Here is a 72,089-nt window from a genome sequence, read left to right on the forward strand (position 1 = left end):
AAATCCCTATGCAAGCTGTAGAAGACTGACATTCACATGCCAAGGAATGAACATTTTGGTTGTTAAAGAGATGAGAAACAGAACCATAGTACACATATAAGCATAAAGACCTCAGATAGAAAATCTTTGGTCAGGAAAAACTAGAATTCAGCTTGCAGATTTTGTATCATGGATGTGGACTAGTCATTTAATAATTGAAGGCAAGTGTTCCTGTAAAACCACTATGCAAATATATGTAGAAGTTAATGGTAGACTGAATTTACAATGAACTGGGTCCATAAGCAGGCAGAAAGAATTCCATGCATCACCCTACTTAGAGCTCTTTGAAGTCTATATTTTCATAAAATTCTGACTTTTCTGTTTCTTTCATCTACTTCTGGCCAATTAAAAAAGGCACTAAAATGTGATACCATATCTAGATTGCACAAATCTGGGCAGCTTGGTGCTCTTTGTTGCCATTTAGTGGTAATCCAGATTTTTACAGTCCAGAGACCATATCCCTACTTTAGAAATAACCCAGCTGTCTAGAATGAATTTTTAAGTAGAGCAACTTCATAGCTCTTCCCATTCAGTCTATTAATTGCACATAATGAAGCATTTAGTGACAGTGGGATGGCTGATTAGCCTTAGCTGAAATAACAAGGACTTGCCAAAAGCTGCACTTTCACTGTCAAGACAGAAGTAGCAACATCCTGACAATAGCTGCAAAAAGAACAGGGCTGTTGAGTCAGAAAGCCGTATGCTAACCTATTTGGTTGTATGCTACTCCATAGAGTGCTGAATAGCAAGCTGCTCTGGGGAAATGGGAGGTTTAGAATGTAAATCACTCACTTGAAAAGTATTGTGGTCGAAGTAAGAAAAAGATACAGCTGTTATACCTGTATCCACTGGACATAATGCTTGTATCTTCAGCGAGTTAGAACTTCATTCCTAAAATATCACAATCAGCTATGTCCATGCCTGGCAAACCACAAAATCTAGCCTAGAGTACTCCAACTTGGTGAACCGACATTGGCTAAGGTTGATATGACTACTATTGAAGACTCTTTTTCTCAACTCCTTCAACGAAACAGCTGGCTAATCTAGTTTTTGTGAAACAATGCTAACCAGAACTAAAATAGCAACTATAACTAGACAAAATTCAAAATATTGTTACCTACTTGCATGTATGCCTCTAAATCAGGGGTATCAAACTCAAGACCAGGTGCTTAGATCTGGCCCGCAGAGCTGCCCTGGAAACAGCAAAGGATTGGCCCATGGTGCCTCTGCCAGCAAAAACGGGATCAGAAGGGCTGCAAGCTCCATTTTCGCAGGCAGACAATTGCAAGAGGTGTCGCAGCTGAAAACGGAGCTCGGGAGCCCATTTTCTCTGGCTGAGCGCTTGGGCCACCCACAGGTGTCCCCAAACTCAAGTGATGTTGAGCTGGCTATGCCCACTCTGGCCACACCCACCCCAGGCCCCCAAGGTCAAACATAACCCTGATGAAATAGAGTTTGACACCCCTGCTCTAAATTATTTGACTAGTTACCCCACATATAATAAACAGGACCAAGTTGCAAGTTAACATGCAAAAGCCTTTTTTTGCAGATACCTCTTCTACTGAAATTTAGCTAGTAGTAACTGAATGACAAGTGTACCTTTAATCATTGTACTGCCTTGTTACAATGCCCTCCATAGGTCCATATTCCCAACACCTTCCCTTAAATTGGGGCAAAGTATAATTGGTTTACTTTATCCATACTTTTTAATTATATTCTTTCATTGGTTGAAGCTTTTGAAATTTTGTTTGTTTTACTATTTGATGTTGAATTTTCTCTGCTCTTTTAGTGTCTTTTTACAAACACTAGATTGTTTTCATCTTCTGTTATGTTTATTTTGTTGCTTTGACATTTTAATGTGTGCTATTTTATGACTGTAAACCACCTCAAAATGTGTTAGAGAGGAAGGAAAGATATAGATTAAGTAAATAAAATAAATAGAATTTGTGAGCTGATGATCTGAGGTTAATAAGAGATGCGCCCAATTTTATGCAGGTATGCATTTGCCTCTTGATGGGACAAACATCTCTTTGCATACAGGTAGGAGCCTAAGTACAAATAGTAAAGTGGTAACTGCCACTTCAGTTTCTCCCAAGGGTAACCTTGAGATAAAATCCATTACTAATTGCAAATGCTATTCTAAGTGCATAAATAGTTTTGAAATCACTTGCATTATGGTCCATAATCTTCAGGTTAGAGAAAATGGCTGTGGTAAAACAGTGATTTTGAAACATTTAAGTTGCAGAGCAATTTACAGCCTCCACTTTGATATTTCTGGGATTCTGGATTATGCTGGATGTTCATTCCACAGTCAGAAAATGTGTTCAGACTCCAAAGGGGAAATCTTATATTAGATTCCTTCTTTCAACCCAATGCAAGGCTTTGAAAACCCAGAAAGAGGGTTTGGTAAAAATTGGAGATTTCTCAACCATCTACCATGTGTTTAAATGCACCAGATATTTAAGCGTAACATAGAACTGGTACAATGGATTCCATTTTATTTCTTGAATGGATTTTTTAATGATAGCAATAATATTTTTTAAAAGCTCAGGAAGTGGACCAAATTTTGTTCTTGAAAAAGCTCTTGTGGGAGAGTTCCAACTTTGTCTCTGGACTGCTCTGAGTATCTTGTATCAAAATATAGGACCCATATTTGGATCACCTATACATTGCTGCTTGGGTTATTAAAATCTGAAGATCTCATAGCTGTGAAATATTTTTACTATTGTTATTAAAATTTAGATCAAACTGCATAAAATCCTCTTTTTTTCAAGTTTTTTATTTTATAATACATATACATATCAATGCGTGAACAGTGTGACACCTGGGTGCCATACATTTCAGTACAAATAAAATATTATTAATCATAGTTATCACATTCATCCAGCTTATATATTTCTAATAGTAATACACATTTATATCTAATTATAATATTTCATTATTTCATATTGTTTAAACATACATAATACTACTGCTGTTCAATTTCTAAACCTCTCTCTTATCATTACACTTATCTTATAAAAATGTGTATACTAATACTCACCTTTCTCTTATTTCTGTCTTTATTCTAACATATTAATATGATTGTTATATTAAAAGACGTTCCATTTGTATTACAATACTATCCTTCATTATTTCAATATTCAAAATTTAAATATGCAATTCTAATACCAATCACAATATTATTTAAACATACAAATTAATTTTATTCATATTCTTTACATTCATCCAATCTATATGATTCCACTATTAATACACCGTTTACACCAGTATTAAAATATGTTTCATCATTTTACTAGTCATTATTTATCCTTCATTATTTCATTATTCAATATTTCAATATATTATTCTAATGCCAATCACAATATTATTTAAACATACAAAATAACTTTTATTCATATTCTTGCTTTCATCCAGTCTTTATGGTTCAATTATTAATACACATGTTTATATTAAAATATGTTCTTTCATTATTTAATTGTTCTGCATTTACCAATTACAATATTGTTTAAGCTTGCCTATTCTAATTTCTCCTTATGCCACCATTATAAAAAAAGGAACGAAAAATAAAATAAAAGAAGATTTCTTTTCTTTCTCTTTCCCTTCTTTTTCTTATCCACCTTCTATCCATCATCTCTTGTCCGCATCATTACTTTAATTCTTATTCTTTTTTTAAACTTGCCTTCCATATTGTTCTCTTAGATCTTTATCTCTGTCTGTATCTACATTCTGCCTAGTCAATCTAAGTGTTTCTCCCATCTCTACCCTTTTCCACTGTCTAGCTTTAAAGTTATCAGGCCTAACCCCTGTCTCCCTTCCCAAAGTATCTTCCTGCTCCTCCCGTTTTCTTTTCAGATCTCTTAAAATATTTTCCCCCTGATTTGATTCATCAAACATTATTAATTATATTAGTGACTTCTCATTATCTTCTTTCCGTTGATTCTGTTTTTCCCCTCTATTCCTTCTGGTAGCTCCTTCTTTTCCTGGGCATCTTGTTCATTACTTCTTGTCCTTTGTATGGTGTTTTCCAATTTTTGATCAATGCTATCCATTAATTCCATCATCACCTTATGCTCTTTCTGTATAATATCCTTTATACTTTGAAACATTAAATCCATCTCGATCAAAGTTCTGCTCGTTTGCTCCTTCTGTTGCATCTTATCTTGTTTTAATAAATTCCACTTTTAGTCAATAGCCCAAGAACCATTTATTCCAACCTGAGGTTACTCTTCAAAATCTCCGCTGATCACAGTTCTTTATGTTCCATAAATAGTCAGTCAGGTCCATTTATATAGTCCAGGGAGTTATCCAAGCCTCTTTGAGACACCTTTCTAGATTCAGTCAGATAGCTTAACATTCAGGGGTCACTTTAATTAAATGTCTTCCTTGTTCTCACATTTAAATCTCCATTGGTCATAGGGTAGATGTATATAGTCCAATAAATATTTTCACAGTCTTTTAAATGGGTATTCCCAGGCTTGTATATTTTCCTTTCATCATCAGGTGGTGCTCTTAGGTTAATTTTCACTATTACTAAGAATCTGATTTTAATTATTTTAAATTGCAATTCAATTATAATTCAATTAACCAGTGTTAATTTTTTAAAACCATAATTCCAATATTTTAAATTGCCTTCCCAATGTCATGTCTTCCCAATTTGAAAGTCCAATTTCCTGCGTTTTTAAAGGGAAAACAAGTTTTTTCTTCCTCTCTTTAATCTTTTTCTTCCTGTCTGGTAATATTCTCAAAGTGTCTGATCACCGCTTTCAATAGTTCTGAGTAAATCCTATTTCTCTTTTGGGGTTAACTTTTGGGTAAAAAAAAAATCCTCTCACCCAGTTCCACACTGTTCACCAAAATCCACTCCAACTCAAAGCTTAGCTGGTCATCGGCTGTCTCTGCTTCATAGCAGCCATCTTGGCTTTCTCTTCTCCTCATTGTGCCTGAGAGGGAAAGTAAGCCCCGGGTCAAACAGGATAGCTGTGACTCTTCAAGACTTCACAGGGCACCCCTGTTTGCTTCACTGCCCCTCCAAGGTGGCTTTGGGTCCTTTCAGAGCCCACCCAACGGGGAGAACTTGGTACATGGAGACGCGCTCTCCATGTCTGATCTTGCTGCGCCGTCAGCCAGACATCCTGCATAAAATCCTCTTGTGCAAAATATGTCAGTAGCCATGTGAAGGAGACATCTTTTTGGGTTCTATCATTTCTTGCTGGGGCTGAGATTAGATTTCAGAAGCCTCACTCAGAAATCAGTGCTATCTGGGGTATTTTCATCAGGACTTGGAGAGCATCTGCTGCTGCTTTCTTCTGCTGTTTCAGATAATTTTCTGAATAACTCTGCACGAAGATAAATGTGGTACTCACAGAATTAAGATGTTTGTCTCAACTTAAATCCTGCTTATAGCCTTCCGCAACTGTTCACAATATCCCTACCCACATAAATAATTCATGAACAATCTCCTTCAGATCTGCAAAGACATAATCATTTGTGGTTGGTTAGGTACCAATTACTTTGCGATTTGGACATGTCTTACAAACGGAGAGCGGGTTAATTTAAAGCTGCACTGGCAGACCCTCTCTTTCAATGGTTCTTCAGTAAATGTTAATTATAATATACTTCAATCAGTCAGGCTGACCCTGCTGACTTACCCTAGTTTGCCTTGGTGAGGAGCTCTTAGCTCTTTTACTTCTCCCTTCCGTCAGCTCTAGAAACCTCCTGAAACACAGAAGTAGCTGTGTAACTATGCAATCTGATATATGCAGACACTTTTAATGTGAATTTCCCTTTTGAAGGTAAGGAAGGTAGATTTTAGATATTGCTGTAAAATAGTTTAATTGTGTATGTGTGTGTGTGTGGAAAGAATATAGGAAAACCAAGAAAAGGAAATCACACAGAGAGAATCGCAATTAATATGAATACAATCAGCATAGATTGTTTCCTAATATAATGCAACCTGCCTAGCCTATAACCTTCTTCAAGAAAATGTTAGGGTTTAAGATACATTCCAAATGTATTCCAGAGAGCATATGAGGTAGCAGAAAAGAGATAATCTAAGCTTCCTATACACAGAACCATCCTTCTTTCCTTCCTTCCTTCCTTCCTTCCTTCCTTCCTTCCTTCCTTCCTTCCTTCCTTCCCTTCTTCCTTTCATTTTATAGGACAAATTATTAAAGAAGGTATAGAATTCAGAGGCTATGTAAAAACCTATGCCTTTAGTTAGACTGAATGTTGTTGGCCCATTTTGAACAATATGCGTTTTCATATCCTAATGTGCTGGATCTAATCAGCATCTCAGAAATCATCTTTTGGCTAAACCCACCTTCCTAGTATCTTTGGCAGAATGATAAATGTACAGATTTGCTTTCACCAGTTGGGTCATTTTGTAATCAAATGAGACAGGATTTTTTGAAGGCAGGGAGAGGGAACAAAAGCTAAATTAAGGCCTTTTGGCATAGGTCAATTTACCAGATGCTTCAGTGAACACTTGTGTAATGCCAAAACTAAAGTTGTTGCAACATGTCATTGAACTTCTGTTCTTCTGTGCCCTGTGCAACTGTGTAGTGACTCTAAATGTGTTGTCCCACTTTCAGTTTAGAAGAATGATTATTAATAAGCCCAATAAGAAAAGTGTGTATATAGTAAGAAAGAAGCAAAAAAAAACAAAAAACCAAAAAACCCCCCCACCCCTTTCCATTTCTTTAAAAGCCAAGGGAAGCTAATAGCATTTGAATTAAATTCCTTTATAGCAAAACATTATTTTTTTAATTAATTTTCTACAGTTTTCATAACCTATAATCAATTTGTCTGTCATTACTGAATCCCATGTTGAAATCTATATAATCACCAGCCAGGTGTAGATCAGCCTTTTCCAACCTGCTATTTTCCAGATGTATTTGATAAATGCTTTCATAATCTCCTTGCAAAATGAGACTGGTGCCTGATAATGGATACTGTAATCCAATACACAAAGGGCTCCAAAGTGGAGAAGGATATAGTACTTCAGTAAGAATTCTATGACTGTGAGCTACAGCTGGTGTTATCCTTCATATTAAAGATTGTACTCTAAAAGTGAGTGGGAACAGGATTCAGGAATTTCCTTGGGGCTTTGCAAGGCTGAAGATATCCATTTTGCCTTTTAATCCCCACTGAAAAGAACAAAAATACCCAATGTTTTGGCTCCACCAACCATGAGGGCTCAAGGAACTGAAAAGAAATGCTAATGGCCGCTTGCAGCCTCTTTCTTCGTATGATTGATTTTTGGTAGAAAAAGAAATAGAAAGAAATGGACCAATATCCATATGTTATTGGTGATTATAATTTTAAGAGTCTTCTTGCAAGCTACTAATCTGAAGCTGGAAAATTGGTCTAGATTCCATTTATTAACTTCCTAAGAACTCTGTTGGGTGTCAGTGGCTTGAAGCTTTGAGACATCTGGATTGGGGGACAACTCACTAATTTGCTAATGTATCCTACATTTTAAGGGCTTAAAGGTATCCATGATACTCATTATAAATATGGAAGAATTCTAAAAGCATTTTTAAATAGCTGTTCTTCTCCACTATTGAAGGCTATGATCAGCCTGAATGCATTCTCTGCTTTGGCATCATAATACTGGCTTTTCCAGAATTGGGCAGGCATACTAAAAACAGCAAGTTGATGTGCAGCTCTAAAACACCACAAATATTCCTTTCGTAGCTTATCGGTTCTTTCTCTTAAATATTGTTTGTTAATTTATTTATTTAACAACTGTTTTATGCCAGCACAGGAACACAAGTCAACATAGTTCACAAGAGTTGCAAGATGTAATCTCAATACAAGTCCAACATAAACAGATGATGATCTTCATCCTCTTTAGGTATTAGATGTCAAAGTTGCACCATCATGGCAGCATCATGTGACGTATCGGGACTTTTCCCCCCTTCGCTAAACTGGACATTGGCATGGCCAGTGCATGACGCAGCCGGCCCATGGCCCACGATTTTCACAGCCCTGTATTAGATGGTTAAATGGTTAAAATGCCAGTTTCAAATGTATGTTTTTAACAGGCTCTGAAAGGCCCTGAGTATGACAAATGTGGGCAATGCATTCTACAATCTAAGGGCCACTATCAAGAAATAAAGATAGGGAAATAAATATATATGTGTATACTTTTATTAAAAAGCTGTTAGGAATGGTAAAACTTCAAAAGAATATGAATATTTTAAATTGTTCTGCTATTTCCAACATATCTAATTGGATGTTATTCTAAACTTATTGAGAGTTATATAAAATGTTATAATAATTCACATACATACATATTTATTCTTTAAAATACTCATCTATCTTCAGTTTATAGTGTAATTCTGTCTTTTTAATGGGCTCAATAAATGGATTTATATGAGTCAGACTGCAGCTGTAATTTTTAGTTCATAGAGGTGCCCTCTGGGAGAGGTTGTCTGGGTTGTTACGTGGATAGCCAGCATGATGCAAATTAGGAACAGGACTGGGATGACTCACATTCAAGCACACCTTCATCTGTGAAAGTTATTGGAAGACTTGTGCATTCTGATCCAATTGTATGTGATCATTTTGGGTTTATGAGACCAAAGAATGTGGACAAATATTGATTTTGTTCTAAACATTGCCCAGTTTAATATATAATTAAATGGCCATTCTAATGTTTGTATCCGTATATTTTGTCTATTTGTCTATTATCTATCTATCTATCTATCTATCTATCTATCTATCTATCTATCATCATCTATCATCTATCACCCATCCTTAGTTCTTCATCAGAGGTCCTTCATCAGTTGCATCATCTATCTGATGTGTGGAGGATAACAGACAGGGACTTTCTGTATAGCACTAGGGTTCAGCAATTGAAGCAATGTCTTTTGTGCATGAGCAAATAAGCTTATAGTTATTATTTTAATTTCACAAAACAGTTATTTTATAATGACAATTGGGATGTATTTGCTGAGGGTAGACTCTTTGAAATTGTGATCTAAATTGCAGTGTTATCTAATCTTTGGTCATTATTTCTACCAACTTTGCAGATCGTGTTCTAATTCACCAAGTGTATTATTCATATATTATTGCGCAACTAAGAACAAAAGTAATGGGTTAACTTTCAATAACATCAAAGGGATGCTTTAAAATCATAGTTTTCATTCTGCTCCCTGAAAGGACGGTTCAGCTGCAGCTCACTTATTGACTTCTTTGTACATGCATTTAATGACTGGTTGACCATTTAGACAAGTGTTCGGTATCTTAATATTAGAAGTGGTAGCATTTTTAGATGAAATGTAAATTCTGTTCAATTATAGCTCCTCCTAATATCACTAATTAACAGATGTTACCACCTAATCCAAGACCCATGAGATTACTCATTTATGAGCAAAATGCACATACAGATGTTTGGAGGCTCTCTTCTCCATTCTGCTTGCAGGTGCAAAGAAAAATAGCATCAACAAATGCATGCTATGGGAGGTTCAATCTTCAAGATTTGATTCAGCTTCAAAAAACAGATGTAGAGGTTTGCATCATGCAAAATGAAAGATTGAATTTGTGTCAGTGCCTTGTTGTGAAGCAGTGAAAATGGCTTCATAAGCACCAATAAGCTGGAAAGAATTTTTGAAGTACTCTGGAACACCATAAACTCTATTTGTACTGAAGGTGGGGTTCTATTTGTATATAGCTCAACAGACAATTCTGCTATAAAGCATTGCTGTTCTTTAGCAGGAGATGATAGAACAAGATTGAAGAGACCCTGATTAGTATCCAGGATACACTATAGCAAAAATTGAGCTAGGATTGATTAAAAGTAATGTTGGAAATAAAATGGTAAAAATGGTAATGAATAGAGGTGGGGGGTTTTTTTTCATTTCTAGTTCCAGAAACTGGTTTATAACTGTAACAAACTATTCCAGTTGCATAATAAATTGTATGTACATTAATCTATCTGAGTAATTAATGCATGTTGTCCTCAAAAGTAATCGTTCATGGATTTTGAGTGTTTGCAGAGATGGCCTCATCCACCATTCTGAACCAAAACCTGAATTAGCAAAATACAATTGTTGTGTTTACATATATTATGCCTGATTAGATAAACCATATTATGATTTATTACAGAGAGTCCTCACCAACCAACCAGTAGCTATTCAAAGTTGTGAGAACACTAAATAAGGAGACTTGTGACTAGTCTTCGAAGTTGTGGCAATTGCAGAGTGGCTGCAGTGATAAGATCGGCATTTTCAGCTTCACAGCCAGCTTCTGACAAGCAAAATCAAAGGGGAAGCTGGCAGGAAGTTGCAAATCACAGTCATGTAAGATCACACATACTGTAACAATGCAGTAATTTGCTTAATGACAGCAACCAGAACTGATGAACTGCCATCGCATGTCAGGTATGATCATGCAAAATTACAAATCATGTTAGTGATTGAATTGCGAGCCCAATTGCTATCTGGAAGTTAGGATGATCTGTGTTATGATGTGCTTCACAAATATACTGAAACAACATGCTATTCCCACAAATTACCCAATCTCACCATAGCAAATGATATGATCCCAGTCAATACATACTAAAAAAAAAGAAAAAAGAATTAATCAAGCCTCTACCAGTTTTTTACCCACAGTTCAATTCTGTGAGAAATAGAGATGGTTCAAAACATAGCTCAGTGCAAAATACATGTTTTTGAATGTAAAGGGTTCTTGATCCAATTCTTCTCACTTCCAGCGAAGTCCAAGGAGATGGGGGGGGCTGGGACCTTAGAGAGCTGGTACAAATCACATCATACATATTGGGCTATATGATTTAATCTACAAAAATCTGAATAATGTCCAGATAGCAGCAAAGTGTAAGAGTTACTTGTATTTATGTGCCAAAAAGGCAGTATTCTACATTCATTCCATTCTGAGATGAAGACGGGATTTATCACAAAATCATAAAGAGATTGCTGTGGAGACCACATCTGTAAAGAGGCTGAAAAATTATATATTTAAATCTTTCAGTAAATGCACACAGGCAATGTGGAATGACTTTTGTTTTTAGTAATCTGTGCCACAAACTAACTCTGCACCATCTGTGCAGTTGTTTTTCCTCATTCCAATTTGGAAGCTTGAAGGTCCATATTCTTTGTAGAAAAGTTTTTCCAACATACTTTCCAAATTCTCTGTTTAGTATTATAGCGGTAATGAATACACTGAAAACATGTTTATATAGACTATGCATTGTATCTGATGGTAGGTTTAGAATATGCAGAATTTCAATGTGGTATACTTGGAAAGGGCTCAGATCCCATGTTTAGCAGTAGGTGGGTAAAATCTCATGCATGCAATTGTTTTTCAGAAAGTTCACTGGGTAGAATCTGAAAGAAACTACAGTATGTTATTTTATAAAATGCCTTTCCTCTCTGGATTACCAGAAGCGGGAAAGAATGACTTGATTTACACATCACACTAAGCTTAATGTGATTTCTTTGCTTTTGGCTCATTATGATATGTAAATAGGCTCACTGCATAAATCATGGTTTGTTTCAGGCCAATAAGCTAACTTGAAAAAATAGTTTTTTGGCTTGCTGATGTAACTACAGCTTAAGATATATATATGAAAGCATGCTTTATTTGTCATTTCTAGGATTATTGTTAGCATGTTCCTGTAGTCTACCCAAGCCTTCAAAGAAAGGGGAAACAAGCTAGCAATTGTCAGACAGAATCACACTTCAGAATAAGCCTTAATGTGGTTTGCTTGGTTTACATTTACATACATTTAGACATTTGATATAAACCAGAGTTTTAGGATTACTGCAATGTGTGTAACTAGCATGCTATACTTTATTAAAAAAAAAAAAACTAATGGTAAGCAAACAGTGTCTTATTATGATATATAAAGTTAGTATTCGTTTGTTTGTTTGTTTATTTGTATGTTTATTAAATTTGTATGGTGTCCTTCTCTCTACTATTATCAGTAAAATATGTCTTTATCCCATATTTGGCCATTAGCACACCTTATCATTGCTGAGGGACTATGTAGTATGTATGCCTGCTCATATTAGTCACAGATTGATTGGTTTTACAAGATATTATAAACATCAGTTGGGATAGTTCCATGGAATACATATTAATTCCTTAAAATACTGTATATATTTTAAATACATAAATAAATACATAAAATGTATTCAATGGAATACATATTAATTTCTTAAAAACTGCTAAATGGTTATCGATCTTGTCTTTGCACACTGCTGTTCCCATCAGCTGAAATATTATGATTCCAAAATAAAACAATTTTCTTGATTACTAACAGTATTAATTACCCTAGCACACTATAGTATTCATCAGACTGACAGGGTCAACTACAAATTCAAAAAATCATCCAAGCATTACTGTGATCGTCCCGTGCGCTCCCACAGAGAGGGCCTCCTCAGGGTGCCATCAGCCAATCAATGTAGGCTGGTGACCCCAGGGGGAGGGCCTTCTCTGTGGGGGCACCTACCCTCTGGAATCAGTTGCCCCCAGAGATAAGGAGAATCCAAGACCTTAGTGCCTTCTGCCCTGCCCTTAAAACCCACTTTTTCCAGCAAGCCGGGCTGGCTTAAGAAGAAATTTTAAATGTTTTAATTGGTTTGTATTTTTAATTTTGGGCCAAATTTATATATATATTAATTGTTTTTTAATATTTGTATTTCATGTTTTTTAATTCTGGCTGTACACCGCCCTGAGTCCTCAGGGAGAAGGGCGGTATATAAATTTAAAAATAAATAAATAAAATTAAACAATTAACATTAATTCCCCTAATTCTAAAGCTATTCTACTGCTAACAGAAATTTGGGAGAATAAACAGGATAGATGGATATCAATGGGATGGGATTATAATATGCAATATTAACCAGTGATGTATCCCATCATGCCTATAGTATTCTCCTGCATTCCTGAGGACGTCTGCAGCAATATGTGTAAAGATAACCTATGAGCGATCAGAAGTTAAGCTGGCATGATAACATTTTATTTAACCTTATCTTCATTTTGATATCATGTCAGTTCTTTTTAGAAATGATAAAACATTAGAAGTTATTGCATAGGTAGACTATCTTGCCATGACCAGAAAACATTTTATTATTATCCCATCTTATATTTCTAGCAATTGTAAAAAGGAAGCAAGCAGTTGCAGAAAAACAAGATGAAATTTGGGTTATTTTAAGAATAATAACTAATAGATTTCCTCTCAGTGGAAGAGAAAATCACCTTCAAACAAGGATTTTCTTTTAGTAAACATCAGATTTGAATATTCTGTTCCACACCTGTTGCAGTCTTGATAATCTTAGACAGTTTGGGGAAATGTCATATACACAGAGTGCCATGACCTTAACAAAGTATTATACACAATTTTTCATGATGTCTTGATTAATAAAATGATAAAATAAGGTTCAATGATAAAACCATAACTGTTAGGTTCATAACTAGCAGCGTAGCAGTATCCAAAGGGGATATGAAATGACTTTCAACTCTGTAATTCAGTGAATACTGACCCTTTTAAATCTATACACCTAAAACAGCTACTGCAAAAACAGTAACACAATTAATCTGGCCCTAATGGCTTGCCATCCAAACTATTTACATGTAGGAAAGTTAAGTACAAGATCCTGTTTATATCCTTCCACTTTATGATACTCATCTTTTGGGACTACGCATACTTTCTTCAAATACTTTCATCCATAAAGATATAGAGAGATGAGACAAATAATTTCATATTTTTCCATCTACCTAAATTCTAACAACCAGACTTAAAATTAACAAGAAAGATTCTGAATAGCTTTGCATTTTAGAATCAGTGATCAACAGTACAGGAATGAGTCATCAAGAAATACAGGTAGTCCTTGATTTACAACCGTTTGTTTTGTGACCTTTCGAAGTTACAACGGCACTGAAAAAAATGACTTGTGACCATTTTTCATGCTTACAACCATTATAGCAGCCCCATGGTCATGTGATCAAAATTCAGATGCTTGGCAACTGACTCATATTTATTACGGTTCCACTGTTCTGGGCTCACGCGATGATCTTTTGCTACTTTCTAATAAACAAAGTCAATGCAGAATCCAGATTCACTTAACAGCCATGTTACTAATTTAACAAGTGCACCGAATCACTTAACAACTGGGTTGTAAAGGTCGTAAAAGGTCGTAAAATGGGGCAAAACTCACTTAGCAAATGTCTCACTTAGCAACAGAAATTTTGGGCTTGATTTTGGTGTAAGTTTAGGACTACCTGTACAGTATAGTTTAGCACTAGATAAAGCAGCCATGAAGGCTTTGGAAAAGATATTTAAATATCTTCAAAGATCAGAACTGTTCAAGCCATGATATTCCCTGTGAAAGTCTACGGAAGTGAAAGTTGGACTTTGAAGAGGCAAGATAGGAAGAGTATTAATGCTTTTGAACTTGTGCTGTAGGGGAAGACTCCTGAGAATACCCTGAACAGCCAAGAAAACAAATGAATGAATCATCAGGCAAATCAAGTTTTCATCAAAGCACAAATGACTAGACTCAAATTAACCTACTTCAGGCACATTATAAGTAGTTCTCATTTAGCAACTAGAATTGGAACCGACAATTTGATTTTTAAGTGAAGTGGTTGCTAAGTGAAATCGTGACTTTTAACTCCAACTGAGCTCGTTTCAGCTTTCCTTTGCTTTACAGACGTGCAAATGTCCTAAATGCGATGATTGTCACAAAGTTACTTTTTCATCACAATTGTAACTGCATACAATTGCTAAATGAGACACTTACTAAATAAGGTCTACCTGCATGTTAAGACCAACTTTTCTAAATGTTGACAAAAATGAAGAGTCTAATGTTGGGAATGATGGAAAGAAAGAAGGTGGCCAGAGCAAGATGGATAGACTCAGTTACAGTAGGAATCAATGCACCCTTGGTACAACTAAAGGACCAGGTTAGGGACAGGTCATCATGGAGAAAACCTATTTATGTTGTTACTAAGAAGTGGTAAGTTGATGGTACATTATCATCATCTAACAATGAAGGAAATTTGGAACCTAAATAGATCATGCCAAAGGTAAGAAATATTATTGCACGAAGGGATTATTAACCATTTTTATCTTTGATTTTCCAGGTCATTTACACTACACAAGGAAGAAAAGAAGGATTTCAGAACAGGCATCATAATAATCCCCCTTCAGCAAAACTGACTTCTGCTGAAAACTATTTCTCCAATTTCTCACTCCCAAAAGAACTCTATACATGTATATTTGTGATGAGTGCATCTAATATTATAAATGTATAAGTATACTAATAGAGAAGAATAACAAAGGTTTACATTGAATGCAATTCTTATTCTGGGTTTAGTACAAATAGAAAGCTTATTACTATGTCGTAATAAATGTTGGTCCAATGTTTAACATAAACTTGGAATTATTTTGCCTCATAATTAAAATGTATATGATCGTATAGCCATTTTTATCTGATTTTGTTCAATTTGTTTTCCTTTAAACTTTCAGCAAAACCCTTTTCTGTGCTACCAGAACACTGCATAAACTGATATAAACCCAAATAGGAAGCCTACACACAATCTGTTACTGATTTTCCACTCACGCTTCATAAGAACAAGCCAACATGTGTTATTCTGCAGCAGAAGGCAGGCAATGCCCTGCTTAAGTCTAGAGAGGCAAATGCAAAAGCTGAGTTATCTCTTTCATCCCTGAACAACAAGAGATTGAAAAACACTGCTTGTCAAATTTGCAAATCAGTCCAAATGCCTGGCTTTTGATTGTAACAGGCTTCAGGGAAATGACTTCCTATCACATAAAGTGCTTTGGGGCTGTTAGAGAGAACTGACAGCTGCTGGCTGTAACTCTTCAAAGAGCTGCCCTTTAGTGTTCCACCCTACTTAGCCAAGGAGCATCCCCAGTAAGAACACTCCATAATTTAATCTAAAACAGCCTCATTCAAGCAAGCATATAGTCATCTGAAATATAGCTGAATGGAAAACATAATGCTCTTTTATTAACCCTACTCTGTTGATGGATTTTGTTCTGCACATTTGTATACTGAAATTACACGTTCTTAAACATATAAACCAAAAATAATAGAATGATCTTAGTTGTGGCAGAAAGCAAGCCAATCAACATTACAATTATCCAAGTCTATGCTTTAACCTAAAGTCAAACAGTTCTGTAAAACAACAAAAAAAGATGCAAATTAGAGGACACCAAAATGTTTAACCTGGGAGTAAAGTAATATCTGGATTTGTGGGAAATTTGGCCTGTGTGAACAAAGAGAAGCAGAATAGACACTAATGAAAAAGAAAAAAAAATGCTATGAAAATTCAGGATTGCAGCAACCTAAAAAACATACAGACACATAGACAGTGTGGGACAGATCATCCAGAAATCAAGTTGACTATATATTCTGCAATAAAAACTTGAAAAGATTATTCAGTCAGAAAAAAATAAGAGCTAGTGTTAACTGTGACTCTGATCGCAATTTTATACAAAGTAATAACTGAAACTAAAGAACAAAATATTCAGACCAATCAGATATAGCCTTCACAACAGCCCATAAAAGTACACAGGGAATGTAAAAAATAAATTTAATTGGCTGATTTGATAAAGAGAGTGCCTAAAGAACTCTAGACTGATATTTATGACATCATTAACAATAGAGCTGTCTGCAAAATGCAAAGAGCTAATGGCTATCTGCTGCTATGTTGAAAATAACTGAAAGGCAGAAATAAAAAAGCCACAGAGACAGAAAAAAAAAACCTAATGTTTTTTCCCACTCACCCAAAAAAAGGGGGGGAAAAAAGAGAGAGACAAGGTATTAAGCTAAATAATGCACCAAAATTGAAAATGAGACATTTACTTTAAAAATTATAGAAATGAAGGAAAAACTTTTATGCAAAGATGCAATGAAAACAACAGAAAAAGGAAAGATTTACTGGAGAAATAAGATATAACATAGAAATGGCATGAATGTACTGAATAGGTCCAGAGAAAATATTACTATATACAGTATATGAAAGCTTGTTTGTTGATTTGTTTATTTAAAAGACTTTTGGGCAGCTTACAAAAGAAAGACTTAAAAGACTCAAAAGAATAGTAATAATTATATTTATCTTACATTACAGTAACAATGTACTCAGTTTCTTGCAGTCCACACTTCATCAATGGACACATTCTGAGCAAGAACTAACTCCCTTATGAAGATCTTTCTACTAGATATAAGATCCTTGTCTTTACAGGTAGTCCTTGATGAATGGCTGCCTTGTCTAGCAACTGTTTGCATTATGACAGTGATGGACTGTAACTTTATGACCAATCTTCACATTTACAATTTTCACAGTTCTGTACAAGAAAGCAGAGCTGAGGTAAGATTACAAGACCACATTGCTATTCCCAACTACCTGTACTTGTAAATTTAAGGAACTGCAAAAATATGCCTTTACAATATACATTTGGGGATTGAGGTGGGAATGGGCAGAAGTATCTGACTATGTGATGAATATTTCATTGTCTGATGATAGAAAGTGCTTGGTTTATGAATGTAATATTTTAACTGTTCATTGCAGAGCTTTTTTATTGCTGATATATTTGACTTTTTATCATTGTATTATTGTATCTTGCCTGTTGCTGCTTGTGAGCACTTAAGAGTCATTTTTTTGCCTGTTGCTGGTTATGAGCCACTTAGAGTCAAAAGGTTTGATGGCATTTGAAATTAATGCATGAAGAACAAAAAGAATACATCAAATAATTCTTGCCAGATACACATGTTGGATTAAAATGGAGCAGAGGCATTGAAGATCATCAAAATGTGATGGATAATGGAAAAAAAGCAAATGAGTTCCAAAGGACTTCAATTTTTCTTTATTAATACTGCTAAGGTCTTTTAGTGTGCAGACAGCAACAAATGTGCATAGCCCCTAAAATATTTAATGTACTGACTCTTTGGAAATTTGTTTGTGATGGCTACAAATTACACAAATTTAGAATAAAGAACAAAGTGTGTCAACATGGTACTTTGGCATACTGTATGCCAGTGGTGGGTTGCTATTGGTTCACCCCGGATTGGGCGAACCAGTAGCAGCGGCAGGAGGCTCTGCCACCCTCCCGGATGTCTCCGTGCATGCGCAGAAGCTTCTGCGCAAAAGCATTGCATGTGCACGCAAGCGCGCACACGCCCATGAGCAAAACGGTAGCGGCCGAAATTGAAACCCACCAGTGCTGTATGCTTAAATATGTGGTATATATCACAAGAAACACTATACTAGAAGAAACAGAAACTGGAAATTGGAATTAAAATTGCCTGATACATAAAAATTCCTTATTGGAAAAGGTATTATTACAGTAATAAACCAAGTTCTTGGAAGAAATAAATATATTATTTTATTGAACTATATTCCAACAACTACATTCAATCTATATTAATATATATTATTAATATACTGTATATTATCTATATTAATATATTAATATATATTAATATATTCAATCTATGAACAACTGTTGAGAAAAAAGAGATTTATGCAATCACTGAAGATTTGCATCCCTTACAATAAAGTTAGCTTAATGAAATTTGTCAACTCTGAGTTTTGTAGCAAAGGAGATACAACACCACAAATATGATTCTGTATGATGTTTAATGACACACTAATGAAATAAAAGAGTTATCTAATTTTAATAGTTTATATTATTTTCATTGGCTTTCAAAATATATATTCAGAATTACATATAATTTAGAGATGAGATTTTTGGTATTTAGTCTTGCTTATTGTTTTTAATTATTTTTTAAGTTTTATTTTTTTTCTTGAAAAGTTTTTACATGAGGCTTTTTTTTTCTATTTCTCCCCTAAGACAGTTTAATGCAGATAAGATTTTTTTCTTCTTTTTTATTTTATAGAAAAATGAAAAGAAACCATTTCATTCTTGTGTATGATAGGTTTGGATTTCTTTTTAAAGTAGATAAATTTAATATAAAAGTAATACTTATATAGTTACATTGCTGTTTAGTTCAGTGGTGGGTTGCTCCCAGTTCTGTCTGGTTCTTTAGAATCGGTAGTAAAAGTGGCAGGAGGCTCCGCCCACCCGCCCGGAGTCACAAATGTTACAAATGACAATCTGTGCGTGTGCGCACTCCCGTTGCAAACCGGTAGTAAAGGTAAGTAGAACCCACCCCTGGTTTAGTTTATATATAAAACAAATATCTAAATTTTAAAAATCATAGCCAATAAAAATATCTTTAAAGCTTAATGAAATTATAATTAATTAATTAATTTGCTAATGATACTACTTGATTGCTAGAGGCAAGGAAGACTTACCAGAGATGAAAGAACAGATAGCAAATGCTAGGCTTCTGCTTAATATTGAAAAGCCAAGATAATGTCATCAGGCAATGCTGACCCAATGAAATTATTGGGGAGGAAAAGCTAAAGTAGTTCAGACTGTTTAACTAGGCTAAAAAATTCACAAACATGGTAATAGTAGCCATGAAATGAACAGCTGTCTCCTATTTGGTAGAAAAATTATGACAGTTGTAGGCAAGACATTAAAATATAGTGAAATCACACCAACAAAAAGGTTTTTAATACTGCCAAGGTCATTTTTTTTCAAAGTATAAGACATGGCTTCGATATCTAGAACATCAGGAAAGCCAAGCAAGGAAATCAAATGATGCCTTTGAGTGGTGGTTCTGGAGAAAATGGTTGAGAATATCTCGTATCATAAGAATAAAAACTTACTGATTACTAAACGATAAAATCAGATTGCTCATTAGCAACATTAATAATGTAGTTACAGGTTTAATGTTTTGGTTGCATAATATTTTGGATCAATCAGCAGAGCTATTGGAAGAAAAATATGTGGATGCTTGGCAAAATCAAAAAACAAATTAAAAAGGAACCAAGAGAAGATAAGATGGTGCTGTTGTGGCCTGTCGGTCGCCAGCCCCTCCAGCAGCTGAATCAGATGTGGAGGTGGTGTGGAGTCAGAGCCAGCATCAAGGCAACCTGAGAGCTCCGAGGGGGAAGAGGGAATGGAGCTGTCAGAGATAGAGACAGAGGCGGAGTCTGGGCCTTCCATCAGCCCTCAGATGGAGAGTCAAAAGCCCCAGGTCCAGAGGTGGATGATGAGGAAGAGGAGGAACAGCTGGATCCAGTGCCTGATGTGCGGATTCACAGAAGGCAGTGGAGAGGAGAGCAGTGGAAATCTATGGGCTGATCCTTGGGACAGAAAAGCCACTGCTGCTAGCAAAGCCCCACCCTTTGGTGGAAATTAATAGGTGTGGCAGACAACTATTCATCTCCCTGCCGAACAGATTTGTTAGCCTGCTGTGAGAGAGAAGAAACTTTTTGCCAGGGCTGCTGGAAATAATAATAAAGAAAATATTTATTTAACTACAGAGGGTTTGTCGTGTTTGGGACCCAGGTGAGAACAGGTGCATTCTATCAAAGATGACACAAGCATGAATTTACAAGAACTCAAGAAGCTGGACTTCCGGTTGGAGCCGTTGTCGCCGATAGACGGTCTTTCTTAAGACCGCCAGCTCCGTTGCTCATAAAGAGCCACTTCTACGCTGAGAGGTGGCTTGGAAAACTCCACGATCCTGAGGAATTGGGAGAAGAGCCGGCGCGACAAGGTAGAGTCCCCTTTGAAGCCCCCAGACTGTTTTTTTAAGCGTCTGGGGAGGAAGTAGAGTGAGGCTCCCTTTACAGTACGCTGAGGTTCCGGGTTCCGAGGACATCTCTGCCACTGCAGAGCCAGGCGACGCAACCAACGAAACAAGAGAAAGCCAAGAAATTCGCTAAAAATAAGCAGGGTGGAATCTGGACTTCAAATTTAAACCGCAAGTATTTTTCTTAGCCCTGTGACTGAACGTAGTAACTGAGAAGAAGTGAAAGTACTTTTAAAATGGCGCTCGGCTTCAGCAATAAGGAAAGCTGAAAGCGAAAGTGATTTGTCTGAGCCTATTTCTGCTACAAAGTAACAAAAAGTACAGCGCTGGCCTGAAGAAAGAGCAGTTTTTTTATAAAAGTGATTTGACTTGTTCTCTCTCCCTTGGACTTGACTAAAGCTGGGGAAATTTCTGAAAGGTTTTTGTGCTGGAGAGGGAGAGAGGATATCCTTTTTAGAAAGAGTCAGGCTGCGTGGAAAAATGGCTTCAAAACAAAAGCCAGCTAAAGCTGAAGGGGGGGCTCCCCCACTCATAAATCTAAAGAGCAGCCTCTGAGTTCACAGACACAGATTCAAACACAAGAATCTGGATTTAATGATTTGAAAGAATTTATTGCTGGTGCTCTAGATCAGAAATTTGAAAAATCACAGCAGGAATTTAAGGAGATGGTCCAAGAAAAATATGACAAGATGAAACGGGAAATACTGGCAGCTGTAACTGGCTTGTCAGAAGTAGTGCTCCAAGTTGATAAGAAAGTGGAACATCTTGGATCAGAAATGGAGTCTAAAATGAAGGAAGCTGATCAAAAAAATTCTAATGTTGATAATAAAACACAAAGGCTTGAAAACGAAGTTACAATGATGCAATTTAGATTTATGGAGTTTGCAGTGAGACTCAGAGGTATAAAAGAGAACAACAGAGAAGATTTGAGAAGGGTTTGTGCTGATGCTCTGGCTGTTATGTTAAAGGTTGATCCTGAGGAGATTTTCTGCAAAATTGACAAGGTCTATAGAGTGAATTCTTGGGTGGCAAGACAAAGGCAATTGCCTAGAGATGTGGTGATCTACTTCACAGATAGAAGAATAAGAAATGATATTTTGCAAAAATCTTTTGTTTCTACTATTCAAGTGGATGGAAGAGAAATTGGGATCTACAAAGAATTGCCACCTAAGATGTTGAGAGATAGAAAAGATTTTGGATTCTTGGTGATTGAATTAAAGAAACAACAAATTCCATTCAGATGGGACACCCCAGTGGGTATAATATTGAGGTATCAAGGAGAAAGATACTGATTAAATACTCTTCAAAAAGCAGAAGAATTTTACTTCAGTTTTTTTAAACCTGGTGCAGCATCTCCACGTACTTCCTAGGTGTTAGCCATAGTAGAGGGTGAGAAGGATATGCAATTTGAACAAGAGCTTGAAGAGCAGAGGAAACAGATGGAGAGGGAGGCACTAGAGTCTCAAGGAGCGGCAGGGGGCTTACCCCTGTTGGATTCTCCTTTAGAGCTTCCAGTTGAACCCCCTAAAAATACAAGAGAAGTGGCAGCGGAGCTTGATTTGATGTTGCATACTGCTAAAGATCAGCGTATTACTCGAGCAGCTTACAAACAATTTTTAGAGAAACAACAACACCAGAGCTCTAAGTTATCACAAGATGAACAGGGAGCCAATGGTAAAGCACAAAAATCCAAAGCTATGGGAGGAGCCAAGCCGAAGACTATTAGTGTGGAACAGAAACTTCAGCAAATGCTCTTATCGCTTCAAGGGCCCGCAGATGACAATTAAGTTTTTATCTTGGAATGTGAACGGATTAAACTCACCACAGAAAAGGAGGAAGATACTTCATTATTTGAGACAATTTAATAATGATGTTATTTGCTTACAGGAAACTCATATTAGAACACAAGATCAAAAATATTTGATAAATTCTAGATTAGGAATACAGTTTATAGCCTCAAATTCAGAAAAAAAGAATGGTGTAGTGATTTATACAAATAAAAGATTGCCAACAAAAATTATAGAAGCAGATGATTGTGGAAGATATATAGCAATAGAACTTCTTGCAGATAATGGTCCAATTTTGGTGATTGGAATTTATGCTCCTAATCAACAACAAGAAAATTTTTATAAATTATTGCATTCTAAAATATTACAATGGGATTATAGTTCTATTTTGCTTATGGGAGATTGGAATGGAGCAATAGATCCTAAAATAGACAAGAAGAGCTTGGCAAAATCATGTACCAAACTACCACAGTTTTTTTTCGATTTGAAAGAAGATTTGGAATTGAAAGATATATGGAGAGTGCATAACCCAAAAGAACTGGACTTTACTTTTTTCTCAGATAAACATAGATCCTTTTCTAGGATTGATTTTATTTTACTTACAGTTGATTTGCTTTCAAAAACTAAGAAAACAAAGATATTTCCGAGGGCTTTATCTGACCACAGCCCAGTATGGATAGAAATAGAAATGGGAAAGAAAGAGAGAAGATCTTGGAGAGTAAATGAAAATTTATTTAGATATGAAAAAAATGTAAATGAACTTAAAAAACAAATGAAGGAATTTTTTGAACTGAATTTGAATAAGGGTACCCCTATTGAAACTGTTTGGGATGCGAGCAAGGCTTATATGCGGGGGGTACTGATTTACATGAACTCTAAACATAAATCAAACCGACAAAGAAAAAGCTTAGAATTGGAAGGGGAGATAAAGAAAAAAGAGCAGTTACTTATAAAAAATCCAACAGATGAAAAATTACAAGGAGTTATAAAACTTCTGAAAGATCAATTCCATATGCTTACAGCGGAACAAGCAGCAACTAATTTACAATTTGCAAAACACAATACTTTTTGTAATGCCAATAAACCGGGCAGGTGGTTGGCTTACACATTGAGGAAACAACAGAGTACTCGGACTATTGGGAGTATTGAGTATAAAGGGAAGGAAGTATTTCAACAAAGGCTAATTAAAGAAGCCTTTCTAAATTATTATACCAAATTATATGCTAAAGATGATATACAGAATGAACTTATAAATAAATATCTAGAAGAAAAAAGAGTTATAAAAATTTCTAATGTTCAAAAGGAAAGAATGAGTTTACCAATAACAGTAGAGGAGATTATTATTGCTATTAAACAACTGAAAACAGCTAAAGCTCCAGGACTGGATGGTTTAACTGCGGTGTACTATAAAAATTTACAAGCAGAAATGATTGAACATCTTAAAGACTTATTTTGTAGCATACAACAAGGGGGAAAAGTACCCCCTTCATGGAAAGCAGCTTTTGTTTCTTTGATACCGAAAGAGGAGGCAGGTTTTACAAAACCGGAAAATTTTAGACCGATATCTCTCCTGAATACGGATTATAAAATTTTTGCAAAAGTATTAGCCAACAGATTAATGCCAGTTATTCAAGAGGTGATTCATCATGATCAAGCTGGATTTATAGAAGGCAGATACATGAAGGATAATGTGAGGCAAATTATAGACTTATTGGAATATCTTGAGAAGAATAAACAGACTTCTGCAGTGCTGGCGTTTTTTGATGCGGAGAAGGCCTTTGATCGAGTGAATTGGAACTTTCTATTAAAGACTTTAAAAAAGATGGACTTTGGGGACCAGTTTGTACACGCGGTTGCAGCAATTTATCAAGAACAAACAGCACAAATTATTATTAATGGAAGCTTAACTACAAATTTTAGTATAGAAAAAGGTACAAGACAAGGTTGTCCGTTATCCCCGTTGTTGTTTATTTTAACTTTAGAAGTCTTGTTGAACACAATACGGGACTCTAGCACTCTGAAGGGAATAGTGATAAGGCAAGAGGACTACAGAACAAGGGCATTTGCAGATGATCTGGTTGTTACCCTAACACAGCCGATGGAATCAATAATTCAGATGAAAGACATTATAGAAGAATATGGTATGGTATCGGGATTTAGACTGAATCAGAAAAAACCAAGATGATAGTTAAAAATATGACAGTTGATCAAAAGAAGGAACTGGAAAGGAAGGCAGGCTTTGAAATAGTATCAAAAGTGAGATATCTAGGAGTTCAAGTTACAGATTCAAATATAAAACTGTTTCAAAATAATTACTAGGTGTTGTGGCGAAAGGTACAAAAGGATATGGAAACTTGGAAAAAACTGCAGCTGTCTTTACTTGGAAGAATAGCAGCAGTTAAAATGAATGTTCTACCTAGATTTTTATTTTTGTTCCAAATGATTCCGGTGCTTAAAAGTGATAAATATTTGACTGAATGGCAAAAAGGAGTGAACAAGTTTGTTTGGAATGAGAAAAAGCCAAGAGTTAAACTGAAAATTATGCAAGATGTTCGTGAAAGGGGTGGTCTTAAACTTCCAAACCTGAGATTATATTATGAGGCTGCAGCGTTTACACAAGCAAGTGATTGGTTTGGAAGGACAAAGACTGGAATATTGAATATAGAAAGCCACGATCTTGAATTTGGTTGGCACGCATATTTATTTTATGAAAACAAGGTTGATAAAGTATTTAATAGTCATATACTTAGAAGCTCCTTGATGAGAGTATGGAAGAAGCACCGATTCAAATGGGATTATAAAATACCGTTGTGGTTGGATCTTGGTCATATTATATGGAATATAAATATAAAGTCACTTGGGGGGGGTTATATAAAGAAGTACTTTTTAATGATGGGGGCAGATGGCAACTAAAGACATTGAAGACACTGTTGGAAGAAGGGATTAATTTAACTTGGTTACAGTATAATCAACTTCAGTTGAGATGGAGAGAAGATCAAAAAACTGGTTTAATGCTGCATGAAGAAGAATTGGTTAGACAGATAAAAGAGAAAGGCCCAATGCATATTAAGAGGATTTATAATGTTTTGTTAGAGAGAGATTCAGAAAATGAATTGGTTAAAGATTGTATGATAAAATGGGCGCAAAATTTTGGAGAACCAGTTATGATGGAAACATGGGAAAAAATATGGGTTCAGAATGTTAAGTTTACACAGTCGCAGAATTTAAGGGAAAATTTTTATAAAATGTTTTATAGGTGGCATTTAGATCCTAAGAAATTGTCATGTATGTATCCTAATGTTCAACCGAAGTGTTGGAGATGCGATTGTTTAGATGCTACATATTATCATATATGGTGGACATGCAAGAAAGTTAAGGCTTTTTGGATAAAAATTTGGTGGGTTATGCAAAATGTTTTAAAGAAAAAAATTCAATTTTCTCCTCATTTGTTCTTATTGGGTATAGTCAAGGGTTTTCCAGTGGGTGAAACAAAATTGATATTGTATATGGTGACAGCACCCAGGTTATTGATTGGTCAATATTGGAAAAGGGTTGATGTGCCTACAATTCAAGAATGGACCTTGAAGATGGCCAGTTTCGCAGAAATGGCGAAGATATCAGCATACTTAAAAGACCGGACTCAAGAGAGTTATGTATGGGAGTGGAAGAATTGGACAGATTATGTGCAGAATAAATACCAAACCAGGAAGTACCAGATAGTTTTTAGCTAAATGTTGTATAGAAATGTATAGTTTATAGGGGGCGAAATAGTTTATTGTGATGTAAAAATTTATAGTGCACAGGGAGGGGAATAGAGGGGTGGTAAAGTATGACATAATATAATGTGGATGGATTTCACCTTGGGGAAGTCATGGGGAGGGAGGGGTTGGGGGGTTGGGGAGGGATGGGGGGGAAAATGGGGGGAAAATTTGTTGTTTGTAAAACTTTTCCAATAAAAAATTTAAAAAAAAACAACTCAAGAAGCTGTTACTGATTGACAATTTGGCCAAATTATGTCTCCTAGATCATGAAGGATCAAAATTGACTAATTTTTAAATTATATTTATTAATTGGACACGACTGGAGAAGGAAACCTTTACCTTTATATTTCTTATGAATTAATGATTGAATAATGACAAACTCCTGACTATAAAAGCAGAATTTGCTCTGTAAGATAAATGAGATGAAATCCAAAAGTCCTAACTGATCAATTATCCTAATTATTTAATTTTGCAGATATTTTCATAGGTTCCCTTCCCATGCAACAGCAGCAGAAATGTTTAAGTCTTCCTCCATTTTTTTTAACATGCATGTTCTTCTTTTCCACCACAGGTAACTCTGGTATGCTGTGCATGTATTTGGAAATCCCACAATATTTTAACCTTATTTTCAACCACTTTGCTCACTATATGTTCTCTCCATCTTTTTTCTTTACCAGAACATTACGGTAGAATGTTTACAAATGTTCCAGTGAATTTTTGAAACTATGTAATGTTATTGTTTATGTTCAGCTCATGATCTTTTTGCATGAGCTACGTTTATGAGCTACTCTTTCTTCTGCTTCTTTGCATAATCTGTCTTTTGAATCATTTGACATTTTTTTCAGTTCTAACCTTGACTGCTTTATTATTAAGGACACCCATTTTATAATTCAGGCTGTTCAGGACATTATTCTTCTATGATATAAGCACATATGTGAGCAGGACCTATTAGGAAACCAAAGTTACACAAGCTAATTCTACTGTTATTGTAAGCTATAATAATAGTAGTGTAATAGTATCATTATAATACTACTATACTAATACTAATACTATGCTATTATAATAGCAGTATACTCATATAGTAATACTACTATACAATAGTAGTATAATCATGCTATTATTATTAATAATATACGCTTGAAAGTTTGAAGGCACTTCACCCGTCCCTGTCATTATCTTCACAAGAACTAGAGAAGTCTATTCTGAGATGCTTACTTGGATTATAGCTTTTGGCCTGTACTCAAATTTCTTTTGTCTGACTACTGCCTTGGTTGAGACTCTTCTTCCTGTTCCTCAAGGTTATTCCTTTTTCCCATTGCAGTATAGTTCTTTGAAGCCAGTCTTAAAGAACAACTCTTTCTGAGGTTTATGGAGGAGGAGGATGAAGATATATTTCTCAAACACCCAAACCAACCATAATGTTCAAAAATATTTTCTGAAACCCATGCTGGTACATGCAAGTCAATGAAAATATGCTGCTCTTTTAAAATACTGAAAGATTCTTACACTGGATCAAAAGCACCTTTTGTTTGTTTTAAATCTGGATACTACAGACCATGGGTAAACAGTCTGAACAAACAGAAATAAAAAGAAGAAAATTGAAGCAGATTTAAAACTAATCAGAATAGAAACTTCTGGCCCTCTGCTATCCATCTAAATATCAAGTGGTCTCATTCTTAAATTATATCCTCTCAAAGCCAGTCCTTCTTGTTATTGCTCTATAAGTCTATTTTTGAAGATATACTGGACAGAGCATTCCTGTCAAAAAATAGGATTGGTCTATTAAAACTTTTATTTTGTTGAATACTGTAGATTAAGATTCCAGCACTCTCTTATGGAAAATTCAATGGGTATAGTTTGGTGCAGCATTGGCTTACAGATGGCAGCATTTTCTGCTAGCTATCTTAATCTATTCCTTGTTTGTGTATGAGTGTTGTCTACCAGCCTTTATAAGAATGTTCAACTTCATTTCTCCCCCTCCTCCTCCTCCTCCTCCTCCTCCATTCTGGTTCTTCATTTGTACCACTGATGGCAACTAACTTAAATAGCACAATCTTATACATGTCTGCTCACAGAGTTCCACTAAATCCAGTCAATCAAATTTATTACAACTCACAGATCCAGACCTCATAAAACAAAACACAGTATATACAGTAATACATAGCCCATACATAATAAAAAATGGCCTGTAGTCATGCTTATTTTACTTTGCTGTCAACAACACCAAATTGTACAGGTTACAAATACAAGTTTGCAACAGCAAACATTATCTTAGGAAATTTATCTTCCAAAAGAAGCTACACATAGAATTCTTCTGTCCAACCTAGAAATTGATTAAGGAGAGCTGCTAGTAACTCACTGCAAGTGTTCCAGTAAAATAAACTGAAAGGCAGGACATGATCCCATAATTCAATCGAGCTCCCAGCTTTACAAAGACAAAGCCTGTCACCATAGGGGATTCTGTAGCATTTACCATCCAACACCACTGACAATAAGATATCAATCCTCAATAGTGTAAAGGTCTTTCATTTTCTTGTTCATAACCTGGTTAGCTATAATTATGATATAAAGTAAAATTCATTTAATTCACAGGAACGTGTGATTGGGAAATATGCATTTAATTATGCCCTTAATCTTTTAGGAGGCGGAAGCCGGAAAGGCAACTCTTCACTTGTAATTAAATTAGTTTTCGTATCATACGATTTTAGATAATTTGAATGTGAAAGGTTATTTGTTTGTTTGGAATGCACACCCAAGCTTCACCTTTTGACATGAGTTTCAAGAAAAGAGCCCATTCAAATTTATAATGATCTGATTAGCCTTGCCTTTTGAGTGTGTGTTTTGTAAGATACAGGTAGTGATCCTTTATCTCTAGTTAATGGGCACATATTTTTTCTATATTATGCATCCCATTTTCTTACCTGTTTCACAGCTTCATCTTTGCTTATGCATTTCTCTCTTCCACACTGTCATTTTCAAGTTATCTTCCATATTTCCTCTGACAGTCTTCTGAACTTCTACTTTCCCTCATTTCCCAGAAAACTATATTTTTCAGTCTATTTTCTTGAACAATGGTTATTCTGTCTGGCAATGGTAAGACTTGTAGTTCAATACCCCTAGGGTGTCATGTAGAATAAGCCTTTTACACTAGCATGTTAGTTTGTGGTGCATTTCTAGTGTTAAATAAACCATGATACAACTGAATAATTTATAGAATTATCCCTTCTGGACATGGTTCATTGAAACAAGAAATACACTGACTTGAATGGTGAAAAGAAGAAAAGGAGATGACCTCAGAATGTTGCTGGTGGAAGGAAGGATATGTAGTAACTGTCATCGATGCTTCAAACCTATGTGACATGAGAATGCAGGAAGGAATCTTCTTAGTCCCTTCCATCATACTGTAACTGAAGCTCAGTTATATAATTGAGCAGTATTGCTGAATGTCTTAGCGGACCAGAGCCTCTTGCCAGACCTGATGGGTCAGGTACTGGTACATGTAACTAGGTAGAGGCAGTCCCTCAAATAACCCTGTCATGTAGGCATGTCTCTCTCCACTACCTTACAAAGGCTGAACAATGGCTGAAACTCATAATCTCATTCAAGGGGGTAATAAGTATGGTACTGATGACTCTACTGGTTTTATTTAGAATTCTGTCTACATAATTGTTACCTTCTCCTTCCTCCCACCCCCACCCCCACCCCATATTTGCCTTGTGGTAGTAGAAAAGCAAGCCCATAAAATAAAAGGTTGGAAGTCTTACATTTTCCAGATGGTTGCTAAAGTACATACCCTGCTTGCATTTCTACTTAGCTGTAGCTTCTTAGTAATTACTGCTCCCAGAGATACAGTATGCCATCATTATCAGTTTATTAGACAAATAGGAATCCCACTGACTCTTTGCCTGAAGAGCTAATAAAAGAAAAAAAATGATAAAAAATAAATACTTTTTATTTTCCTATCCTCTGGCCTTTATAGTTTGAGACACGTCTAGGGAAATTATTCCCTCTGCCTCCTTTTTACTATTTATCCCCCTTTTCACTTTTTACATTAAACCTTAACAATTTCCTTGAATGCATTCAACATTCTATTGATTACCTATCCATGGATTTCATAATTTCAAATGATTCCTGATGTTCTCCTCAAAAATATTGTATATTTAAAAATCATAGCATGTTAGCTTGCTTCTGCTACTTTAGGCTGACTTGGAACTTGCATGTGGAATTGCACAGTTCATGATCTTTTCTTCAGACAGCTTCTTGCCACATCTTTTATATTACAAATTAGGTCTTCTAATTCCCTGTTCCAATAATACAGTCAGTTTGATTTCTGTATATTCCATCTAGCGAGGATACAGAATGCTTTACAGGCGTTGTTTCAATTGTTGAAAGACTATGCTAGCAATAAATAAATCATTGGATTGGCAGAAATCGATAAATTCTTTTCCTGTTTCATTTCTGTTTCCTAGTCCATACATTCCAATTATACTTTCTTCTTTATTATTTCCAACTTTAGCATTCCAATCTTTACTAACAGCAGTACATTTTACTTGCTCTCTTGATTTCAGATTGAACTCTTCTTTTGTATCAATGTTTAGAATATAAACTTGGATAACTGTTACATTAAAGAATTGTTTATGACATCTAATTATATTATTCAGTAATTAGTTGCATTCTACTCAAATACTGGACTTGTTATATTTTTCCTGACTATGAAAGCAGTGCTGTTCCATTTTGTTTTTCATGGCTTGAAAACAATATGAGTAAACAATGTGATCTTCTGACTGAAACTGTCCAATTGCAGTCCATTTCAATTTGCTTATGTCAAAAATTTCATACTTCGCTGGGTTGAGCTTTCCTGTGTTAGTGCTTCGTACATTCCATATTCCTACTAATTCTGTCTTTACACTTTCAGATTTTCTTTGCCTACATGGCAACATCAGAAACTAGACATCCCAAAAGCTTTAGTATCACCACATCATAAATACAATTAGTAATCTTAAAGATTTTAGCTCTTCCTCATAAGTATGTGGAAGTATGCTATTATCCAACATGTTGTATTTTTATCCATGTAGTTTGCCTGGTAAAATACAGGTGTGGTTTACCACTTCTCCCTAAATTATTCCTTTTTTTTGTGGTAATACTGAATGTTTAATATTTGATTTTGATAAATGTATTTTTTAACAGTTAGCTTAGTTCCATTTCAGAGTGTTTTGTTCTTACAGGTAGGAAATTTTGTGCTGTTTATCTCCTGGTTTCTTTCTAGTAAATCAACGTACTAAATAAATAAAATTATTAAGCTGTATCTATCCCATCTCTGTTGAGGCATAAAATTATGTGCAGTAAGCAAAGATAAACTTATTTTCTTTTAAAAAAATGTATTAAAGAAAAATGTCAGCTCAAATGCCTCATTCTTCTTCATTCCATTTAACTATTTTTCAGAAAAAGTTCCAAGCACTGTCTTGTCTTTGTCCCCCACTCATACATAAGAAATAGAAAAATACACAACTAAATCAACCATTTATTTTTACACCCATTAAAAAGGCCATTTAACAACTTATAAGAACTTAAGAACCCAATTTCAACAGACTAAAGTGTCAATGTTAAAGAGGTTTTCATGCAAAAGGTGTATGATTCAATTACTGGCACCTCCAAATGACTGGAAATAACTTCAATTTTCATGGTAAACAGCACTGAGCCACATGAACTAGTTGCCTGGCTTGCCATTATTTTGATCAATACTTTCTCCCATAGGACACTCAAAGCAACTAGCAATCTAAAGTAAAATACAGATAATTAAAAACTGAACAAAACACTTGAAACATAGCACAGTATTTTGGAGGTCCTGGCTGAATGAGGTCGTCTTATCTCCTTAAAGCAGAAATAAGAAGAGTTGATGAGATTCTAGAAGTAGTTTATTATTTTGCTTGAGTGACAGAAAAAGGTGGTTTTATTTTTCTTGGCATATCTCACTTTAACATACATATTGTCCCCACTGGGCCTGAGACCATGGCCCAGTGGTTGAGGTGTCAAATGAGAATTCTCCAACATCATCTTTTGGTCATGCCCCAATATACATAAAAACACAGATACCAAATTTAAAATAAATACTTCAAATATATGTCTTAAAACATAGCTAAACACTCTCAAATGAGAGCCAGTTTGATGTAATGATTAAAACTCCAGACTAGAAATCAGAAGACTGATTTCTAATCATTCTCACTCAATCCTTGGAAGGAGGCAATGGCAAACCATTTCTGAAAATGTTGCCAAGAAAACTGTAGGGACTAGTCCAGACAGTCATCAGGAGTCAATACTGCCTTGACAAATCTCTCTCTCTCCCCCACTCCCTTCTTTCCTCCCTCCTTTTCCCCCTCTGTCTCTCCAACATCTTTAAATATAACCTAGGGCTCTGTTTCTTTCAAGAAAAAGAAAAAACCAAAAGCTACAATTGCCAACTGTGTGTACATTTGCCCAACCCTTTTCTCACCTATGTGTGAAAGCTTTCTTCATACCAAATAAAAAAAAATAAACATAAAATAAAGGTACACTGCACCTTAAATGTTGCTTTATTTAAAGGTACCTTCTGTAAGCCTAAACATATTTCAAGGTAATATCTTGTAGGTGGCTGAAAGGGGGGAGAACGGAGGAGACAGATGTTCTAAAAGTCACTGTATTCAAATGGGTTTGAAACTGGTTCTCTTGGTAAATGAAATGTATTGATACTCAAAGAAGAATGATGATAATCATAATTATATCAAGATGGAATTGATCGCTTTCATTTTCTCCCCCCCTCCCCCATCAGGGTAAAGTAAGTGAATGAATAGATGGAAGGGAAAGGTGATTCTGAAGTTTGTAACAGCCTAATTGAAAACCAAGGTGAAATATTAACTCTGAACTTCCCAGCCAGCCTGAGCATGGAATGGAGGAAAGGAATGCTGGCCCCCTACATTCAAAAGTGTTCTGCCTTCAAAGATATTGAGAAAGCAAAAGAAAGAGACACAACAGGAATGGTCTCTGAAGCCTTGACTTTTTCTCTGGTGTATAAAATGGTTACCATGGTTCTAAAGTAGCTGATATAATCCTGAAAAGTAAAAACTACTGGATCAGGTGGGTTATTATAGTTATACTGTGTTTTTTAATGTACAACTCGTGCTCTGATTTTGTTTGTTTGTTTTCTATCATTGTAGCTAATTGTGGATGCCTGGGCTAGTATTTGGTTCTTTAGTAAGGTGCTGGATTGAAGCCTAATATTCTGTGATGAAGTGAATTTTCTAGATCTATAATTGCACTTTAAAGCAGAATGTAGTGTCAAAACTGCCTTGGTTGCTCTGTGACATTATCTTTTTTTAAGGAGAAGAGCGGGGATGAGTTTCTATTTATGCTATTTGACCACTCAGTAGCTACTGATTACTGAATTGTTATAAAAAAGGATGAAGCAGATTTGAATTTGTAGTGATCCTTTTTGGATGGATGACCATCCAAGAATGTATTACCAAGGTTTTTTCTTTTCAAACACAGGGAATAGTGTCCTTTGTTAACTGCATTCCATTTAATATTTGCATGTTGAATGAAGTCATTCAGAGATTTAGAGTAGAGGTTTAGAGTATTCAGACATTTAGAATAGAGGGCCATTGATCTTTTTTTTTTCTCATTAGAGTTAGGTAAGTCAATGGAGTAGATTAATCATTATCTGGCGATAATGGATTGGCTGAAAGCCAGTAAGCTGAAGCTCCATTGAAACAAGACAGAAATATTGTTTAATAGTATACTGTATAATTGTGTGAGTCGTGTTCAGTCAGTTATGAAAAGGGTTCTGAAAAGGGTTATAGTGTGCATGTTTCTCTAGATCAGTCTTTGTTATTAGGAGCATTAAGTGTCTTTTGTGTCACGAAGCATCTTTTACCAGCTCTTAAAACTTGATTTAGAACAAAAATATGGCAGATAGAACAGCTGTAAGAATTAGGCGTAATTGTCATATTATCATTAAATCATTGACTCCTAATTTGTTTCTGGATAAGTTCAAATTGCTAATATTTTCTAACCCAATTTATATTTTTAGATCCGTATCTCAAAGTACATCTATCATGGATTCATATCCAGTCTAATTATGGCATTCTCTCAGGCCTTGGGTAACAGTTGATGGATGGGTTAGATATTGGGATGTTTGGGGATATCTGCTAGAAGGCTTACCTTTTTGTTTTTCTTTCTTTTTCAACTCTTCTATTTCAATTTGGTTGTTTGTTGTTTCTTATTGTTTTTATTTTGTTTTGTTATTATGTATCACACAGTTATTTGCATTTGAGCAGCACCATATTAAGTTTGATGATCATGATCATCATATGGAGCACTATCTGAAAATTATCAGCATTGACAAAGTCAACACTAAACTAAGAAAAACCAAGAACCCTTGTTGAAGACAGTGAATCAAGGAACTCTCTTGAGAATAACAAAGATAATGGCTGAATATAGAAAAGAAACAATTGAAATGATTTGTTAAATGGAAGAACAAGTCAATGCATGGCCAACACTTGAAGGATATAGAAGAAAAATCTGATAAAAAATACATGTTCATTAAGATCAGGAATGTTAAAGAAAGAAACTGAAGGCTTTATTTTAGCAGCTTAAGAACAAGCTTTGTCAACTGATTGGAAGAAGGCAAAAAAATCAACATGTAACAACAGATAAAATATATGAAATAGATAGAAATTCCAAATGCAGTCTTAATCATCTGGCTCAACCATAAATACTAGTATAAATCAAAAGTACATTGTATAGCTATTCCATTTTTCTCCCTAACAGATTGTATTAATAAAAATAAATATTGGAGGATTACAAATGGAAAAGAATGTTGATGCCTGTACCTTTCTCAGACTCTGTTTGGGCATGGAGATATCACTGTGAAAGCTAAACCTGTACGCACAATGGCTAGGGATTTTGATAACTCCTTACCATTTCCTAGATGTTGTCTTTGTCCTCTTCTATGTTATAGCTTACTGGCTGACATGACAATTCTTCTAACTTGGGCTAAAAATTTATAAAGAAGAGAGCTAATCCCTCCTGCAAAATCAAAATGTAATTCAAATTATAACTATGACTCAATCCAAGTTAATTACAGTCACTTTAAATCAATAATTGATTTAATATTCTCCCAGAGGCCCTAAAATGAAAAGTGGGACACTTAAAAGCACTGAGCCAGGTGAACCTATCTAGCAAAATAAATTGTATTTAAAAGTTTCATTTAAAAGGAAACGAAAGAGGTCAGTACCAGAGTGTGAGGTTTAATGGTTCAATATGTGTTAACATGTATAATCCAGGTAAAATGAAGAGTGCTTAAAATTCAAGAGCACAATTCATCTGTACTTCTTATGCAAGAGTAGCACTGTTGGTATATATAACACAGTTTTGATCTTTAATATAGATTTTTTCTTTATCTCAAGAGGTTTCTAAGCTTTAAAAAATAATGCAATCATATTATTTGCCTTCAATATTTTTTTATGACCCCATAGTCACTATTTAAGATAGAGTTAGAGCAACTGCATATAGCTGAACATTTACTGACTGGATGCCCTTCCTGATGCCTATGCAGAGTTTGCAGCAGATTTTTTTTTTCTTTGTGCCCTAGGAGAAAAACATCTGCCACTACCTAGGAATGAACTCTCAACCTTCAGAGTGGGAGGTGAGAATCTTCACTACTAGGCTACCACACCACTTATTATTTGCCTTGAAGTGTCCTTTTAATTTAAAAAATGCTTGTGTGTTTTTAGCTAGGGAATTAAAAGAGGAGACTACTCCTTCTCTGAGAACAAATGTTGCTAATTTCATCAAAAAAGTGCTCCTTTGGAAGAAAATAAAAACAAAAAATGACAACCAGCTAGATCTTCATGGGTGGCCAGCTCCATATGTTTGTTTGTTTACTTTTTCCCTTCCGGCAGAGAAGCTTTGTAATATGGGATAACTTCAGTGATTGATCACTTGTCAGAGTTCAATTTATGCCACATAACCCACATATTTTTCTACCTAAAGCTCAAACTTTGTTTTGTCGTAGTTTAGTATCACTTCTTTTCTTATGTCAGCCTGCTGCTTTTTTGTAATTAGAATTGCACCATTGTGATATCTGAAAAAAATCTGTGTTGCAGTTGCTGCTGGCCCAAAGGCCCTCATCAACATTTTACAACAACATTTTAATAAGCTTTTTTGCATTGTTCCCAAATGGTTACTACTTTCATCTACACTACATTACCTCAACATGCGAGCTCTCTAACATTGGAATGCAGTTCCAGATGAATCAACAACTTTTTACAACTTTCATCCAGAGGTGGGTTTCAGCAGTTCTGAGCAGTTCTGGAGAACTGGTAGAGGAATTTTTGAGTAGTTCGGAGAACCGGTAGTAAAAACTCTGATTGGCCCCGCCCCCATCTATTCTCTGCCTCCCAAGTCCCAGCTGATCAGAAGGAAATGGGGATTTTGCAATAACCTTCCCCTGGATTGAGGAGAGAATGGAGATGAGAGAACAAGTAGTGTTTCCTTCTATCCTTTCCTTTACCCCCATCAATAAGGACAAAAAGCTAAAAAATGCAGGCTTTCTATTGGAGCCTTCATGAATTTGATTTTACTCAGATATTTATGCTCTGCTAAATGTAGACCTCAGTTAAGGATTGAGGTCTACATTTGCAAAAAGCATAAATCCAACCAGGATTTCTCAAATGGGTTCTCTATGCTGAATTTGTGGAATTACATTTTTCAAATTTCTGAGCTAAGAAAGGCATTGTCTACACATTTTGAGGATATTTATTTATCTCTACCCATCGTTCTTTTTTGCTGCTTTGTTCATACTTTCACAAATAAGTTGCTGCATAATAGGACCATCACTGACAAGGAATTATTTGGGACATTCGAGGCTCTTCAAAATATTTTGATGAAGTTCTAGAAGTTACATACTTAGGGCTGACATATTTTCTTGGAAATCTATTTTTCTTCTCTAGGCATTGTCAGGAGATAGTTATGAAGACCAATATTATTGTTGGCATGGGTGTCAGGATGGTTTTCAATATCTATAGGAAAGCATGTGAATAGGTAGAGTCATTATAACTACATTTATATTTCATCTTTGGGAGCTCAAGGCAGTGTATTGGAATCATAAATATATTATGCTGACAACAAATATCTGACACAAATTCACTCAGTGAACTATGGTTAAGTGAGGACTGAGATCTAGAACTTCCTGTTCCAAGACCAACATCTTAACCCAGTGATTGTCAACCTTTTCTTCACCATGCCCCCCACCCCCAAATAGCCAGGGACCATGGCCACAGACCACTAAGATTTAACTCAAGAGTTACATCATAACATTTCTTCAAGCCTTCACTGACCCCCCCCATAACAACATCACGGTCCCCCAGAGATCCGCAGACCACAGACCACAGACTGAGAACTATTGTCTTAACCAATATAGTATGCTGACTTTAGATTATATTGAGAAGGTACCATAAGAAGCTGTTGTTTTGGTTATTATTTTATAATAAAAATTATCTTATTGATTATTTTATTAAGCATTTTAAAGAAAAATTTTAAGAAAAAGAAAAACACATGAAAAGGAAAGCACAAATCAGATAAACTGATTTATAAGTACTGTATCATAGAATTACTTTAAAGTTTTAATACTCAATTTATTAGCTTAAATAAATAAATTACTATATTTTTAAAAAGCTATAAATCATGTTCAAATCCAACTAAAACATGAACATCCAACAGTCAACATGTATAAACAATAAAATGAGATGAAGAATTACAGAAATTTATGGTTCAAGCAATAATAATTTTATATTAGAAGAAACCCACTTTTCAGATACGGTACAATCCCATGTATAAATTTATACAGTAGTCCTCAATTTACAACAGTTCATTTAGTGACCATTCAAATTATAACGGCACTGAAAAAGGTAATTTATGACCATTTTTCACACTTATGACCATTGCATCATCCCCATTGTCACATGATCAAAATTCAGATGCTTGGCATATTTATGACCATTGCAGTATCCCAGAGTTATGTTATCACTTTTTGAGACCTTTTGAAAAGCAAAGTCAATGGGGTAGCCAGATTCACTTAACAACCAGGTGAGTAACTTGCCAACTGCAGTGATTCACTTAAAAAACTGTAGTAAGGAAGATCGTAAAATGGGGCAAAACTCACTTAGCAAATGTTTCACTTAACAACAGATTTTGGGCTAAATTGTGGTTGCAAGTTGAGGACTGCCTGCAATCTTAAAATGGTTTCCAAATTTTTTAAATGCAAGATTGTTTTAGACTTCCATTAACAATTCTTTTGCAGAAGAAACAGTGTACTTTGCTACATATATTTGGAGCAGTAACTGTAGCATCCTCTGCCTTGCATGTGGGAGTTGGGGCCTTCTTAATGGCCTCTACTTTAGAAGGTGTGGGGTGCAGACCATCTGCATCAATTAAAAACCCCAAGAATTCGACGCTGGGAACACCAAATTTGCATTTTGATTTTTTAAGTTTGAAGCCTGTCTGCCTAAAACGGGTGAGGACGAGACATAATCAGTGGAGCAATTGGGCCTCACTAGTTGCAGAAACCAAAACATCATCAAAATAAGGGATGACACCAGGTATACCATGCAACAAACGCTCCATGAGGCTCTGGAATAATCCAAGGGCTATGCTAATTCCAAATTGGAGGCAGCGACACTTAAAAGCCCCTCTGTGGGTGACGATCGTTTGGGCGGCCGCAGTGGCATCATCCACAGGCAGTTGCTGGTAGGCCTGGGCCATATCCAGCTTAGAGAACATGGTGCCCCGACCCAGGGGATGTAGGAGATGTTGGACCACAGGAACTGGATAGGGGTGCGCTTGCAAGGCCCGATTGAGGGTACATTTAAAATCCCCACAGATGTGAATAGACCCATCGGGTTTGATAGTTATGACAATGGGGGTCTCCCACGGGGAGTGGTCTGTGGGTTCCAGAAACCCTTGAGCTACTAACTTATCCAGTCCGGCCAAACTTCTCATGGGCCGTCGCCTCAGAACAACCCTGGACAGGCTACACCCGAACTATGCAACAGATACCCCCCTGGACTCTACCAGTAGGGTCAGGACCTTTAACCTTGGGGACCGAGTGTATGCCCGAAATTATGGGGGGGAGCCTCGCTGGCTGCCAGGTCAAATTTCAAAAATAACAGGATCTTATAGGATCTTGCTCGAGGATAGTCGAAGCTGGCGCCGACACATTGATCAGATCCGGGGGCAACTGTTTGTTTCCCCTCCAGTGCCAGTCAGGTCAGAACCTAGACTAATTGCAGTGGCGGAGTCCGAAAACAACTTCCAAGCCGGAGCCACGGCCCGCACTCCCTCCTCTCTGGCGGCCCCGTTGGCTGATGTACCTGTGGATCCAGTCATTTGTCCGCCGCTGGAGTCTCCGAGCGAGGCCAGGCCACCAATGCCTAAGGAAACCGAGAAGCCAGGGCTGGCAACATCAACCCCGCCACACATCGAACCATCCGCTCCGGAACTGTGGCGTTCCAACAGAATACGCAGGCGTCCAGCGTACTTGTCTGAGTACGCATGCGCCATCCGAGGGAGAAGGAGTGTAGCGTCATCTGCCCTGTTGCTGTCTTATATTTTTGCCACCAAAAAAGGCACCAGGTCTTACTTTGGGGGGGGTGTCATCCACTGACTCACCTCACTTGCATATGTCACTCCCCGGCCTGCTTTTCACTGTCAGAAGCCTTCAGGAACTTCTTATGCAGCCGGCAAGGCTTTCCTGAAGGCCTCTGCAGATCGATCCAGAGCTCTGTTATCGGCTGCAGAGGCCTTCAGGAAAGCCTTGCCGACCTTGCTGGCTGCAGAAGAAATGGGTCAACAAGGCAGATGTCGGGGTGTGCAAGGCCTGGCTACAACTGTCCGAAGGTAAGTAGTAGGGCAGCTCCACCCCCAACCCCACCCTAGCTTTATTTTTACCTGTGCACCCTGGAGTGGGTAGGGTCTTAATTGGGTTTATTTGGGGGGTAGGGTTTATATTGGGTGCACAGGTGAAAATCAAGCTAGGACTTATTTTTGGGGTAGGTTGTATTTTTGGGGAAGCATTGTAAATTTAAAAAAAAAACGTAGCAGAAGACAGTGCCAAACCACTTCTGTACTGTTGCCAAGCAAGTTATACAAAAGTGTTCATGAAGCACTAGGAGTTAAGTTTGACTTGAAAGAGATTTTGCCTTAAACATTTTTCAGAGTGAGATTCATCATTAACAATTAATAGGCTCGGTGTAGTTTGCGCTTTTTGTGGGCAAAGGCTTTTCTTCATCTGACCTCAGATATGACCAATTCAACAGCTCCCTCAAGCAACTGATTTATATATATAATGGCAGTAAATGATTAGGTATGTAGTTTGAAATTCTCTACAATCTAGAGGAAGCCTATCCCACTCAAATACCAGGATTTTAGTCTCAAGTGGACATAAGATTGAAGCCTTTATTAATATTGTCAAGGAAAAATGTTTGTGAAGAATTGATCTTTTTGCCTTTGCAGTCAAATAACTTGTCAATTCTTGGAAAAGCTGGAGCATTTGTTTTTCTATCTCAGGCAGCAAAATGTTCTTGGTTGGCTTTCACAGGAATGGAGCTGGGAATAGACCAGCTGAGATAATAACCCATTGTCTGCGTTGTGAAACACTACAATTCATAATTTAAATATCTGCCTCTGCATTTGCATAGATCCCTCAGAGGCTCTCCCTTATTAGTACATTTTTCTGCCATTCTGCAGTTTTATTGTGATAAGAGGAGGCATGAGAGACATACTGACTGTTAATCTTGACCATAGGCATAAGAAAGTGCTAAACTTAACACTTTTATTCTTTTTTCTTCCTAATTTCTTTTGTCTGCAGATTTCCTGTTAGTTCTCAGGCTTAACTTTCTCATATTATAATAGTAAAAATGACAGTTATTTTTAGGAGACAATGTGGAAAATTTCTAGACTTTATTATGGCAAGGTATAAAGGGACAATAGGAATGAAGTATGCATATATTGTGAGATTCTAAAACACTAAAATGTAAAATGTAAAATTTTAAATGTAAACATTCTCACAGATATTTGCTGTACTAAAAGTGGAGAAATATTTTATCTAGTCTTGTTATACTGTATTCATACTGACTGGATGGTATGGGCTGCAGAATCTGAAAATGTCACTACTAATAAAAACCCTGCAATGGTTTTTAATACTATTCTTCTATTTCCAGGTATATTATGGGAACTAATGAGATCAAACTTCAAGGATGTAAATACAGATTAGACATTAGAAGGCACTTTTCTACAATAATAACTGTCAATCAAAGGAACAACTTAACACATGGAGTAGTTTCTTCCACTTCACTGGAGACTTGCAAATACAGACTGGGTAGTCATCTATCAGGGATGAAGTAGTGAATTCTGCATGGTACAGAGACTTGAACTTGATGGCATCTCATGTTCTTTCCAAATCCTAAGGACTTAGGATGGTCCTATAATGTAATGTAATTGTTATTATTCCATTATTGTCAGTGGGTGATGGATGGGATCAAGGCTATGACACAATAGTCTACCCTTCCCAAGCTAGTCGCCACCATATCTGTGGCTAGTTGCCGTGCTGACTGGGAAGCCTATACAGTAGCAGATTAAGAAAAGTTAAAATAAGTATAAATTTTATATAACTCAGTATTATTAATCTACTAAAGCAGCAAAAGAAAAGAGCTTAGAAAGTGAGTTATGATATTCATTTAGCAGTTATATCACTTTGGTATATTTGCTTCTGAAAATACCAACTTCCTGTATATTACAAACAAAATAACAAAGGTGTTTTTATATAAGAATGATGGGTGCTGATTTTGCAATTGAGTAAATTTATTGTTAACCTGAAAAATTTATGAGATGTTCTTCTGTATTTCTTTAGGCAAATGTTTTGAGGAGTCTAATGCATAATGGCTTGGGATTAAGGGTGGATATAATCTTCAGCTTCTTAGTTAAGGATCTTAAAGGTACTCATGGAAAATTGCTTGCCCTTCTAAGACAATCTTCCCAACTCATCACAATTGGCTGGGATAATGAATCTCCAGGCCAGCACATTTGAAAAATACCAGCCCGGGGAAGGGTGGCCATTTAAAGAAATATATTTCACCCTTTTTTCTTCCATTGTTTCTAAAGCGTCACTCATTTTCAGGAAATAGATGTTTCTTTTGTGGTTTAATGTTTTGCATAAATGTCTTGCTTTTCAATTTTCAGAATGATTTCCTAGTGTTAAAACTTTTTTAACAAAAATATATGGAACTTATAATTCAATATAACTTTGTTTCTCCTACCATGTGCATACAAATGATAGTAAGCGTCTATAATTATGGGCCCAGAAAGGCAAATTTGAAATAAAATCTAGTTTGAAAGATTTTTAAAAACTTCAGATGAAATTCTTTTAATGTACCATTGCTGTGTTGTTTACAAAAACAGTCTTTCTATGGCAAACAGTAAAACATTCTTAAATAAAAAAGCATAAGTAATAATTACCAAACAATTTATATTTAAATAAAAGTAAGGTTGTTAGAAAGAGAGTGAAGGAATTCTGCCATGATGGACTGAATTTCTGAAATCAACAGATGTTCATATAATTTATTAATATATCTCAGAACCTGAATAAATTTGTCATCTAATAATAACCATATCAAATGAAATCATGCCTGTCAGTGATTGACAGGTTTATTCCCAAATGTATCACTCAGTTCATCTTGCCTGCCTACAAGGATTTACTAATTGAATAAAGATGGCAATCATTCGATATTTTTTTTATCCCCTAAGTATGCTATTTCAAAAGCAAAACTGGAAAACAAGGTATTTTCTGTTTCAAGAATATCCATGCATTCCTTTCTCTCTCAAAATTTTTTTGAGAGTCTACTACCTTTTTCCTACAATGACATTCACAATATGAGGATGGAAGAATATTTGAAGTTTGTTGTGAAAATGCCTGAGCCACTTGAAAAGAAGCCTGGGGTGGTAGCAGACTTCCCCAGCCCTATGGGTATGGATGACACTAACCTGCCTTTGCTACATCAAAGTCAGAAGCAGTTAAACAGTTCCTGGCCAGCATAGATCTGATCCAGGCAATTGATATCTTGATTTGTAATGGGGATCACACATCACATTGGGATTTTATCTCAGGACACTGGAAACATGATCTGAAATTGGGAGATATTGTCATCAGTCCTTTGTCATAGACTGATCACTCTCTCTTAACCTTGAAGTTTTCTGTGCTACCTCCCCCCCCCCCCGCCCACAGGAAAGAATGACCTGTTTTATTGTTTTGCTCCAGATATCTGATAGGCCAATGTTTCTGGAGGCCAGCTGGAATAATTATTGAAGCTTAAGGGGACAATTCAATTGAGGCTTTAGTTACTGCTTAGAATCAGCAAATGATGTCAATTTTGGATCACATCACACCTATGTGTTCTCTCTATGTTTGTAGATCCTGAAGAATCTCCTGGTTTTGAGATGAACTTGAGGAGATGGGGCTTAAAAGATGCTTAGAATACCACTGGAGGAATACTAAAAGCAAATGCAAATGAGTACAAATAAAAGCCTGTAATAGGAATCACATTGTGATACTAAGGACAGAACAAAATATATTTATTTCTTACCTTTATTGCATTAATGGCTGTCTACCCAATGACTATATTTCAGATGACTTGATGCCTTCTGGCTATTGTGAAGATTATATTGAGCATCTGTTGGATGAAGTTGCTTAGATTAGTTTAGAATAAGACTACGGGTATTCTGGTTCCGAGACGACTGTGGCCCAGTTTGTCCAGTTGTCTGAGCTGTTCAATCCAGTGATTCCTTAGAAAGTTGACAACGTTCTTTGGAATGTTGAGTTGTGCCACCTGTGTGTTACATCCATCCCATCCATGTGGGAAGGTCATTCCCACATACCATTATATGGTCATTCATGCCTTGATAAGCTCCATTTCATTTATTTTAATATTGCAAATTACCTCGAATCTTCAGAAAGTGTGGTGGTATAGGAAGGAAGGGTGGGTAAATTTATTAAGGCCTTGGCAATTCAGATGAGTTATATTTGGGCCGCAAGACCATCTCTAGGCAGAACAGTTTAGCTAAATTGTTAAGTTTATTTCTCTAATATATTTCTTTCCCCCCATCCCCGGACTCATGTATACTTAAAATTAATTGTTAAGAAACAAAATTCTATAATATCATCTAATTTACCCCAGACGTTGAGTTTTAAATCACTAATGTTAGTTCATTTCCCTACTTGCTTTTTAGTTTTACTAAGGACTAACAGTTTTCTGCTCCACATTTCTTCTAGATTATTGTTCATGAGCCAAAATATCAGTGTTATATTTCTTAATGATTTGTCTTTATGCTCCTCTTATTATATAGGAGAGAAATGTCTTAATGTGGAGCTTGTCCAAAATATTTGCCCCTACAAATTGTCTCTCCCATCCCCAATTTGGGAGAAGGATCAACTGAGATGGCTGTAATCTCTTCACACCATTATTAATAGCACAAAGGGAATATTCAAATATGTTTTTGAAATTATTCAGCTACCTTCCTTAGTTAGAAAGCTAGCTTTATAACTTCTTCTATTATTCCAAATTCTTCTGGTACATAAGATTACATATTTAAATTATTCCTATTTCCGTTGTGTCTAGTCCCTGCAGGAGGGACTACTTCTTATGATCTGTGTTGCTCATTTTAACATTGAAGGAACTACTTGAGCTGGTAAAAGTAGGTTAATAAATATATATAAATGCTGAGAATCCCCTGTCTGAGTACAATTAGCAGCTAAATAGAGGGAGGGGTACTCGGAATGTTCTGAAGTAGTGTTATAATAAAGAAACCATCAACATGTTTTTAGGAAACATATGATGTTTATTACTTTGATGATTAAAGATTTTGTGTAGTATTAAGCATTACTTTTCTTAATATTAATTCTTAAAGGAGTTTAACGTATCAGTCAGCTTAGCTCAATATCCATTTCATTTTATAAAATTAAATTAAATCGGGGGAGATGTCATTTTTTTTTACAACTTTTCATGCAATGATCCACCTTGATGATACCTTCTACAGCATTTACATGATGATTGTACTGTATAGGAAATGTTGATATTCCAGGCTTGTTAATTCAAAAATATGCCCTATCTGAGAATTGCTGACTATGGCTACATAACATGGGCAATACTTATGAATGCTGGGACTTGTAGTTCAGTTACTCCTGCTCTACAAATGGTTGCCAATTCTACTGTTTGTAAAAAGCACCTTTGCAAACTTTGTTCTGGTAAAGTTATTGAAAGCAGGTAAGGGAACATGTTATAACATTATGCAGGGCCGGATTTAGATGAAAAGAGGCCCTAGGCTATTCCACTTATGAGGCCCTTTCACCTATAGTGAAAGTGTAATTTTAATTTTGCTAACAATTTGAATGTAGGCCCCTCTTGATCTTGAGGCCCTAGGCTGAAGCCTAGTTAGCCTATAGGAAAATCCGGCCCTGACATTATGTCTGTATTTTGGTTGCAGAAAAGCAAAAGTTTAATTAGCTTTCTGGCAATTCAAATGTTCATTAGCAAGTCTTTCTTTCTTTCTTTCCTTCTTTCTCTTTTCTTATTCCCTTTCTCTCTTTCTTTCTTCCACTGCAACGACCACCATGTTGCTATTCTCTTTGATCAGTGTCCTGTCAGGATTAATTTATCTACACTGTCATCTTGTTGCAACACAGTGGTGCCCTGCCTAAAATATCTTCATAATTTTGATGATGCCTCAAAAGATAGTTAATTAATGCCCCTGAGAGAGATTAATGCTCCAAAAACTTATAGCATGCAATTTATGTATAAACTGCCTCAATTAATGTATTCATTCATCAAGTATCCATGCATCCCTTATAAGAACTGTTCAAAATGAGCTCCATGTAATAGAAGCACAGAATGAATGGTCTTATCAAAAAACATCCTTCAAGGCTATTGACTATTTAATGTAAAGAGTCCTACTTGAAAAAGAGTATATGTCATAGATCAAAGGACAACAGGTGCTATCTGCTATGATCCATTCATTTTCTTCCTCATTTCATAGTTTTAGTCAAGAAACAATAAAAATTATAAGACACTGACCAAGATCTAAAGCTTTTCTTCCTATCTCCTTTTTATCTTCTATACGAAAAGTATTTGTTTTGCTTCATTCTAACTCAGAAAAAGAACACATACATTAACAGAAGCCTTTCAAAGCTCCTAAAGAACCTGAAGCTTTTTTTTTTGCCAATACTGTAGGGATAAGACTGAGAATATTCACACCAATATCAAGAGATAATTTAATATTTAAAGATCCTCCCATTCTGATGCAATAGCAATTTTTACTTCTTTTCATGATGTTGGAGGCTGGTATGGATTAGGAGCAACCATTGTTATCTCTATTGCTTTTCTTTCCCATGATGACGCTTGTCATTTTCCTTTTTCTCTTTCTTCCTTTTTCCCTTTTCCGAATATAATTTTATGATGCAAATTTGACTATATTGCAATCCTTGAAGATATTGTAAACATAGTTTTTAGAAGCAGTGGGGAGGAAAGGAACAGAGCAGCCCTCTCATGTTCAACAACTTGAAAAATATATCCTTCTCATAAAACTACCATAGGAAGTTATCACTACTGCTTTACCAATATATTCTTCTGTACCTTTTCCAATCATTTTTTCTAGTTTTGCTTCATGGAGCCATAGCTATGAGGTATATTTCTTCTTAATATTTTCTTCTCCAGTCTTAGCAGAAGCAGAATTAAGGTCAACTGATGCCCTATGCAGAGTGGTGAAATCCAATTTTTTTTACTACCAGTTCTGTGGGCGTGGCTTGGGCTTGGTGTGGCTTGCTGGGCGTGGCAGGGGAAGGATATTGCAAAATCTCCATTCCCACCCCACTCCAGGGGAAGGATATTGCAAAATCTCCATTCCCACCCCACTCTGGGGCCAGTCAGAGGTGGTACTGTATTTTACAGAGTATAAGACGCACCCCCAAAAGGGGGTGAAAATTTAGGTGCGTCTTATACACCGAATGTAGCCCTGCCCACCCATTGGACCCCACCCTTTGGCCTGTGCCTCGCAGCAGTTACCTCCTTGCAAGCAAACAGCAAGAAAAAACAGCTCCTTTCAGCTTCAGCATAGGCTAATTAGCACAAGTTGATTAGATTGGCCTCCTGACTCTCAGCTGATTTGCTTTCAACTGTTTTGCCCAGGGTTCTGCTGCTTGCTGCAAAGAGTGCTGGAGCAGATTTTTTTCCCCTTGTGCTAATCAAGCTATGCTGAAAACGATACTGAAAGTAAAGCAGGCTGTTTGCTGTTTGCTGCAAGGAAAAGTTAGGCAGAGGCAGACGGAGATTTCTTTTTCTTCTTTTTCCTCACTTAAAAAGGTAGGTGTAAACAATGGGAAATTTAGAGCAAAAGAGGAGAGTTCAAGATTTTAAAACACAAAAGAAAAAAAGGAGAAAGAAAAAGTCAAAAATAAAAATGGGAAGGGAGAAAAAGAAAAAAATGAAAGAGAAAAATGTTATACGTATTTAGAATTAAAATATGAATAGTAATAAGAAATAAATGGGAAATTTGTTTATTTATTTATTTATTGGTTCGATTTATATGCTGCCCTTCTCCGGAGACTCAGGGCAGCTTACAATGCGTTAAGCAATAGCCTTCATACTTTTGTATATACCTGCTTAGTAGGGCTTTCGGGGGCCCCAAGCGGTGTTCTTTTTATACAAAGTCAGCTTATTGTGGGGACAATTTCATTTTACCTACCTCGGAAGGATGGAAGGCTGAGTCAACCTTGAGCCTGGTGAGATTTGAACTTGCAGTAATTGCAGGCAGCTGGCAGCTAAGTGCTACTTAACAGCACTTTAGTCCATTGCACCACCAAGGCTCCTTCATGATTGTAAAAATGAAATGAATAATAATTGGTATTTTTGCCTTTGTATTTTTGAAATCTAGACAATGATAAGTTTTTCTTTTTTATTTTTTTTAGAAATATGAATAAGTATAAACTGTAACAATTGAAATACCTTTAATGGTATATGGTGGTAAAAGTAAAAAGGATTAAGTTGTAGCATGGAAAACAGCTAGAACATTTTTAAATTTAATTAGGGAAATTGTAACGATTGAAATATTTTTAATTATATATTGTGATGAAAGTAGAAATGATGAAGTTGTGATTTGAAGGATTATATGTGCAAAACTATTTGGGTTATTGGGAGAGTTTAAGATGTGAAAATGAGTAACATAAGGGGAACGCTCTATTTAACTAGGGAATTGTAATAATTGAGATACTATTAATTGTATATTGTGTTGAAAGCAGAAATTGTTAAGTTGTGGTTTGGAGGAATATATGGGGGAAATTATTTGGTTTATTATTATTGATAAATATAATTAATTGATTTGTAAGAAATTGGATTGCATGGAAATAATTGGAATATTCATGTTCATATTAATTAATATACAAAAAAGATAGTTATATAACTAATTGATTTATATTAAAATGTTGAATTTGTATTAAACAACTGTAATATTACATAATTAACCAATGTGAGGATGGATATAAAAATAGACGACAATGGGAAGGGGTATAATATATAATAGAAGGGAAAAATTGAATTTGATTAAGATTAGAGATGAGAATGAAGGGTAATATTGGTTTTTTTTAAAAAATAGATGAGGAATAAATATGGCAAAAAGGAAATATAGAAATTGTAAATTTAATTGAAATGACTAAACACTGTTTAAATTTGTGAACTGGCCATATACTCTATTCAAAGAAAATACATTGTATATTTGTATGTGTGTTTGTCTAAAAAAATTTAAAAAACCTTTTATAAAAAAAACAAAACAAAAAAGATAGGTGCGTCTTATACTCCAGTGCGTCGTATACTCCGAAAAATACAGTATTTGCCAGTTCTCCGAACTACTCAAAATTTCTGCTACTGGTTCTCCAGAACCTGTCAGAACCTTCTGGATTTCACCCCTGCCTATGCATAGCCCAACAACTGTGGCCTTTATGGAAGCAAAACTCTTCCTCTATGAGATGGAAACAAACATGATATTTAGTAACACTTTCAAATCAAATTCACCATATCAAGGATTTTTTTTTCTAATAATGCAGATTAAAATCAAACATAGAAGATAAGGATAATTATAAAAAAAAAAAGACTAACGCTGAGTATGGCACTGAAAGTGTTAAGGACATGATAGCTGGAGTGGGGAAGACTCTCTGGTGTTCTCTTTACTTTGGTCCTAGCCCCATACTGTACTTATTTTGCTTAGTGGTTAATCCAAGGCTGAATCTAGGCATACATTGTTTCTTCAAATATACCATCTTATTAATCATTCTCTCTGCGAATTTTAATGTCTTAATTCCATTCTTATATTGCAGTGCCCAGAACTGTTTCAGTATCACCTGACCAGCACAGACTTAAGTAGAACTATTGTTTCTCATGATCTGGGTGTTAAATTTCCTTGAAGATTTAATTAACTTTTTAAGCTGCCACTTTATACAGTTTCTATGTCAGGAATGAAGTCAAGAACAGAATCCCTAAGGCAAGGTCTCCACCTCCTTGCTGTGACATCGAAGAATAATCAGAACAATATGCACCATTATATTGTGATCTCACTTGCCCTTGCTTTGCAGGACTGATTGCTGCTGAGCAGAGGTCAGAAACTCAAAATATAATGATATTGTGTATCCCATGGAGTGCTTCACCTTGGAGGAGACTTCAGAAATCCTGTTGGGAAAAGTTAGCAGAAATGTTTAAGTAATATGTTGCAATGACAACCAAGACATCAGATGTATAATGTATAAGACATTATGTGTAATATTTTGGCAAATTCACTATAAAGCAAATAAAACACTCCTCGTTTAGATATTTTTATTAGAAGGATTCATTCTATAAAGAACAGTTGTAACTTTTCAATTTGGTAATGACCAGAATGCTGATATATTTAAAGCATTTAGTAGTAGAGGTTCTTATAAATAGGGAATATCTTTTTAAGTATTTTGGACGTTAGATCTCTGATGTACAGAATTTCTTAAATTCCTTTCATCTGTGTAGGATCTTCTTTGAATTGGTTATTATCTGTCGGTTGGTATGTTTTCAGCATATAGTTTGAAGTTCGAACTTCTTCTGAGGTTGGAGATACTTTGGAAGAACTCTTAGTAGTTTTCAGTCATCTTTCCCAGGAACACACACGCAGAGAAACAGAGACAGACACACAGACACACACACATCATAAGAAGGCAGAAGAAATAAGACTAGAGAGAGAGAGTCAGATTACTGACTAATACTATTAATTATTTATTATATGGAACAGTTTACATAATGATTTCTTTGTATTAGCATTATTATATTTCTCTGAGATTGAACTATTAATTGTATATTTACTAGTACAAGGATAAAAGAAGACTTATTCAAAATTAATTACAGAACATATGGTTGAAGAAAGATAATCTGAGGCCTCCTTTTTTAATGTTTGTACTTATTCATTTATTCACAATTCAACCCCAACCCAGTCTGAAGAGATTGGGTTACTTATGTCTGCGAGAATTAATTCCTACACTGATAAAGCGATGAGCAATCATCAAAACAATGGGGAGGTGCAAGTTGGCCTACTTTTATAAATGAAGAAGGCATCCTCTCCATTTTCTAACCCTCTCTAATGTAAGAATATATGGGAACAATTAAGAGATATTTCTTCTGAATTACCAATATATAGGGGCTTCATTTAAAAGTGCACACATTATATTTTTTCTCTAGTAAGTATCACCATCCAAGCATTTAAACTGGGATTGTTTCTTAAATTAACTGATATCCTGGCCAGTGACTGATATTGTAGCATTGGAAAAATAAATGTATGATCTCATTCACTGAATGATTGAAGACCTGATTGTACTTGCCACCTATGAGTGGATTGTCTATAGACCTAGACTTTGTATGGACAAGTATAATGAATATGGCACTTATTTATATAAAATACAATAGAGTAAAAAACTTGATAGTTGTATAAGTGTAAGAAATATATATGCACTCGAATAATATTTGCATTAGATAAGTATATATAGAATTACAATTGTTTGATGTTACAATAACACATATTATGTGTTATTTTTCTTTGCTGTATTTTTCACTTTTTAAGTACTTTTTGTGTTTTTTCCTTATTTTTGACAATGTGTATGTATTTCTACTCTAATTCTATTTGTGCTTTGTTCCTTTCCTTTTTCTGTTGTTATTTTAAAATCAATAAAAAATAACTGATTTCCTATCTTAGCTCTATGATAACTGACAAATAAAATCCTTTAAACAATATCTATTTCTATGAATCAATTAAAATCATACAGGCATAAAAATATATTATCAGTAAAACAGCCACCCAGCAGATAACCTCATACTTCTCAAAAAGAATCACTTTTGCTGCGTCTTTGAAACCAAGCAATGTGGAAACTGTCCTCATCTTAAAGGCTAAGCTATTCAAGAGCAGATGCAGATTCTGCTTGAAAAATATGGTTAGAATATACCATCCAATTCATAAGATGCTTTATAGCTCACAATCTGCACCTTAAATGGTAGTCAGGCAATGCAGCAACACAGAATGCTAAAACGCATCTGGTTTGCCAGAAAGCATCTACTGAATTCTTCCTTTACTGAAGATTTCAATTAGTTTTCAATGGCAGCCTTAAATAAAATGTGTTATTCTGATCCAACCTTGTGATGATAAGGGCTTGACTAACCATTACCAGGCATTTGTTCTCCAGAAATGCTCCAAGCAACTAGTACACCTACTTAAATTGGACAAAGACCCCAGCAACTATGGCCACTATTTCTTGATGAATGGGAAACTATGCACACACACACACACACACACACACACACACACACACAGAGAGAGAGAGAGAGAGAGAGAGAGAGAGAGAGATTCTTCATAGGGTCTGGGATCCCAGACTAGAGCATTTTTAGAGCAAATACTAAACCAGATTATTTTTTATCTAGGTTAATTCAATCGTGCTAGACATGGATCCACATAGTCTTTCACTCAGCCTTACTGATGACCTCTCTTACCATTTGTAGAAAGATGTTGAATAACATGTGAGTGACAGCTGTCTCCTATGGTGCACTTCAAAATAGTGACCAAGAGTTGTATCTCTGAAACCCCACCAAAACTCTCTCTGAAATAGTGTCATTCATCCACAGCCCCCACAGATGATCCAGAAAAATATCATGGTTGGCAGTCCCTTTTTTCCTCTTTTTTCCCCTTCATCTCAGAAAATACTTTTTGTTTTACAGCCTGTGAAAAAAATGAAAACCAAACTCTGGAAAGGATGACAGTAGCTCTATCTCGTCATCTGAAGTGGTCAATTTCCATCTACATGGGCCTAGTCAATAAATTCAGAAAATTATCTGGCAACTGACCTATCTTTCTAATGTGTACTTGAATGATAAATCATGGACTAGTTTTCGTCAGTTATGTCATAGTATGAAAAGGATTAAATCAAAGACGATGCTTTGGAAAATAATAGATGAATTCTATCTCTTCCATCATTTTAGGATAGGATCAGCATACCTGATGCTTAAGGAGATCATGCACAATTAAGAATTTGTTGTAAGACGAAATAAAGGGATCAACAAATAAGTTTTTGCCTCCAGTTACTTGCTACTTACAAGGCCTTTGCATTTTATCCTGGATAGCTCATTGTGGTTGTGTGCTAGAGCCAGCTTTTTCTTTAAAGCTTAACATGAAGGCTAGCAATATGATAAGTGATAATTAAACATCTGTAACATAAGCAATTCAAAATATGCAGATTAGCATATTATTATGCAGGTTATTAAAAGGAGCCTTCCCAAAATGGTTTTTGTTCCACTATCTAATTCACCATCAATAAATATTCATATATGAAATATTGGCTATGTATGAAATGTGCATTTTTTTGCTATGGCTCATCCCTGAAGACAAATGCTTTCTGCATTCAAAGATCCCTGATGAAGCCTTGTTAATAAGGCTAATGCCCTCATTCAGCTAGACAGTCAGCAGGTACTGCAAAGCAAATAAGAACATCCCCACATAACTAATGCCTCTTTTATTATCAGTTATGAACTAGACTTGTTTCATCAAGTGCCATTGATGTCTCTTTCTATTTAAATTGCTGCTAAGACAGCAGCATTAATTATTTTTCAGTTAGATACATGTCAAATAGTCCAATATGTGGAATATATTCAGAAAAAAGTGTAGGAATATAGAAAGTGGACAATACATGTTACAGCTGGAATGAAAAGTTGAAAAAAGTAGTGTCATACCATTTGCATACTTCCAAAAAACCCTACATGGACTTGTTCATAAAGTCAACTAAGTTAGTTCAGCTCACTGGGTGCTATTTTCTCAGTTCACCTCTTCTCAATGTTTGCTCTGGATAGACCTCATTCATCTCCAGTTTCAATTAGAGTCAATTTTAGTATAAGCTTTTACATGTTATAAACCATACCTAATCTATACACTTATAGTCAAAGCTATGGTTTTTTTCTCCAATGTATGGCTGTAAGAGATGGACCACAAAGAAGGATGAGCACTGAAGAATTGATCCTTTTGAACTGTGATGTTGGAAAAGACTCTTTAGAGCCCCTTGGATTGCAAGAAGATCAAATCAGTGAATCCTAAAGGAAATCAATCCTGACTATTCTTTGGAAGAATAGAAACTAAAAGTGAACCTCAAATACTATGGCCACCAAATGGGAAGAGAGGGCTCATTGGAAAAGATCCTGATGTTGGGAAAGATTGAAGGCAAAAGGAGAAAGGAATAGCAGAGGATGAGATGGTTAGATAGTGTAATTGATGCAGTGGGCATGGCTTTAGGCAGACTCTGAGAGAGCGTGGAAGATAGGGGGCCTGCTGTGTTGTGGTCCATTGGGTCCCAAAGACTCAGACATGACTTAGAAACTGAACAACAGACAAAAAAATCTATATACTACTAAAATTATTGTGTCTATTTTTTAACCTTCAACTGGGTGAAATTGGAAGGTTTTTAGTAATGTTGTGGATGTCTTATCCCAGTGCATGGAGGCTGTTCAGTTTTGGATGGGGAAGCTGGCTGGAAGCTGGAAATTGTTTCTGCTTTCACTGCTACACCCAATTGGCAATTGTCTGTTTTGGAACAGAGGCTGAAATCTGAAACCTCTTAATGTCAGTGGGCAGTAAGAGAAGGATGAGGGAGGAACACCAATGCCTACTGATAAGGTAAGGCTGGCTGGAGGGGTGCCAGCATCAGTGGATGTGCTCTCTTCTTGGGAGGAGGGAAGCCTTTAGAAGCATGCTAGGATGATGCATGTCAGGGGATACAGTTTTCCTTACAGTCCACGGCTATCTTTGTTCCCTGTCTCCTCAGAAAAATGGCAGGCAGTTCCTTGGGTTAGCCTAGGAGGATGTGGAGTGATTTCCAAGCTCTCTCCAGCTTTCCACAAGCAATATCAATGAGGAAGCCAGCAGAAAGCTAGAAATCACTTCTGCTCCCACTGCTTTTTTTGCCTGCTTGTCATCATTCTGTTTGTCTGTTTATGTGAGGAAATATCTCTGAAAGGATAATCCAAAATATCATGGGTTGTCTAATATTGATTTAAAGGGAAAGAAGAGAAGCCAGGTGAAAAACATATTGCCCTCTAGAGGAGATTTGCAGAACTTGCCTTTTTAGGGTGCTTTGTGTGGAGGAGAGAGGCAGTCCAGCCTTACTACCAATAGAGTATGGATCAGGAACAATCTTTCTAAGATAGAAATAGCCATATTTTACACAACACTATTATTCAAAATTAAAATGTTCAAAAAATGTTTTTATTTTAATTTCAATTATATATAATTTTAGAGGTCAGTACATGCCATCTACTGGTTATCATGGATTCTGCATTCCTATAGCAAGTTTGAACTAGATGTATAGTATATGTACTGTACAGTCTGCTTAAGAAGCAGCCTGGAGACTGATAGAAGGTCCCAAGGTTTCAGTATCATTCTTCATGGTATCCTTTTGAGTAGTTTATCCTGGTGATTCTTATAGTAGATATGCCTTCTTGATGATTACTTCCAAAGGAGGATTCAGGTATCAATGTTTTACATCTGTATAGTTGTGCTTTTTCAGGAGTTTGGCCTTATTTGGCATATGAGGCTGGTTTATGCAGTTGCATAATCTCATCTCTCTCAGTGCTTTCTCCAAGTGAAATGCCTGCAAGCTTGATCAAAACATCTTAGATTATGATTATTTTTATGGCAATGGAGGATGATTTCAAGTGCTGTGAATTACCAACCTGTCTTGTGAAATGGTTTTTGCTGCACTTTTATTTTAGTTTTATTATTAGAGCTTTATTATTAGAGCTGTGGTGGTGCAGTGGTTAGAATGCAGTACGGAAGGCTACTTCTGCTGACTGCTGGCTGCCTGCAATTTGGCAGTTCAAATCTCACCAGGCTCAAGATTGACTCAGCATTCCATCCTTCCGAGGTCGGTAAAATGAGGACTCAGATTGTTGGGGGCAATATGCTGACTCTGTAACCACTTAGAGAGGTGTGTAAAGCACTGTGAAGTGGTATATAATTTAAGTGCTATTGCTATTATTACATTTTAGTTAGATTTGTATCATTTTAATCCACTAGATATTATTATTATTATTATTATTATTATTATTATTATTATTATTATTATTATTATTATTATTATTATTATTATTATTATTATTATTAATTGAATTTATATACCGCCCTACTCCCGAAGGACTCAGGACAGTGAACAGCCAAAAAATAAAATACATATAATACAAACGTTAAAAAACCAATTTAAAATACAATTAAATAATTTGGCCCAGAAAACAAATTTAAAACATCCCAATTTATAAGACAAATTTAAAATTTAAAAAACAGTTTAAAAGAAAAGTTAGGCCAAGCCAGCCTGCTGAAATAGGAATGTTTTGTTCATGGTTTCGCTATCAATTTGTTACTTAACTGGTATGTATAGCTTAATTAATTTTAACTGACAAAGTATTGAGCAGTTTAAAAGTTTAACAAAGAAACAAGTTATCAGTTTTTCTAGCAGAATCTTAGAACAAAAAATATACAGCTAGAAAATAGGTATGGATGAGTAATGCAAATGCATCATAGAACTTGGTAGGCAAAATAATAATTTCTATATTGTATATGGCTTGCACATCATTTCCTCTGTTAAAATAGTTTAACTATTTAACTGTTCAGTTCAGGTTCAGGAATTAATAGTGAAATAGAAATTCGGCATCCATGTAGTACAAAAATTAAGATTTTTTTTCCCTGTCGTCAAGTAACTAGTAATCAGAGATCTCAGGAACCAGTATTGCTATTGTACTAACAGCTATTTGATAGTCTTGCCATTTCCTATAAAAGTAATCTAACAGTGTCCATCAGTTCATTTTAGGATTGGGAATTTTAATTTCTCCTGCAAATCCCATGAAAGTCAATTTCATTGTATGATTGTGACAAACCTTTATGTTGTATGCCTCTCTTACATACAGTGCTTCTTTTTTTGCTTCTGAATCAGATTGTTTTCCCCTGGAATCAGCTGGTACCTTTTCTCTATTCTGGCAAACCATCCAAAGGAATCCCTGGGGATCTGTAAGCAGAGAGACGTATGAGCTGGGTTTATTTAACTGTCAGCCACTTTTTGTTTTAATCTCTTGGGGAAAATAGACAATGGCTTATTTGAACTATTGAACCATTTTTGTTGGATTATTACAACAAATTTACCATTAAAATCTCTTGCTGAAAATCCATTCTACTGTTCACATTACAAATAACAGCAAGTATGCATATCGATAGGAATGGATATGTATTTTACATCAAGGGAAATTACAGAAAGTGGAGCGGGTTTTCCAAAACTGTCCAAAATAGAAGGGTTGAAAGGATTTATTACCCTCCCTTTTTAAACTTTTTAACAAGATGGCTCATGCTAGCTACACTAGCATTCTAAATATTTAGTTTAATGCAAATGCTTAATTTATGTGAGATCTAACTTAACTTGCTGTTTGGACTAATAAATTGGAAGGTAAGACAGTGAATGGACAGTTGAATCTAGATTTTAGAAATTAAGATCTTTCACAACCTTGAAGTCAGGTGGTGGTCTTGTGCAATTATTACATCAGGAATGTGTGGACTTCAACCACAAATATTGTAAACATTAACCTAGTTGTGGGTAAACTGGGCTAACCGAGATTGTTGATATTATAAAATTAAGATAGCAATAGCACTGAAGACTTATATACTGCTTTACAGTGCTTTACAGGCCTTTCTAAGCAGTTTACAGAGTTACCATATTGCCCCCAACAATCTGGGTCCTCATTTTACTAACCTCAGAACAATGGAAGGCTAAGTCAACCTTGAGCCTGGTGAGATTTTAATTGCCAAATTGCAGGCAGCTGACAGTCAGCAGAAGTAGCCTGCAGTACTGCATTCTAATCACTGCACCACCTTGGCTCAATCTTGTCTTGTTTGGATTTATTTTTATTCATGGACATGCCTATGTAATTTTATTGATAATAGCTGTGTTTTTCAGGAACTTTTTAAAACTTTCCAATCTAGCCTATAACCAGTGGTGGGATTCAGCCAGTTCACACCAGTTCGGGAGAACCAGTTGTTAACTTTCTGAGCAGTTTGGTGAACTGATTGTTGGAAGAAATCATTAGGGCAGAGAACCAGTTGTTAAATTATTTGAATCCCACCACTGCCTATAACCTTATATTGCATGACAGTTTGTCATCCGAATATTGTCACATGTTTAATTTCTCTGCCTGCTGAGGTGAAATCTGGAATAATTGAGATGATTAAGTCACACCTTTTGGTGTTAGTTATTGTCCTGAAGGGCTTCCTAATATTCGGTTTGCTATTATTTCAGTACCATTTATTCTTTCAGGATTTTAGGCAATGATAAGCATTAATCTTTAGCCCCCTTAATTTACTTTTATTATCCAAAATCCTTTCATCCACCACCACCCTTCTTTTATCTCATCATTTTTTTCAGATGTTTTGTAATATTATAAAACATCACAGGATCTTCTTTTATCTTTTTCAAATATTTTGTAACCTATTCTTGGAATATCAATTGGCTATTGAAAAGGAAAAGTATAACTAATAAAGACTGGGGCAGAGGAAGAAAGCTGGGAATGTTAAGTATTTGTGAATAATTTAAAAAAAAACACCTGATATTTTATAGAAATCGATCTAATGTGAACTAGGAATAAAAATGTTCTGAGTAAAAAGATTCCCAATATGGCTTTTGGTCATTTTCCGTAAAGTGAACAGATATCCCTCTATGGAATACTTAATGAAACCAGCTGAAGAAAATGAGATTTAAAATGCTGACTGCTGTCACTCTTATCAAAAACATTTCTTGGTATAAGCTTACTACCGTGTTTCCCCGAAAATAAGACAGGGCCTTATTTTCTTTTGGGCTTAAAAATAAACACTTGGGCTTATTTTCAGGGAGATCATACTTTTTTAAAGTGCTACTGCCATACTGTCTGCTCCCCAGAAGCAGTTCTCTGCCATGCTGTCTGCTCCCCAGAAATAGCAATGGAAGGGAAAGAGACGGTGGGAGGGAGAAGGGAAAGAAGTGATTCCAGAAGCAGCAATGGAAGGGAAAGAGATGAGGGAGGGAAGGAGAGAAAGAAGTGATCCCAGCTGCCTTGAAGGAGGCTTGAGTGGTCGCACCTGCAGCAGATGGAGCAGAGGCATGGGGGAGGCAGGTAATCCAGACACTCTGTGGTGTTGCTTGTCCGGCACAGCTGCAGGCAAGCTGAGAGACAGAGAGACGAAGTGTGCAGCAGGATTGCTTCTGCCTCCACCTGCTGTCAGTGCCTCCCACGAGCGCCCCATGGAGAAAAAGCAAAGTGGCTGGCCGCGGAGCTACCAGCTTCAGGAAGTGGCCCAGATGGGCAAAAATCTGTGCTCCATCGCCCCTCAGCTGTGGAGCCCAGCCAGGAAGATGGAGGGCAGAGCCATGTGCTGCACCCGCAAAAACTTTCCCACCTCCCGCCAGGTTAACATGCAGCTCCTCGTCTTCACTCTCTCTCCCACCTTGCTGCCCCCTCCCCCTACACCTGGCCCTCTTTAGACTCTTTGGCTCCACTACTCTCCTCCCCCCCCCCAGCGGCAGTAGTGGAGCTTCAGTGCCTGGCTGGCGGGAAGCTTCTCACCCACTCTGCCTGCTGCCCCAGCTGCTGCTAGGACACTTCTCGGCTGCAGCAGGCCCCTTCCTGCTGGTTTCGCAGATGGAGCCATGCTGCCTATGCCACCTCTTACAGCCTGTAAGAGAGCTGCAGCACCTGCTAGGGTCAGAAGACTGTCAGGCTAAGCGTAGATGTACAGAAAGCCTGGTGTCTGCAGCACTGAATAGGTGTTCAGGCTGGTGTTCAGCAGCCCAAAGGCTGCGGTGGCGGGCAAGATGACACAGGCAGCTGCTCCTGAAGGGGCCCTGGCAGGCCGGTGGCACTTAGGACGTTTTCAAAGGTTTTCAATCTGGGATGATTCAACCCGGCCAGGCAGGAGCAGAGCTGCCAAGCACAGCACTGCCAGGAGGGCGAAGAGGCCAGAGTAGCATGGGCAGCCGCTTGGCCATTTAAAGACTTGTGGATTCAACTCCCAGGACTTCCCACAGCCCCCACCATCAGCTCCTTCCCCTTTCTGGATTGGGGTAGCTCGTGCCCACTGGGTCCGTTGGGGTTGGAAATTCAATCACATCCCACAAGGGAGCCTCCATCAGCTGAGCCAGCACGGGCTGGGAGCTGCCTCTCATTCTGTCTCTCTGCAGAGGCCTCCCCGTGCAATGTTCTGCCACAGCTTCAAAGCAAACGTCCTTCTCTATGGAGGATTGCAAGGCTGGAGGCTTCGCTTCCCCCCCCCCATTTCCTTGCCGATCATTCTATCCTTGGGGAGCTCTGCACAGACACACATCCCAAAAATGCTTCCTCTGAAGCCTTCAATCCTGCGCAGGGAAGGCGGAGGTTTGCTCTGAAGCTGTGGCAGAGCATTGCACTGGGAGGCCTCCGCAGAGAGACAGAGAGGCAGCTCCCAGCCCTGTGCTGGCTCAGCTGATCCATGGGCTGCAATTAAGATGCCGAGCTTCCATAAGGTGACCAGGAAAGGGAAGGGCTGCCTCCTATGCTGCCCATGCCCACTCCTTCACTAGGGCTTATTTTCAGGAGAGGGCGTATATTTAGGCCCACTCTAAAAATCAGGCTTGGCCTTATTTTCAGGACATGTCGTATTTTCGGGGAAACACGGTAGTTGGAATAAAGATTTATCTATAGATATTGCTTTCAGTCATAAGAAACATCCAACTCATCCTGTCTTTTCTTACTCAAAGCTTTTATTTTGTTCAATGGACCTTTCTTCATAGTAGGTAAACATAGACGTCCAGTTTACTGAACAGAATGGGACTTATTTTAGAACATGTTCCTATATAAGATTATGCTAGCAACTGTTGTGGTCAGCCGGTGGCATGCGGAGCTGGCAGCAGAGTCGTACAGTGATGAGGTTGGGAAGGAACATGGGCCAGTCCTGGAGTCTGGGGAAGGCTCGGATGAGGGCTTTGTGTCAGAAGCAGAGATAGGGCCATCTGGGAAGTACGTGCTGCCTCCGGAGCCTCCAGAGTTGGACCTCAGTGAGGCAGAAGAACAGTGGAACCTGTTTCCAGTGTCCGCATGCCCAGAGCTGTCAGAAGGCAAGAACAGTTAAAATAAAAGGGATGATTTGGGAGTAGGGCTTGGAGATTATTGGCTCCTCCCATAAGATTTAAAAGAGGAGCAAAGGCATGTGGGCCTTTGCAGGAAGCAATATTGTTAATTCTGTTCAGTGTAAAGTCTGAAGCTCTGTTTGATTCTGGACTCCATGTGGTTTTGCCAATTAGGTTTTTGGCAGCATGTCAAGGGAGATAAAGGTGGGTGATTATCAGCCTTATCCCAAAGGACTCTTTACAACTATTTGGGACTTATCTGTGAATGAACAAAATTCACAGCTGTTGCAATAAAAGAGGGTTTTGGGACTACTCGTGTGTTTTATTGACTCAGGAAGCCTAGGTCAGAATAGCAACATAGTGCATATTTTCTTTCCTATTTTTGTGTCGATTGGTGATTGCAAAACTTTGGTTGTGTTTTGACTGGAAGCAAATACTGAATCCAGGTCACAGCAGGATAATTCAGATGAATTTTTACTGGTGTGAGGCAAAGTAGACAATTTCAACATGCTATTTTCCAATTTTGAACCTCTCTGGCTCTGATTTGTCACATTGGAAGGCTCTACCCCACTCTCGTCAAAATGGTACAGGGAAATTTAAGAACCATTTGGCACTTTGCATAACAACCTGGTAGGAAAATGAAGTATTAGAACTATATGCCTTTGCAAATCGATCACTGTTAGCTACAATGTTTTGAACAGGTAGCAGGATCACTGTTGGGTAATGGAAGGGCAGGATGGGTTAAGTATTTAGCAAATTAATTCACTGAAGTTTAATATGAGTCCGGGGGTATTATGAAAGTGGTTTGAAAATGTAGTTGCTAGAAAGGGAAGGGAAAAAGAAGGGGAAAGGGATGGTAATAATAACACATGATAGAAACAAGGATTGCAATTTGGCTTGGGAAATATCAGAATTTCCATTTCCAGAAGAAATTATTGGCTGAACTTGAAGATGGAGCTTTGGAGGCAAATAGCAATTTTAGTTCCTTAAATGACAATTTCTCCCTCAAGTTGTAAAGTACATTGTAACGGCCTTTGTAGTTTTTGTCTGAATGAATTTGTCTATGTAGAATTGTCCAGAAAAATTCTGAACAATTGGATGCTTATAATGAAAAAGACTAAAAAATCTACATGGCAGTAGCCTTGTATCAAACATGTTCTCAAACCCCATAGCAAGAAAATATCTGCACTCCTCAAAGGAATGAGATTTTTGTTTTGTTTTGTCTGTTTGTTTAGATGAATCCTCCCAGAAATTCTTTATAAATTGGGGAAACGAGAATGAGTCAGTTCATTCCACCCAGGCAGTTTCTAGGGCTACAATCTGATCTGCAAAATAGGTTTGGTAGTCTCTTCACCGCTACAATAGAAACCAGTGAAATTACCCCTTTTTGTTTTCCTTCCTATGGTAAAGTATTCTGAGATTAGTAAAAGTCCAACAATCACAGAGGTGCAACTGTTTTGAAGAAGGTTAAATTGGCTTTGCATTTTCTGCCATGAGCTTGCTTGGTGTGTATTTAGGTCCCACCCCCGTCCTCCGATGCTCCAATTTTTGTATGCATTGCTTCTTGCAATACTATGTCATTTGAATCGGGGCACTGAATTTTACTGTTTATGCATCTGCAGAAAAGAAAAAATATTTTCTAGAATGTCTTTGAAACATTTAAATTTATTGTAATATGTTCCATATGTGTGCATCTGTGTTTCCTCTAAACCCTTTAATTCCAAATATGTTTTAGACTAATCTCTGTGTCTGGCTGTAGACATGTATATTACTTTGTGCGTGGTCTCAGATTAATTGATCTGAAAGTATGTATAAATGATTGAATTTGTTTTAATCTATTTCATTTATACACAGTCTTTCCTTCAAACATTTAATGCTCTCTAATGTCACCTTGAATATAGTTTATTTGATCTCATTTTTCTGGATTGGATTTACAAAGATTCTATTACATTTTCTTTTATCTAGTTCAGCTTTTATTGAAACATCCTGAGCATTGTGAAAGCTATAGTTAAATTCAGCCTGATAGTACCATGTCCATAAAAAACATGCTTGGTTTTTTTTCTTTACCTTTTTTCTTTTCTAAATATATATATATAGAGAGAGAGAGAGAGAGCTCCTGTGATACTGTTATTCTTTCATGAACTTAGTTTGAATTATCTATTAAAAGACTGTTTTCCACCTTTTCTTTGTGAAAGGCAGAGAGAATGTGTAAAAGAGGTTATTCCTATTCAGATTCTGATGAAAAATATTTGCATATGGTTGGTTACTATAGACTGAATTGCACTTTCAGTAAGTGTGATCAGTTAGCAGGCAATCCCTGCAATGACAGTCCTGGGGCCCTGTTTTAAAATTCATGTTACTATTTTTGAAGGAAATATCTGCAGCACAGAAGGTAACCCATGGCAACCATAAGTGAAACTGCAATTCACACAGTCTAGTTTTATCACAGTGCTAGGGAGTTTATTTAAGCAATTGGGGGGAGGGTGTGTGAATGGAGAAGGGCAGGGAAGCAGTCATTGCTCCTTCAAATCTATCTAACACATTCACCAACCTATAGCAGCTTTTCATTTCATTAAATGGAGTCATTCATACTTACCTCCCTCTTTCTTTGCCATTTGATTCTAAATGTAGGTATGTTGATGAATCTGTTGATTCAATGATGAATCCACATACAGACGGGAGGTTGAACAACCAGCCTCGTGGTGCGACCAGAACAATCTGGAACTTAACACACTCAAAAACGTAGAAATGGTGGTGGACTTACCCTCCCATACTACCACTTACAATACTAGACAACATAGTATCAACAGTGGAGACCTTCAAATTTCTAGGTTCTACCATATTTCAAGATATAAAATGGACACCCAACATCAAAAACGTCATCAAAAAAACACAACAAAGGATGTTCTTTCTGCGCCAACTCAGAACGCTCAAACTGCCCAAAGAGCTGTTGATACAGTTCTACAGAATAATTATTGAGTCTGTCATCAGCACCTCTATAACTGTCTGTTTGGTTCTGCAACCCAACAAGACAGACACAGACTTCAGAGGATAATTAGAACGGCAGAAAAAACAATTACTACCAACCTGCCTTCCATTGAAGACCTGTATACTGTATACTGCACGAGTCAAAAAGAGGGCTGTGAAAATATTTACAGGCCCCTCACATCCTGGACATAAACTGTTTCAACTCCTACCCTCAAAATGATGCTATAGAGCACTGCACACCAGAAAAACTAGACACAAGAACAGTTTTTTTCCCGAACGCCATCACTCTGCTAAACAATTCCCTCAACACTGTCAAACTAGTTATTAAGTCTGCATTACTATTAATCTTCTCATCGTTCTATCACCCATCTCCTCCCACTTATGTCTGTATGACTGTAACCTTGTTGCTGGTATTCTTACGATTTATACTGACTGTTTCCTAATATGATTTGATTGCTTATTTGTTCCCTATGACTATCATTAAGTGTTATATCTTATGATTCTTGACGAATGTATCTTTTCTTATCTTTTTGTGTACACTGAGAGCATATGCACCAAGATAAATTCCTTGTGTGTCCAATCACACTTGACCATTAAAGAATTCTATTCTATTCTTTTCTTTTCTATTGAATGTATCAAAACAGCAAAACAAGTTCTCCTTGTTGTTCTCTGCTCTGTAATTGATATCTTCTGAGTGTTGAAGAGTGCATTAAGCATCAGAGTCTTAATAAATATGCAGGCACTTGTACATAACTTTTGTTTTCTTCTGTTTATTTTTGTCCAATTCTTACAGACAGCCTGGACTGGACAAGTCCCCGAAGTTTTCTTGGCAAGATTTTTCAGAAGTTATTTGCTATTGCCTCTTCCTACTTCCGAAAGAAAATGACATCTCACTCAGTTGGCTTTGTGCCTAAGTTCATGTAACATGAACTGTCTCCCAGTATCTAGCTCGATGTCTTAACCACTACTCCAAACTGCTCTCCATATATAACTATTACATGTCTGTTCCATTCCAGAACTAGTAATCATTATATAAAGCATAGAAAATGTGTTAATAAACAATAAGCAAAAGGAATGAAAACAAATGATTCCTCAATGTAATTTATACAAGACCATACACTTAATTCAACATTGTGTTGTGCGCCAATCACACCCTTTCTTGGATAAAGTGGGTCTTCACTTGGTCACTCATGTCCTGATCATTTCCCATTTGGACTAGTGCCAGTTTGCTTCTGGGTCCAATTCATCAGGTGGATGTTACCAGGAAAAGATAGCCCTTCAGATAACTTGGCCGCAAGCCACAAAGGGCTCTAAAATTGACAACCAACACCTTGAATTGCACCCGGAAGCAAATCGGCAGTCAATATTCTCCTTCCAGAAGCAAGGTGGCCCACACTCTCCTGGCCTTTCACAAATGTCTAAATACCTGGCTCTGCAATCTTGGTTGGAGCTTACAAAGGATAACAAAACTGTGGGGCTGATTATTACCCTGAAGGCCCTCCCCTCCCTTTTTAATTATTTTAATTATTTTTTAATATTGAAGTTTAACTACCCTTGCTTCTAATATAAAATTTATATACAGTTTCTATGTTGTAATATTTTACTTGTACAAGCCCAGAGTCCCACTGTGAGGGAGATGGGCAGTTTCTAAATTAGATTTAAAAAAATAAATAAGCAGGAGAGCTGTGTTAGTCTATGGTGGAAAATCAATCAATCAATCAACCCACCAACCAGGCATTTGGCAAAACATTTTCTGAGTAACAAATGTTATTAAAAGGCAAAAGCTTTCATGAGTTACAGTTCACTTCATCAGCTGCACAGCATGGTCAGATGATGTAAGGCAAGGCTGGAGAAGGGAGAAGACTGCTTATTATGCTGAGGCAGGATCTATGTTAGACAGACTATAGATACCTTATCAGTTAACAAGATTGCCTGAAACCTTTTGATTGCAGAGTTCAGAAATCTCTTGCTAAAAGATGCAGTTAAAGCCCCATTTGAAAGTATTGATCTGGTTTATAGAGACTTGGTTGAAATAGAAGAGAGAAGTCAAGCCTTTCTTCTCAGTTTACTTACATACAGCAGCAGACTAGAGATGCATGGTAGGAAATTGGTATAGCTTTAGCTTACAGGAACTGTTCAATGACTAGAAGCTCTGTCTAATAGTCTGCCCATTGTAAGTGTTTGCTGATTTCTTAGATTACTGGAATTGAACCAGAATAGTACACTATCCACTCCTCTGTAAAGCAGTCTTTTCCTAAACCAGCTGAGTGTTATCTTTGGCACCACACTAAATTATCCTAAACTTTTTATCTTGAAAACTTTTGGTGATCAAACTCAGGCATACAGTAGGGCACGCTGAACTCTGTGTTCAATTTTGCTGGAGTCAGTGATAAGAAAATGAGAGAGGTTTCTATAAAATTGTTGTCATGGACACATTACTCTCTCATCGGTCTTAGACTGGCAGTTTGCTATAAATCTTTGGTGGTCGTGGACCAATTAAAATCCAGGTGCCTGATGAATCCAGATGGTTTTCTGAATGCAGTTGGAAAATGTGCCTAAACTGTTGGCAATCCTGTTGAACACTGGCTGATCTGTGGAACATGGAGATAGTTTCAACAGTTAACAGTGTCTTCCTAAGTAAAATAGTGTATATAAAGAGTGTATATACTGTATTTGTAAATTTTATATATAGCCATCCATCTTTTTAAAATAACTCTGCGTGGTTAACAACTGATTCACAGAAAGCAAGATAATTAAACCTGAATTAAGAATACTGTATAACAATGGAATTATACTAGACTATAATGTGAAGGAATATAGACCAGGCCTTGGCAATGAAGAAAGAATGAATGAACAGTTCAGAAAACAGCCCTGAAAAAGAGGAAAATAAGTTATGTTGGTATAGATTTTGTTTGAAATAACAGGGCAGAGAGAAACACTAACAGATTTTCTATATTTTATTATTCTCTCCTATTACAATGCAGAACATTCCTGGAATCCCTGCCATCCTTGTTTCTATCTCAAAGGGCTGGCATCCTTTTCTCTCCTGCAGGACTCAGATGGCACTTTGGTTGAACAGTCAGGGTCAGAATCAGAATGCCAGAAACCAATAATAAAATACAAAACGTGACAGTAACAATAGAGATGCCAACTCTTCCTCTTACAGAGAAATGATGGCCTCCTAGTCCAGAAAGGTACACAAAAAGTAAGAGTTATAAGCAGGGGTGAAATGCTCCTGGTTCAGACTGGCTCGGGCGAGTAGGTAGCAGAGATTGAGGCTAGTTTGCCGAATCGGGAGCAATGGCTGGCTGGCCACGCCCCCGAACCGATCCACAGCCCACAGTCCTGCCATACTTGCCTGCCTTCCATGCTGCCTTCCTGGCCTCCCGGTGGCTAGCTTACGAAAGCAGGCAAGCAGAAGTCCACGTGGAAGGCAGGCAAGCATGGCAGAGCTGCAGGGAAGGAGCTAGCAGCTTACTGCTCCCCCCGCCCCACTCAAGCAGCGGCTTCCCTGCTCAGCCCCGACAAGCTATGCATCCATAGCAATGGGGTTGTTTTGTTCACCGCGGTGGTGCTTCGGGAGGCCAGGTGGACATATTCATTATAGTTGTCAGCTGCAGACGTCCACCTGCCCTTCCGAAGTACCACCTCAGTGAACAAAATAACCCCATTGCGCTGCACCTCTTCTGCAGCCAAGCGCGCCCAGCCGTCCATGCCCTTTCCTCAAATGGGCTGTGCATGGGGCGCCTGGAGAGCGAGCGAGCAAGGGAGCTCTCCAACCTCTTTGTGTGTGTGTGTGTGTGTGTGTGGGAGGGAGGGAGCGATCTGAAGCCGAGGCACCCAAACTTCTGGCAGCGGCGGGGCAGCTTCTGAGAAGCCAGCTCCACCTGACCTACTCCCTGAGTCTCACATTCTCCTGCCTCCCCCCCCCCCAGCTCAAGCAGCGGCAGGCTCTGCGGGACAACAGAACCTCTCATTTTTCCCACAGCACACCATACGCTTGCTTCCTCTGCTTGTCTGCTTGCAAGCGATAATCTTCTCTGCTTCTCAGGATGCTGGTGCAGGCATCATGGATGCATAGCTTGTTGGGGCTGAGCAGGGAAGCCGCTGCTTGAGCTGGGGAGGGCAGGAGAACGGCGAGACTCAGGGAGTAGGTCAGGTGGAGCTGGCTGCTCAGAAGCTGCCCCGCCGCTGCCAGAAGTTTGGGTGCCTTGGCTTCAGATCGCACACACACACACACACACACACACACACACACACACACAAACAGAGGTTGGAAAGCTGTCTTGCTCGCTCGCTCTCCAAGCGCCCATGCACAGCAGAGTGAGGTGAATGATGTCAAACTGGCCACGCCTACCCAGTTACATGACCACCAAGCCATGCCACACCAAGCCACGCCCACAGAACCGGTAGCAAAAAAATTTAGATTTCACCCCTGGTTGTAAGGGTTGAACATTGGGACACTATGTATATCATTTGAATCTTATATATTGCAGTTGCTGGTTTTCTGATTTAACTATGACCTTTCTAATATCAGTAACCAACAAGTACTTTTATTCAGTCTGGTGATAACACAGGAGAATGGAGTGAGTTGAAGTGTGAATCAGTAGAGAGTTAGAATCAAAGGGAAGGATTTCCATGAGAAATCGGCCCAAGCGTGGCATGCACCTTTTTCAGGCCCTTTGAAATCCTAATCCTGACAATGAGTGCAGCAATGAGGGTTTAGCTTTCGGTCTCTATTGCATTTTCCTAGAATAGTTGGTTTTCTGTAACAGTGCAGCATCTCCATCAAAAGATTAGTGAAAGAGAGCCAAAAATTCACTGTCAGCAATTTCCAATGAGTTTTTTTTCCAGACAATCAGATTCGCCTAACCTTGGAGTCCAGGGAAAGGTAATGTTGACTGCTACTTGTCAGGTTCATGTAGATTCTTTTCAGTTAGTGCAGGGGTGGAGAACGATAACAGTTTATGACTTGTGGACTTCAACTCCCAGAATACCTGAGCCAGGAATTCTGGGAGTTGAAGTCTACAAGTCATAAAGGGGCCATCATTCCCCAACTCTGAATTAGTGGATCATGGGGATGTGGACATGGTATATAAAGAAAGTAGGAACACCATGAGTTTTTTACCCTTGTGCTTTCTACCTGATTTGTAACCAACCCTATTATTAAGAACAATATGAATGTAGGAGATATAACTCCATGATTAAAGCAGTTGTTATAAGATCTTTATTGCAAAGATAGTAGAAAAAATGCAATTGGTGCAAAATGGGATGGCCAAATTTTTAAGTGGTGCAAGGTATAACATGATGTAGTGAAAGACTTGTGCCAGCTATTAGTTGCCTAGTAGGCACAATGTAAGCTGTTAGTATTGACTTTTAAAGCCCTAAATGGTTTAGTGCCTGATTATCTATGAAACTTTCCCTCTCACCATAAACATAATTACAGTTATAGTTCAACCCATCTAGACAAGAACAGCTTGAAGAAGGTTACCAAAGACTATCAGGGATCCTATAGGACTTATCCACAGACAGCCTTGTGAAATCTTTACTTTTATTATCAATTCTAACATGGGTATCTTGGCTGCCCTTGGGCAAATAATTTCTTTTCCTAGTACTTGTCTTCATCTTGAAAGAATTGAAAGATAATAGGTTTCTTTCTCACTGCTTGTGTTAAGAATAAATATATTAAAGAACAAAGCGACATTCTTAAAGGCTGCAATAATTCAGCTACGATGTGTTAGGTATGAAGGTAAACAGGAAATACTGGCCTAAAATAGATAGTAAAACCTCCCAAGACAATGAAGCTGGTTCAAAAAATGAAGCAGCTAGAGAAGCCAGACAGGTGAATGCCTTGTGAATTATGGTTGCAGAACATAAAAGAGAGAAGGCACAATGGATCATATTGAGAAATTTTCCTACATTTGCAGAAAAGATATGTACAGAATTCTTTATTATTTCAATTTATTCTTGACCTTTTTACCCCAAATGTATTCATGCTGGTTAATAGTCAAGAAGAAAACAAAATGAGATACAGTTAAACCCTAATTAAAGTACTCAAAATTATTAATAATTTTATTATTATCTAATAATATTACTTGTATGAATGACTCATGTTGGCTGATCTCATTCTGATCTTGCAGTATTTTACTAAGGGCATTATGGAATCACAATGTATAAAAGCAAGTTTAATCTTTCAGTGTTGCTGTTCTGTCTAGATTGAAACTTCCTTATCTAATGTTTAGACTGGAAGAAAAGCTGCAAAGCCAAATCTATTGCCATTTTATATTCCTGGTTTAGATTAGGGATGCAGCAATTATGTCCACATATATGCACACAGAATCCACACGATTACCAATCAGGTGGATAACTCCTTATTTAATTGCATCTAAGAAATGAAACACTTATCTCTTCCTTGTAAAATCATAATAAATGAGTACCACATACATGGGTATTTAATCCAGTAAGAATGTAGTGTAAATCTATGAGTAACTTAACACTTATGCATTGGATAAAAAATTATAGCAGTCTTATTAATTATAGTTCTTGTACCAGACCAATTTGTCATCTTAGAATCTGTCTCAAGAACAGAGCCTTCTGTTGTGCAAATAACCATTAATACTTGCCCTATCTGTAGCAATGAGAGACAATTATCCAGAGACGAGATTATACTGAACAGATACAATCTCTTAATTATATGGTTCACTATAATGTAGTATACTATTATTATAGCAATAACTGGAGGAAAAATGGATGTACTTTCTTTTTTTTTAAAGTCACAGTGAATTCTTTTAAACATGGTTTCATATATATGAAACTCTTTCTTTGCAGGCTGGCACCTGAAAGAATGACATTCTACCTCCTTTAAAAAGTTGATTTGCATAGAGGGTAACACTGTAAACCTTCACACCCACATTATTCTGCTCTTTGCATTGATCACTTTCCCACATTCACATAATCCCCTTTGTATGAAATTAATACAAGCTTTGTGTGAGATTAATACTTGGCAAATCCATTTTAATTCCAGTATCAGATCTCACTGTAAAAACCACTTGCTACTGAAAATACTAGACTAGTCAATCAACAGAAGAAAAAACAATTACAGGCACTGGAAACTCCCATGAGATATAGGAATAACTAGTTGTCTGTTTATATTTAGATCAATGAGTTTAGCTGACATCAGCAACTCCATAAATTATATTCATATTACAGGAGAAAATGCTATAAATCACCCATCCTTGAAAAAGATATAAAAGATGCAATATTAAAGGAACTTGGAAATGTTTACATAGAACTGATTGTCAGCTGTTTTCTTGTAATCATATATACATTTCTCTCAGACATACCATTGAATATACCAGAACTGGGTTAAAGAGATCATGGGTTGATTATTCATATGAAAGCACTGAAGTTATTACTGGATAAGTAGCATGGAATTTATTTCTGATGTTATGAGTCATCACAAGTGATTGAGTCTTCATTCTATCTGTGATTATGGAGCTGAATGATGGCAGTTTCCAATAAAAATGCTTTTTGCATTTTAAATGAAAATTAGCATCTAAATTAACCATTTGAGGTCACCTTTTTGAGCCATTTAGAAAGATTTCCATTATTATAGAGAAAGACTGATGGACTGTACTAGGATGAAGGAACATTTATTGACTAAATTCTTTTCAGTAGTCTAATTGCTCCGGGTCAGCATGTTGCCCTATTGGAGCTTTGTGCCCTAAGTTTTGTTTTAAGTTATAAACATTTCACCAGTCTACTTGGTAACATCATTAAACATGACATGACTTAACTAATTTCCTCCACTCAGACAACATTGGGTACAACTCAACTAGTAAACAATAGAAATTTTAGAATAATTTCTAAAGAAACAAGTGTAAAAACTTAATTCTCTGAACAAGCAGCTTCAGTAGACATATATAGTCTTAAATTCTAAGGACTTACCAAAAAAATGTAATCAAAGTTGCAACATTTGTGCATCATCTCATCTCAACTCGTAACATCATTGCCCCATCAGCAATAAAATCAGCTACATTAGAGCCAAAATTACCAGTCTAATAAT

At 36.8% G+C, this 72,089-nt stretch overlaps 3 long non-coding RNA genes across 4 annotated transcripts; 2 read left to right on the forward strand and 1 right to left on the reverse strand.

The window, feature by feature from the left end:
- Nucleotides 1–7,759: 7,759 nt before the first annotated feature.
- Nucleotides 7,760–29,633, reverse strand: LOC117663763 (uncharacterized). Its single transcript, XR_004590805.3, has 2 exons — nucleotides 29,175–29,633; nucleotides 7,760–8,031 (listed from the first exon to the last, which is right to left on the reverse strand). It is a non-coding gene; the product is annotated as an uncharacterized LOC117663763 (long non-coding RNA).
- A 17-nt stretch (nucleotides 29,634–29,650) lies between these two features.
- LOC117663766 (uncharacterized) lies at nucleotides 29,651–35,102 on the forward strand. 2 transcript variants are annotated; one of them, XR_004590807.2, is made up of 3 exons: nucleotides 29,651–29,874; nucleotides 33,059–33,363; nucleotides 34,545–35,102. It is a non-coding gene; the product is annotated as an uncharacterized LOC117663766 (long non-coding RNA). The 2 variants fall into 2 exon arrangements; XR_004590809.2 differs by having other exon boundaries at nucleotides 29,651–29,760.
- A 787-nt stretch (nucleotides 35,103–35,889) lies between these two features.
- On the forward strand, nucleotides 35,890–42,689 carry LOC148113339 (uncharacterized). Its single transcript, XR_015734444.1, has 2 exons — nucleotides 35,890–35,932; nucleotides 41,505–42,689. It is a non-coding gene; the product is annotated as an uncharacterized LOC148113339 (long non-coding RNA).
- The last annotated feature ends 29,400 nt before the right edge of the window (nucleotides 42,690–72,089 follow it).

Source organism: Pantherophis guttatus, chromosome 5 (genome assembly GCF_059756535.1).
Source record: "Pantherophis guttatus breed Tessera chromosome 5, ASM5975653v1, whole genome shotgun sequence".
Taxonomy (NCBI): domain Eukaryota; kingdom Metazoa; phylum Chordata; class Lepidosauria; order Squamata; family Colubridae; genus Pantherophis; species Pantherophis guttatus.